Consider the following 72,089-nt stretch of genomic DNA (forward strand, 5'->3'; position numbering starts at 1 on the left):
TCTACGATAAACTTTTTTTCTACTTTGTAGAGCACTATCGCTTTTTCAGTCCGGGTGCGTACTCAAAACGATGCGTTTGCCCTAATCCTGATAACATTGATTGGTACTTAGCGTACGTGCTCTCTCTTCGAAGGTATCAAAGAGAGGTCGCAAAGAATTAACAAAGCCTTCTAGAGAGCTCAGCAGGTCTACAGCAGTTGAAATATCTAGGCCTAGTTCCTGAATTTCTAGGTTAGTTTTGTCAAAGCGCTCCAAGATTTCCCTCCAGAAAATCGCCATGAATGCAGTCTCTAGTTTTGTCATTTTCTTGAAGAGAGAGTGCGCTTCGTTCCTAGTGTCACCGTTTTCTTCCTCGTTCTTTGATATAGCTTCAAAGCAACGCAAGACTGCATTGATATGTTTAAGAATGGCCTTAAATGATTCAGCGTGTCTTGACCACCTGGTCTCAGAAAGACTTTTCAAAACAAGCTGCTGGCCAGTTCAGCCCATGCTGTCCAAACGATACCTCGGTCGCTTAGGTGAGGCAGCAAAGAACACATACAGCCTCGGAATTACAGTGAGAAATTTGACTGCCTCAAGGCAACTGTCAACGCTACACGCGCCAACTAAGTTCAGTGAATGACCAGCACACGGGACGCAGACTGCCAATTCGTTCAAGTGTTTGATTTGAGCTTGCAGTTCATTGCATTTTCCTGACATATTACTCGCATTACAAAAGTTTGGCCCCTACAATTATCAATTGAGATGCCATTGGTTGTTTAAGTGGGACATCATGGTATCGAAAATATACAAGCCGGTATGCGATTCGATTGGAACAAATCCAAGAAAGCGTTCGTACACTTTCCCATTCAAATAGTATCGTAAAACAACTGACAGCTGATCAACGTGAGTAAGGTCTGAAGTCGAAAGAACAATTAAAGAGAAGATTTTGCGCGCTTCACTTCGTCAACGATACGTTCCTGGACACCCTTTCTCAGATGATCGATAAATTCATCACAAGTGGTTTTTACAGATACGATGGGTGACCTTTTCCTTTGTTCCCGTAGCGTTTGATGTGCTCCTCTTGAAAGAGATCAAACTTGGCAATCGCCTCAAGCACTCCCATATAATTGCCATTTCTCGGTGAACCAAAAATCTCGTCACTGCCCCTAAAGACTAGGTTGCACTCAGCTAGAAGCTTAACTACCACGACTATGTGCTTCAACACCTCTGTCCAGTAAGCGCGGTCTCAGTGACAAGATGCTTAACCAGCTCCTTGTCAATTGTGAAGCTCGAGTTAGAGCGGGCGAGCCATGCTGCCACGCAGTTCCGGTGCTCAACGGTATTTTCATTTGCGCAAACCTTTTCTTCTGCTCTTTACCAATCACAAAAGCCATGCGTGGTGAAAGCGCTGGCGTTGCTTGAAATCGAAAATTGTTTGCACATGAAACAGTAAACGCAACCTTTGGACTCGGAATACATTAACCAGTGTCGCTCGTACGCCTCCCCATTTACATCTTTTCGCACGAAAAGATAAGGTGACATATATCGTTTCTGTGTTTTGTATTGCCTTTCGGAATACCTAAAATTTTCTTGCCGATTTTTAATACACAATGGCCTTTTTTCAAGGCATACACTCCGAAAGCTGTCAGTACTAACGTCCGGCCACTTAGCAGGATCACTACGTAGAATCTCGCAACGTAGCTCTTGCTGCGGGGGTGGCTGTACTTCCCTATTGCTGCAACGAGAAGCCGTCTCATTCGTCCTCTCGAGGCACAGTTTGTGGGTGAGAACATGATCATTTGAAGCCAAACTAACAGGAAACAAGTGAGTCGGTTCTTTGAGTGTTGTTTCCTGGCGCTCGTCAATAGAAGGAGGCTCATCGGGGAGGTTTGGCACCTGTTGATCAGCAGTAGTAGAAATCGGGCGTGGCGGACAGGACACCTGGAGCTCTGTGGCAGAGGCCCGGCTGAGTAGCATAGACGTTCCCGACTCAGGAACAGGACAGGGCTCGGTTAGCGTCGGGTGCTCAGAAATATGGACGACCGAGGTAGGCACCTTTCTCACAGGACCCAGACAACCAAGATGAGTCAAACCTTGCTTCTTGCCAGGAAACCGTGGTGATGGAGTTGGCAAGTCCCTCACAGAAGCACAGCCGGCACTATTGGGAGTTTGACATGGACTCTGGGTAGGGCGATCATACTGCTCCGCGGAAGCTGCATACAGTAGGTACTTTTTCATCTTTGGTAGCTTCTTTTCACGCTCTTCTCTTTCTATCCTCACCTTTCGTTTAGGCGCACCACTTTGACGCTTCCTACCGAGCATTTTCGCATGAATGGATGCTAGTAGTTCACTGCACCGGGCACTTCGCCAGTCCGACGCTACCGCAGGTTTCCAACGGTGGCCGCCCCGATGACTGGCGCACGCTGTCTGGATGGTCAGTGGCTGGCCGAGAGTGGTGCGTCCCCCCGGGAGCTCCTCAGCGGGCGGGCTTATGCAAGCTTATCCAGCGGCTCTGGGCTGAATCGCAGCCCGCGATCAACTTCCTTTCATAGACGCGCGCCGCGTCTGTCTGTCACTAGCGCCAAAGCAGGCGTTCACATACGCATAGAGTTCATCGTAGGAACTCCCTCCTTCTCCGTACAAACTCACGCCTTCTCCCGTTCCGGTCTCGTCTTCCTATTGGCTTGGAGCAGTCGTCTGTCCTGGGAGGTTCTCGATTTTTCTTTCGCCCCGTCGACGCCGAGCGCGAGAACGAAGGGGAGAGGGTGACTCCTAGCGCGGGCGAAGTTACGTGGCATCCGTCGCGTCGCCTCCGAGTCTTTTTCTGCTTCTTTCTGGAAAGTTCGGCGGAAAGTCTGACCTACTTTTTCCTTCGAGTGCGCGCGAGGGTGCGCAGCCACTAGGCAGGAATTGGTCCTGGACACGGGCCTTTGTGTCCAGATCTTCAACTTCCCCTTTCACTCTTCCTCAACCCTAGCCCGAACAGTGAATATTCCATGCCCCACGGCACTCGGACAAAAGCACGTGTGACGTCTTCTTTCCATTCCTGCCTAGACTCTGCTATCAGACTCATCTTCATCTGCTATCGGACTCATCCTCCCCCGCCCAAATTACCATCACGGTAAAGAAAAGTCGAATGGGACGCACTGATGGGTACTGCTGCACATCCTTTCTATGAGAAGGACAGCGGCTGAACTATTTGAGAGGTGGAGGGTGGCGTGGTGGTGACGAGCGGCAAGAGAGATTTAGGTCCTCATCCCACAATACATGTTTTAGGTGTTTCCCCCTTGCGCCTTCTCTTCAGACAGCACTGGATAAATGGACTGACAGGAAACCACGAAAACTCTTCCAAGCAAACGCACCTCGCTTCGTAAGAAAGAGGGCCTCGCCGGGGTGGCGGGGGATTCCTGGTTTTGCAGTTCGACAAGCTCTCCCCAAATTACCAGGCTAAACGCATGCTGTTACATTAGGCGCGGGGGGGGGGGGGGCGTCTGCTCGTTCTGGTTTTCTCGCTTCATACATGTCGGTAAAAGTTGCGTTCCCCATGGTTCCATATACTAAGCAGGTTAGAATAAATGGGCAACCTTTTCCTACTGTCTGAGGTGAGGCCCTAGGCTGCAGGCCCCTTAGCTGCCCCCCCCCCCCCCTTTAATCCAGCGCTGAACGAGCCCGATGGCCATGCTGATGCCTTTCGTTTTAGCCTATGTTCGTAGTGAGTGGACTGTCCATATAACAGCCAGAAAAATGTAGTCCGCCAGAAGTGGCATTTATTTCTTGAAAACTGCCTTATTCGCGTCTACTTATACAAAGTAGACCCTACAGCGGCTCTTTCCAGGCTCTCAAGGGCGGTCGTCTCCTTACCGAGACCCTTGCCGGCAACACTGAACTTTAGGGACAGGATATAACTAACCGTGGTTGAAGCGCCCCGGCAGCTGATGGCAGATCGTTCATATTAACCAGATTCCTAGCGGTAGGGAACTACTCGTATTTGCGCTCAAATCCTCCGTCAGAGCACGCGGCTCTGTGATGTTGTGATCTGCAGGAACGTAGTCATCGGAGGCCAGTTAAGGCATCAACGACGCGTGGCGACAAATCAACACGCGTCTGATGCCGTGTGTTTTCGAGAGCTTCGTCTACGTTTCCTAGTTGACGGAAGTAACGCAGCGCTCATGGCACAAAATGTATCAGCTGCATGCATATTGGCCGCTGTCTGACGCTGCTCGCACATGGTAGCAGCACAAAAGGTGGAGCCGACTGGGCGGGCGACACATACCACATGACCAGCATGGCCTGCAGGGCAAGGGCATTCAAACCTCTCAAATCCGCCAGCATGGGCAGTAGCCTCGCTTCCTACGATTCCTGCATCTGGCGCCCACCGCCCTCATCTTCCACTTGGGATGCTTTGCCCAGCCGACGAACATGCGGCAATGACTGCCCTTGCAGGGCATCGCCGCGCGTTTGGCCGGTGGATGTAGTTGCTGTTTCAGTGCCACCTCTTTATTGCTTTTTTGGGCCGGTGTGCTCTTTCCAGCGCGGTGTCATGGGCTCAGAGGCCTTCTTCGTTCTTGGTGCTTGCTGGAAACACTACCTCTCCAAACTGCAGGAGTAGAGTTTGAGGAGCTTCCTCGTTCGCTATAACCGAGCGATGCGGCTAAAGTTGTTCGCTGTATCTGAGACGAAATGCCATTACATTAATGCGTATTTTGACGGTAGCACCACACTCGTTCGTAATAAGCGAGCGTTCGTTACTTGTACGGCCGTTATAAGTGGGCTCCACTGCAGCAGCTTTTACATGTCTTGAAATCATATGAAAGACCGCAGTAAACCACACCATTCCAGGTTGCTGAATGAAAGCTATTTTCATGACTTCTTAGTTGTATCATATACTGACAAACGCAGTTACGTCAGCAACAATTAACCATTACATATGCGCCTATAACATTCGACGTCTTTTGACAAGTACAGTTTCACACCTTTTATTCCTTTCAAACGAGTGCCGCTACTTATTACGAGATATGCTAATGCCTTTAGTGTCTTCGGCTTTGTCGGTCAAGTGAAGAGGGGAAGAAAATTCCTGAAAAAGGCCAGCGGCACAAACGGCTCGTATAGCGGAGGCCGTGGATGTCGCAAGCGGTGCCACGCTTTTGCGGCAAGCTCACGTGCATTTCAGTGAGGCAACTGACGCGCGCGAGTTTTTAATGTACACGGAGCTGAGCCGCGTGCTTTACTCCCCAGCTTGCATTTTACTGCGTTATGCCACTTGAGAGGTAGCCGTAACTCTATGAACTATAAAGACCCCTATGAAACATTCCTGCTTTCCCCATTCTTGCATTTCTTTCAAAACGTGACCATCCTTCGTCTCTGAAGCATGCGACAGGATGACTTACGTCCTGCCCTTAAAATGTCCCCACCGGTTGGTTGCCTTGCACAAAAGCGTGTGATGAAAGCATATGATTAAAAAACAAAAGAATAAATGTTGGTCGATTTGCGTAGTGAGGCCAAATGCGTATTAGGTGCGCTAGCACTTCTGTTTTCCCCTCGGTTCCTTTGTTCAGGGCCAGTGTTCACGGATGGCAGTTGTTCGCTTAGCGATAATGGGTTAAGGTCCATTTTTACTTTTATCGCTTTTTGTAAATTGCGATATCGTATCTGAACTCACCTGTGTTCTGTGTTTTGCGGTACTTTAGTATGTTTTTTTTATTTCTAACCTATTTTTCACAAACTTCTGTATTTGTCCCCCTTACACAATGCCTCTCATGAGGCCTGTAAGGTATCTGTAAATAAATAAATAAAGAAGCGACACCGTTGAAAAGTGGAGCTTCGGGCACTTTTGAGGAAAAAAGTAGCCTCTTTTGGTATGAGGTCTCTCTGGTGGTCGGGTAATAACAAAGTATGTTGCACGCTATGCACCATATTAACTCGTAGTGACTGTCAACCTGTGGCAGGCGCCAAAACGAATTCTCGGAGAAAAAAAAAGTGCCTCTGATGCTTTCCTTGTTTTTTTTTATCTGTCGCCCACGTCCCAAAAAAGCTCTCCGGCGAAGTACTTTACGGGTGTCCAGAAGGAAGGCGCTTCCGCTACAGGTCGAACTCGAGCGACAGAGCTTCTTGCTGATCTCGCCGGCCGCGTCTGTCACCAGGCGCGCATGGTACCAGTTTTTTTCGTCGTGAAAGCGATTTGGAACAGCGTAAGTTGCAGATCGCTGGACTGGCCACCTTTGGATGCCATTGTAATTTTGAGCGCTAAGCGTGACACAGCGCATAACAAAGGTAGAAGCGAGACCCGAAAAAGAAAACAAAACTTCTAACATAGCCTACTAATTACGCATTTAAAAAATATGACAGGACGATCATGAAGCCTGATTTTAGAAAGCTGCGATAACAGTAGGACGGTTTACACTCGATGATTACAGTGATGCTTTGAATAAATTTATCTAATTAAGGCTTTTACTCTAAGCAGGGCACTCACACATGGGACCGAATTTTTCTGGAAGGTGTAGTTGGGCGAGGGTGGGATGTGGAGATGGATCTAGCATGGCCAAGGTTGCATAGTCAGCCCCTTAGCTAGGGGGTGCAGTGAGGAGGTGGCTAGTGGACAGTGCTCCTGGATAGTGGAGGCTTCATTCGCAGTTTTCCCGCAAGTGGCGCGGGCATTTTTGCCAAGTGCCACTGTTACCGCTATCATGGTAAAAACATTTCACTCAAATGATTTACCTGTTTCTATGTCTACACAGAGGAACGGGTAAGTTGGATCTTTTGACATTAACGCATAACTGAGAAAAAAGAGAGAAATAGTGGCATTTCCTTTATGCACAAAATTAGGTCATGCGCAAACAACGATAATCGCCTGAACTTACGACGTACACGCTCATTTAGACGCCGAACAGTCTGAAACCTGACGCTTCTGCAATGCGCCGAGGAGACCAGAAATACTAGACGGACGTGGACGCAGTCCAGCAGGTTCGGTGTACCGAGATGACTAGAATGAACCATGCAGGGTATGTGCCATACTTGTAGTGGGCACTACGGAAGCAACTGTGGCATGCTTGTGTAAACCCGACGGGGGCGAAAGCGATGTATGTGTCTTTTGTGCATAGGACACTGTGCTAAGGTTGTTACGGGATTTGTGAAAACGAGCATGAAGTTGCGTTGTACACCATTCAATTTGGGTTCCACTGCTCACCTTGCATTTTGTTGAATGCCTTTCTGGCAATCTACGGGAGCTGAAAGGCGCAGCATAGCTTGCTGGCTACGAGCAAGGCGCACACATTCCTACTATAACGGTCAGAAGCTCGTTTCTATATCGCGATTACGCAAGACGCTACGATCGCTCTGTCTGCGCATCTCCCTACGTAATTTCATAAAACGGTCGACACGGAAGTTTGTATTCTTGACAGTGCAGCACAGCTGTTTGAGATTTGAGAATTTCGTTCCACTCACGTACAAATAAATCTGAAAACGAATCGGCTCGCTGTGAGGGCGTTAGGAATACAAGTTAGCTGGCGAAAATGACTTGCACGATTTGTTTCATACTGTGACCCTGCTGATAATAATTTAGTACGCCACGTACTACTAGCATGAGGAGGAGGAGTGAGCAGTATAGCTTCAATAAGCGTGTGCTTTCACTGATGTTGGTTGTCACTCGCTTGATTTGTTACTGCAAACTCGCGGTGACGTAAAATTATAAGATGTTACTTTAAAGGATAGCTGCGTCGATTACATAGCTGTGTGATGACCCCCATAATGCGCAGGTCCACACGGGACGGAGAGGCAAAGAGACACCGTATGGCTCAGTTTAAACAAACAGGTATATTCAATAATTACACATGATTAAGGTTATACATCAGAGGCTGGGGCGTCCGAGCTTACGTGCCGACGACTTCATGGGGGCGATGGAGTGGCTCCGGAGTTGGGCTCGAGCGGTTGCTGGCAGAAGCTGCACGCCGTCGGGCTTCGGCGCTGAAGGCCCTCTTCGCGAACGATGTCGTCCTGAGCGTGTATGCAGTAGAATTTCAATAGTCGTCCGTTTCTTCGAGGATGGTTCACAAACCCTTCCTCTAGTGTCGTTCGGCTTGGAAGATGAACAGGAGGCGAGCTTGCAGATGATGACAGCAGAGCATAATTTTACAACATACATATACACAGAGTTAAACTGGAAAAAGCAGAACTGAATTTACAAAAGAACAAACTTTGCACTACTTTACTCATCGACCGGGCAGGTTAGTGCCTAAGTAGCATCACATTACATGCTAAGCATGGAGCCCCAGCTCAGACTGGACTGGACTGCATCCGTTTACATGCGCTTTTAAGCACTTGATTAACAAAGGACTAAGGGCGGTCATTTTCAGTGGCCCGCCCCAAGCATCAATTCTCCAATCCAAAATAACATGCGAGATGGGGACCACCCCTTGGGTTGGGCTTAGCCTCGAACCCAGAGTCTGTTAACAATACAAACTAAATAAACAACAAAAACGCCACCACTCTCTCTCAAGTGAGAGTATACACAGGCTCTCTCTTCGGAGCTAATTCACTAGCGCCTGTCTTTCCACATTCTTGGCGAGTACTGCCTGTCCGCCATGACAGGTGTCCGTCGCGGCCCTTCTGGGAATGCGCTTTTGTTCACGAGGCACGGCGGGAAGCTGTGGGTGCCTTCCCGGCGATAGCCCACGTCGAAAGGGGAAGGAGGGAAAGAATGTTGTCTTCGCGGTAGCGCATAGCGTCGGCTGTGGTACGGCGCGCTCTGGCCCGCTGACAGCTCCCTTGTCCTGGAATGTGCCCGGAAATTGGGGAGGATAAAGCCTGTTTCCCCGCGGCGGCGGCGGCGGGTCCGGTTGTTCTGGTCGTCACTCAAAGAGCATGGCTGGGTAATTGATGATGCCGCTGTCACGGGTCTCCGTCTACGCCGCGCCGTCGAACGTGGATCCTCGTAGCACACACGGAATGTCACACTCGCTCACCCTCCAGAAGAATGTTCTCCGAACATTTGAGTCCCTGCAGCTCCCCTTGTCTTTCTGAATCGCCTCGCACAGTGCGTCCGACAAAACACTTTTCGCTGCACTCAACACCACTGCACAACACCATATGTCTCCGCTTTCATAACTGGCGTCTCCAGGGGCAGCACTGATCTTCTTTTACAGATAAACATGAAACTCAGCACCCAAGCCTCTCTTTTCTAGTCCAAACTGGACGAAATAAATTTACCACAGTTATAAAGGAGCTCCCACTTCTAGCACGATCACGGCACAGACAAAAATATAGATAACGAAAGGAAGTAGGGCAGGTTCTGCATGCGCTCCGCATGCTCTCCTGTGAAGGTGTTACTTAATGACAGAAAGGTTTAACTACCAACTCCGATAACTTAACACATAAGCACATAGCAATGTTATGAGCTGTGGCATTACACAATTCTAACCAGTTCAAAACTCCGCTCTGTTTACGCCATTAGTCCGACTTAGCTTTCCGATTTCGCAGCGGATATCGGCCTTCATGAGTCATACTAAGTAAGTCTGTGCCCCTTTGTCTGCTTTGGGACTCGCGAGGGCTCGTGGCAGGAGCCTCTCCTGGCGTTATCTGCGCGGCAACCTCGCGCGCTTCTTCTTCTAGCAATGCATGAAGTAAATCCGGTGGCATTCTGGCCGTCACCTCTGGCGCCTGCCGAACAAATGCAGGAGAGGGCGTTTCTTGCGAACTATCTGCGCGCTCCGCTTCACTTCTGTCCCCATCAAAATCCGCGCTTTCCCTTTCCTCATTTCGTGAATACTGAACCGGTGCCGACTTGAGGCGATTTGCGTGTATCCTTATCAAACGCCGGTTCACGTCTCGGACTCTGAAGTTTACCGGAGAAAGCTTCTCGACAACCTCGCACGGCCCTCTCCACTTCGTCTGGAACTTACGAGCTAGCCCAATCTGCCTTTGGCAGTTTTCAATGTACACGCTGTCCCCCACATTAAACGGCGCGTCTCTAGCACTGCGATCGTGCACCTCCTTCCTGCGCTTCGCCGCTTTCTTTAAGGACTCCTTTGCGATGTCCCTCGCCACTTGCAAGCGCGATTCTAGCTCAACCTTATAGTCGTCCAGTGAAGCGTATGGGACACGACGGGGGCCCTGTGGCACTTCACTAGGCTGGTCCGGGTCTCGGCCGTAGAGAAGAAAGAATGGCGATTCGCCCGTGCTCTCGTGTGCTGCGGAATTGTAGGCAAACATTGCATACGGGAGCCACAAATCCCAGTCCCGCTGGTCGCGCGAAACAAAATGCGACAGGAACCCGGCCACGGTTTGGTTCAGTCGCTCCACCGCGCCGTTGCAAGCCGGATGGTACAGTGTTGTCTGCTTCTTAGCGATCTTAAGCAGCTCGCAAACTCTCCTCATTAGCTGCGACACGAAGTTCGTTCCCCGATCTGTCAAGAGTTGCCTCGGGGGTCCATGTCGGAGCACGATCTGTTCGACAAATGCTCTTGCAACCGTGTCTGCCTTCTGATCTGGGAGTGCTACCGCTTCCGCGTATTTTGAAAGGTGGTCGACAAATACTAAAATGTACTTGTTTCCGGAAGTGGTCGTGGGCAATGGGCCCATTATGTCCATACCTGTCCGCTCGAAGGGAGCCGAAACCTCAGGGAACGGCTGAATTGGAGCTGGTCTTCGTCCCTTGGGTGTTTTTCTTTCGAGACAGGAATGACACTTCGCACAGTAGTCTCTAACATCCCGTCGCATGCCACTCCAAAAGTACAAACGCTCCACACGCCTGCGTGTCTTCGCTACGCCAAAATGACCGGCGCATGGCGCATCGTGAAACGCGCGAACCCTTTCTGTCCACGACCAAGGTATGACGACTCTCTCCCAAGCGGTTTTCTCTGGTCTCCCTTTCCTGGTTGGCCTCGTGCGCCGACACAGGGTGCCGTCTTTGCCAATGAAATAACCTAGCTGTTCGGGGTGAGACGGTGCGCCCTCTAGGCTTTCGATTATTCGCTTCAGGTCAGGATCTTTGCACTGCTCTGTGCGTAATTCGGCGGGGTCGACTACGGGGACAAACTCATCTATTGCTGCCACGGCAGCTGTGCGGCTGAGTGCATCAGCATTCAGATGTGTCTTTCCTGACTTGTGCTCAACTTCAAAGCAGTATTCCTGCAGGTGTAGATTCCATCTAGCGAGTCGCGAGCTAGGGTCCCTGACACTCATCACCCATTTCAGAGGATGGCAGTCTGTGACTAGCTTGAATTTGCAGTCGTAAAGGTAGCATCTGAAGTGCTTTACTGCCCAGACAACGGCGAGGCACTCCCTTTCCGTAGCTCCGTACTTTTGCTCTGTGGGGCTCAGCTGTCGGCTAGCAAAAGCAACGGGATGTTCTTTGCCCTCGATAACCTGAGATAGCACGGCACCAACTGCGAACTTTGACGCATCTGTGGCCATAACGAAGGGCAAATTAAAATCCGGGTGGCGCAACAGCGGTGCACTCATTAGCTTCCTTTTCAGGGCCCCAAAAGCATCCTCCGCGTTTTCGTCCCAGCGAAAGGCGACATTTTTGGCTGTTAAGGCTTTGAGCGGCTTAGCGAGCTTGGCGAACTCCTCTATGTGCCTTCGGTAGTAACCGATCAGGCCGAGAAACTGCCGGACCTGGCGGACGCTAGTCGGGGATGGAAAATCCGAGACACACCTTAGTTTCTCAGGGTCCGGTCGCACGCCGTCAGCTGAAACAACGTGCCCGAGGTATTTCACCTCGTTTTTCAGGAATTGGCACTTAGAGGGCTTCAGCTTGAGACCCGCTGCTCTTAGTCGCACCAAAACCTGCTCAATATCGCGCAAATGGTTATCAAAACTGTCACTGTATATGATAATGTCATCCATATACACGAAGCACAGCCTCCCCAGAAGACCTGCCAAGATAACATCAGCGGTTCTCTGCCAGACAGCAGGGCTGTTGGCCAGACCCATCGGCATTCTTTTCCATTCATAGTGCCCTGAGGGCGTGTTGAATGCCGTTTTCTCGGCATCTGCCGGATCCATTGCTATCTGCCAGAATCCCGCCGCCATGTCCACTACCGTGAAGTACCTGGCAGAGCCCAGCTGAGAAAGCGTCTCCTGTATATTGGGGATGGGGTATGGATCGATGCGAGTTACGGCATTTAGTTTGCGGTAGTCCACTACCAATCGATACGAGCCATCTGGCTTTTCCACCAATAGTGCTGGTGCTCCCCAGGGTGACTTTGAGTGTTCGACAATGCCGCGATCAATCAGGTCCTGCACCTGCCGCTCCATCTCCTCACGTTGGGAGTAAGGAATCCTGTACGCACGCTAGTAAACGGGCGATGAAGTGCCGGTTTCTATCCTGTGCTTTATAACGCCACAGCAGCCCAAATCCAGGTTGGACGCGGCGAATACCTCCGAGTAGTCGTTCAGCAAACCAGCCAGAGCCTCCCTCTCCCTGGATTTTACGTGAGAAAGATCGAACGACACCTTTGGAGCAGCCGAAGGACTAGCATGCTCTACAGTTGCGAGTACCGTATCGGTGGGCTCACGTTGCTCTATCGCAGAGGTGAAGAAAGCCAATGTTTTGTTCTTGGGAAGGCTCAGTGGCTGCTGGCTACAGTTAACCACCCGTAGGGGCACTCTGTGGGCGTCACTAACTGTCACGAGGCACGCGGCTGCCTTCAGGCCATTGCTGAGAGAGTCGACCGGCTCAAGCACTCCCACGGCGCCGCTCTCTACATCTGAAGGCACAAACGCGTACAAAATGTGCTCCGACCAAGGAAGGACGACCGCCTCCTCGACCAGCCGGACGGCAACCCGCGAATATACCTTCTCCAATGATCCCACTGTTTGACGGGTGTCAATATCGGTAATGCGAATCTCAGCCCCTCTCCTGTTCAAAAACGGAACTTTTGAGCCGCCCGCATTAACCTCTTCCTCAGAGAATGAGACTACTACCTTCCCTTTTCTCAAAAAATCCTGCCCTAATATACCTGACACTCCGTTTGGCAGAGACACCATGTCCGGGCATACGTAGCAGGGGTGCTCCAATGCAATTCCGCCGAGAGAGAAGTGTAACCGGTAGAGTCCACTTATGCCAAGAGGATCCCCCGTTATGCCTACAAATTTGGTTGCCATACCACCAGACGCTTCCAACACCTCGCGGTCCCCCTTCCTTCGAAGCGTGTTAAAACTGCTCTCCTTAAGCAATGTCACCTTTGACCCCGTATCTATCAACAATTCCATGCAACAACCATTTATCTTGCAACGCACAACAGGGCATGCCTCGTCGGCCACACAAACTACCACCACCTCATCATCCACTGCTCCCTCCCCACGCTCCTCAGGCTGGGGAGGACGAACTAGTTTTTTGACTCGGTATCTGGAGCCCCGCTGTAGGCTTGCTTAGGGCGTGTCTCGCCTGCTTCTCTTTGTGGCTCCCCACGGCGCACGTTTTGGCAGAACCTGGCGATGTGTCCGCGACCCTGGCAAGCGAAGCATACGATTTCTTCAAAATCTCGCATACCGCGCCTGTAGCTTTGTGGCGGTCTCCGGTTTCCAGCGAATGGGCGCTGTTGAGCGCGCGCTTCAACCTGGCGTTCTACCTGCTGAGTTAGCAGCTGTTCCAAGCGATCTAACCGCTCTGTCAAGAGAGCAACCTCAGGGTTGAGCACCGCTCTCTCTATGACGCGTACTCTCGCTGCGGCTGTCGTTAACGCCTCATTTCGTTCCTCATCCAATGCGGCCTCCACGGCTTAGTCGAAATTGCTCGGCTTGCGCGAGAGCACGAACCGGCGCACGGGGTCTTGCAGACCAGCCACGAACAAAGCGGTCATTTCCTCTTTAAGTATATCCTCCGCGTATTTCTTCCTTAGCTGGTCTCCTTCCTCCTCCCTGCTTAACGTATCGCGTGCTAGGCGCTGAAGCCGCGACGCAAATGTTCGCACGTCCTCCCCTACCATCTGTCCGGCGTCACGGAACCTCTGTACCCGCACGTGACGTGGTTCAGTGTCGAAATGCTCAAACGCGAGCTTCTTAAATTCCGCAAATGATTTTGTGGATTTTACTTTTTCGTCTCGCCAGGCAAAATCATGAGCAGCTCCTGCCATCTTACACCTCGCCATTCCCAGCATTTGAGCATCGGACCATCCCCCCATTTTCCCAATCTCTTCTAGCATGGAAAAGAAATCGCAGATTGGAACCCCTGTCTTATCTCCCGTAAACGTCGGAATGACGCTTCCTAATGCCAGCATGCTTGCTCCGAGCGACGGCTGTGGAGTGGGAGCTCCCTCCGATACAGTCATTTTTTTTTCAAGCCCTCCAGTGCCTCAAGCCTCTCAAATGGGGGTAAAAGTCCCACAATCAGTCCCGTGATTCCCTTTTGATTACAATTTTGAAGTCATGAATGTCACAGCATTCAGAGGACATTTGCTTTTGTGACCCCACTTCTGACACCAGTGTGATGACCCCCATAATGCGCAGGTCCACACGGGACGGAGAGGCAAAGAGACACCGTATGGCTCAGTTTAAACAAACAGGTATATTCAATAATTACACATGATTAAGGTTATACATCAGAGGCTGGGGCGTCCGAGCTTACGTGCCGACGACTTCATGGGGGCGATGGAGTGGCTCCGGAGTTGGGCTCGAGCGGTTGCTGGCAGAAGCTGCACGCCGTCGGGCTTCGGCGCTGAAGGCCCTCTTCGCGAACGATGTCGTCCTGAGCGTGTATGCAGTAGAATTTCAATAGTCGTCCGTTTCTTCGAGGATGGTTCACAAACCCTTCCTCTAGTGTCGTTCGGCTTGGAAGATGAACAGGAGGCGAGCTTGTAGATGATGACAGCAGAGCATAATTTTACAACATACATATACACAGAGTTAAACTGGAAAAAGCAGAACTGAATTTACAAAAGAACAAACTTTGCACTACTTTACTCATCGACCGGGCAGGTTAGTGCCTAAGTAGCATCACATTACATGCTAAGCATGGAGCCCCAGCTCAGACTGGACTGGACTGCATCCGTTTACATGCGCTTTTAAGCACTTGATTAACAAAGGACTAAGGGCGGTCATTTTCAGTGGCCCGCCCAAAGCATCAATTCTCCAATCCAAAATAACATGCGAGATGGGGACCACCCCTTGGGTTGGGCTTAGCCTCGAACCCAGAGTCTGTTAACAATACAAACTAAATAAACAACAAAAACGCCACCACTCTCTCTCAAGTGAGAGTATACACAGGCTCTCTCTTCGGAGCTAATTCACTAGCGCCTGTCTTTCCACATTCTTGGCGAGTACTGCCTGTCCGCCATGACAGGTGTCCGTCGTGGCCCTTCTGGGAATGCGCTTTTGTTCACGAGGCACGGCGGGAAGCTGTGGGTGCCTTCCCGGCGATAGCCCACGTCGAAAGGGGAAGGAGGGAAAGAATGTTGTCTTCGCGGTAGCGCATAGCGTCGGCTGTAGTACGGCGCGCTCTGGCCCGCTGACAGCTCCCTTGTCCTGGAATGTGCCCGGAAATTGGGGAGGATAAAGCCTGTTTCCCCGCGGCGGCGGCGGCGGGTCCGGTTGTTCTGGTCGTCACTCAAAGAGCATGGCTGGGTAATTGATGATGCCGCTGTCACAGGTCTCCGTCTACGCCGCGCCGTCGAACGTGGATCCTCGTAGCACACACGGAATGTCACAGCTGGCTAACTTTGTAAACGTACATATATTATAAACAAAAACGTAGCATATGGACGGGACGAAGAAGGGCGAAGACAAGGATGCTATAAACGTGAGGCTGGGCGAACATGCCTCTTCATTTCGCCAACAAACTGGGGAACACGTACCAGAGCATTGCAAGAAGTGCAATGGTTGTTTTCCCCTGCTTAATCGTACTAAGATTGAAGGCGTGGTAAAGACCAATTGGCTAGGGAAATCTTGGAAGCCCAGGAAATTTCGGTATGCAGTGAAGGCACGTACGTGCATTAGTACCCAATCTGTGTATCTGATGGAAAAAGAATTGAAGTTTTTAAAACGCACTTTAGTTTCTTAGCAGCTTTTATTATATATCGCTCTTTCTCTTTTTTTTTCTTTTTCCACACGTTGTAAAATTATCAATTTGTTTTTACCTTGTTTTATGTAATGCGCATGCGTGTTGCTCTGGGATGGGGTGTGGTTTACCGTCTCATTTCATTCTATTCAGTTGTAAGTGTGGTAACCGTCCTGTCTTCGCCCTTCTGCGTCCCGTCCATATGCTACGTTTTTGTTTATAATATGCCTGACCAACTTGCCCCTCAGTATACTCTGTTAAACGTACACACCCACCAAAACGAAGAAAATTTCGGAAACTTTATTCCGTGAGTGTACTCCTTTCCTTCGGGTTAACTGAAACGTGTCGCCGGTCATTTTGTCTTGTCAAGCAGACAAAATAAATGCACAGGCAGTGATCGATGGCCCGTCGTTTTTACGCACTATCGAGAGGTCTTTTTTTTAAGCGATGTTTATTGCCTCAAGGCATAAAAACTATGAAGCGAGAGATGAGTAAGATGCTTAAATAAATGAAAAAAGGTGAGCTGATTGGATGAAATCAAGAAGTGAACGATGATATGAACCCTGTGTCCAGACAATATAGCAATCCGGATTGTCCGGTGAGAGTCCCACTGCCGCCAGGTGCCGAATTCCCGTCGGCTTCAGCGCCGGGCAGTCCCACAACAGGTGGTGTATATCCGCCTCACAGTGTCTGTTCTTGCATACTGTCGGGGTGCAACACCTTGTTTTAAGACCTCTCGAACATCCGCCTCACAGTCTCTATTCGAGAGGTCTTTAAACATGTTGTTGCACCCCGACAGGGCCAGTCAGATAGAAACCGCTACATTGAATATTATGGTTCCCGGTGCGTAAGGCATCATTGTTAGAATGGGCTCCTGAGGAACTGCGTCGTCGAGCAAACTTTTTAAAGAACCTGTTTTGCATTCCCGTCATGAATGAGAGGATTTATCAAGGCAACAACGCAAGTATATGTCCTTCAGTGCGTTGTGTGCTGTCGTGAAGTCTGCATGTAATCTTCGAGATATCCTCAAAAGCATATGTGACGAGCAGTCGCACTCTAAATACTTGCATTTGACACCACATAGGAGGGTTAATTGGACAGCGTTAATTGGAAAGACATGGGAGAGGCTTTTGCCCTGTGGGTGTAGTGAGGCTGGTGATGATGAGGAGGAGGGAAAAACTGCTTATGCACTGCTCAAACAACATGCTGTAGTCTTAGATTATTGCATATTTGTTAACTACACACTAATTACTTGGGCGCCAATGATCGACCCTGCCTATACTGACTCTCCTGTGGTAGTTGCAATTTCTGTTTGTGAACTAATTCCTGTGGGCTGTAAGCAGAAAACAATCAGGATATGTTCCGCTCAACTGTAGTCTGCCGCCCTCCAGCTGTTAATATTGCTGCCAGCAAGTAATGCACGCATAATTTTGACAGGCGTGCATATCAGCTGGTTGAACATTTTTCTGAAGTGCGTGTACTGTACAAATTTAGCTGCACGTCGTGTCTGTATGCTATCGCTTTTACTGCAGAGCTAGCACTCGAATGAAAGGCATTACAATCTGGCCTTGCAAGTCGGCCCCACACTGTGTGTGCAGGCATGATGATCCACACTGGGAAATTTTTCTTTTTGATGAGTCAAATGCAAGGTGAAGTATGCATACTGTATTTTTCAGGTATTTTAAGCACCTGTGGCAGAAGACCCGAGCACCAAGTTTTATGGCAACGACCGAATCGGTACACGCAAGGTTATGCTTCATCTTCAGCTGTGAAATGAAAATGACCTCCGTAGAGGATAAAAAGTTTGAACAACAAATTTGGCAGAGCACACATGCACGCCAGCCGGCAGCCACTACTTAAAGGGCCCCGACCACCCTCTGGCTGAAAATGTCCTCTACCAAGGTTGTTCTGAGGCACCGTCCCCGGAACACACAACCGCAAACAATCTTTAATAAAAGACATTATATTGGAGTTACATATATGGCAAACTAGCTACTTTTCCATGCTCCTCTCCTTCCATTCCCTCTCAAGAGGTTTTTCTCACTTCCGCTTGGTCAACTAGCTTTAGTCCTCCATCCCTGCTTGTTCTGTGTGGCTGCCCTTCCGTTTACAAGAGTAGACAGCACCCCTTTTGTTTGAAAGTCAAATGGGGAGCTTTCGGTGGCGTCCGCGTTGGGCCTGTTATGAACGGAATGCACACCAGCCGAAGAGGATTAAGGTGCAGATCCCATCGACAGGGATGCCCACGGTGGCGCAGCAACAGCAGCGGCAATTTCGACAGCGTCATCAGGTGGACGACGACTGCACAAAAAGAAAGGATGACTAGCTGGGAAGGAGCCTGTTCTTCCCACGCTCGGCTCGATGCAAATGACCTTCCCCCTTTGACTGGTTCCCTGCAAGAAGCGACCGACGATGGACAGATGACGGGAAGAGGGGAACGGTGCCTTCCAGTAATTAATCGTGTCTTGACAAGAGCTGCCCCGACCAGAGAGAGCCCACCGCAGTTGTAGCCCACAGCTCGGCACCGGTGTTTTCGATAGACACATGAATAATAATTATCACCCCTCGTGAATAATCATTATCAGAGGCCCTATCCGTGTCTCACGTGGCCCGATTCGCTTTGGTAAGCCGCATAACCGAAGAATAGCAAGGCTTATAAATTTGCAGTAATACATATATTTAACCAGTATCATGGCACTGAGAAAACAGGCCACCGAGTTGCAAGCCGAAGCTAAGACAACGTGCTGCAATGAGAGAAGTGCGCTGTCGCGCAACGCCGTATCGGTGGGCTCGATACAAAGCTCTCTGTTGCTGAAGGCAGCCTGGCTGCTCCCCCAAAAAATAAATATTTTAGACAGCAATGCGAGGAGGCAATACAAAAAATGAAACTGACCTGACATGAAGCACACAATATATGAGAGAACAAAAAACAGAACGATGCTTCCATTCCACATGCGGTTCTCTAGTGTCCTACGCAATGTTTTACAATGGTAGCATTTAAGCAATATCTCTATACTACAATTCAAAGATCCGCTACAAAGCTCTCTGTTGCTGAAGGGAGCCTGGCTGCTTCCCGCAACCATAAATATTTTAGACACACACAAACAGAGACGCCTGTCTGGCTCTGAAGTATGCTGCTATGTAATGTACATATTGCGACTGGTAAGCGTGCGAGTGGCAGTAGCAGAGGCATCCGCAGTAAAACTTCGCTCAGTACATACATGTATCTGTGCAACTGTTGTTGCTGGCTCAGACTTTTCAAGGTCCATTGCAGTGATTTTTCTCTTCGACATCCTCTGGATAAGCTCCGCTTTTGTTACTGGAACACAAATAATGAGAGATAAAATAATGAAAGCGACAGCAAACACAGGGCAAGCTACGGAAACGGATCAGTTAGTGTGTCGCGTTCATTGCTTTCCAAAAATCATATGATGCGAAAAATTAGCAGATCTGAGCACAGCCGATTTCCCCCTGCCTCATGCAATTACTTGAATTCATGAAAAAAATCACGATATATTATTTCGCTCAGAGTGACGCTTACGTCGAGACCTGCTACAACGCGACCACGCAGTTTTTCCCTTCTTTGGGAAGCATGCGCTGGGCTGCTGTGTGCTCGGATCACAAGCACAGAGGAAGTGGTATCGTAAGCGTTCTGCAAGTGCTCGCAACAGTAAAAAAGCATGTGCATCGACTTTATGTAAAACGCCACCAAGCTTTGCTAAAAGCGTTAGGCTTGACTGTTTGGCACTTCTGAAATCTGACCACGTAGCGAAGTAACTGCAAAACTCACCTCCAAGCTCCATTACTTGGGCGGAATAGAATGCCTTCTCATCTTTTCCGCCGCGCCAGTAGACGTCCTTTTTTTCGCCAGGTCGCTAATGCCAGTCGGTGAGGCATCATGGATAGGTGTAGCGCAAAGGAAACAAGGACGACATAGAGACGTGTACGATAGCTTTTGCGCCGTCGGTCGAAGTATTTCACGTACGCATAGCTCGCCGCAGCTGACGAACCCATAGTGGAAGTGTCACATGTGGCTGCAAAACACACAATCTAATAACTGTAACAACCACACACACCGACACGAGTGATAACGCAAACGTTGGACTTGGACGCAAACGACCGCAGACTTGGATTGGCTTGGCGACGCGCACCGCACAGGGCGCTGCATACGATGATGATGATGACCTCTTCTTTACAAACCAAATAAATACGTTTTATTCGTTCAATTTCGTATGTTTGTTTCCTGCGGCAGAACTTGCCTCTCCGACCATGATCTCTATACCGCTCCATGTCGCAGCCTCCTCGTGCAGCGCATCCGGCCACCCAGTTGACTGCTGATTGACCGCATGTAGTAGCAGACGACGCGGGGCTCTACACACCATGAAATACTTATAGTTGAAAAGTTACAAATACTGCTTTAAAGGGGAAACAGTTATGAGTTCCGTGTCAAGCTGTGCCACAGAGCGTTGGTCCAACATAAGCAGAACCAACTGCAGAACCAACTAGCCCGTCAAATCGGTCTTGCACCTGTGACTGCCCATGGAGTGTGAATAGGGTGGCTTAGTGTAACTCTAGGGGCTCTATCATGTATGAGCTTTATGGTACCGCTGTAACCTAAATGTCTGAAGTGTTCTGCGATTTTTGATCGCCACTGCATTAAAGAAAGTAGTCGCTATGTGACAAATTGCCTTCGGTTTCGGTTTCAAAGCTGGAAGCTATAGTGGCGCGCGGTGCCTGATTGTGCTTTGCGCTTTTTACTTAGTGCTTTAAGCAGAAAGTTTTGTGTGGCTTACGACAAACAGGAAGCACCTATAAAGTCTGCGCCTAGCCGTCAAACGACGCTAGAACATTTTCAGTTTCGGTTTCGAAATATAAAAGCTCCTGTTGCGCGGCTAGCTCTTGATCATAAATAACGCTGGGCACTTCCCTGTTCTCTGCGCTGTAAACAGCAACTTCTGTGTTATCTACGATAAAATAAACACTTCTTTTAGAACTCCCCTGAATGCAGCAAGTGCTTGAAAAGTCTGTAATTGCTGCAAAAAAGTATTTTCTGGCACGGTGCGTGGTGGATATCATATGTACAATATTGACACTGACCTGAAATCAGCGACTTAGGACCAGCAGAGGGGGAAATATAGATTGCTGAATAGGTAAATCGGTGCACTGAAAAAATTAATGTTAAGAAATCAGAAGTGTGCAAGGTACGAGGAGGAAGAGGCTCTCAAAAATAAACTGCTAGTGTGCGCTAGAACACGGAACTGGGTAGCACAACCGCGCCCTCGATCGAGGTGATCGAGGAGCTCTATAATTATAGTTTCGCAGTGTTCTCTGGCACACCGGTGTCGCTTCGGCAGGACTTCGAGCTTATTTTGTTATTTATTTATTTAATGCCCATTTACATAATAAATTATATATATATATATATATATATATATATATATATATATATATATATATATATATATATATATATATATATATATATATATATATATATATATATATATATATATATATCAATGTTCAAAGCTTGATGCAAAGTATCACGATGAGGTGACGACACTCCAGCTGTCAGGAAGACAACGAAAAGGCTTCCAAAATTAACTGTTTAAGGGGCTGACTCACGCCCACTAAGAACTAAATTACTCGGCGGCTGCAATAGGCTTAAATATGCGTGCTCGGCGGTCATCTACCTGAATGCCATGCAGTTCTTGGTCGTGCTGAATTTAAAGCTGGCTAGGAACCTTCGAGATAAAGAACCAAAAGCAGAAAGAATCTGGAAAAATGTGTAATCATTTGCACGTGGCCATGATCAACGGCATAAGTCTGGTCGCACCTCGCGTTCCAAAACAAAATGATAAAGCCGCGTGCCGGAGATTGTGAGTGCGAATGAACAAACAGACGGTGCAAAGATTTATGGCAATATAAAATTAATTGAAATGAGGAGCTTATAGGTGGGAAGCTGTACTCACGAGCAGTGATCAATTCTATTAAAAAAGCCTGTGCATAGTTTGCTTAAATCCTGCTAATCGTGATCATGTACTCGGTCAGGTCGATATATAGTCGATTGAATTGTGTAGGGACATGACCGATTTAGGTTACTCATATACCAAATGCTTAACAACTGGCTACTAAGCCAAGCAGCTCATGCAGCCCCACTGTGCTTTGAATTAAAAGAGTCCTAGAACTAATATGTGTTTCAATTTTCAGAAATCTGATCCAAGTAGAAGAAAATGGAGATTGGGAGGCACATCCCCCCCTGAAAAATGTGGGGGGGGGGGAGGCATCCTTGCCCATTGCCACCCCCCTGTTCCGTGGTTGTTGAGTATAGCCCACCTGAACTAGGGTAGGCGGCCCTATAAATACGTGATCGGCCCACTGGAGTGGGTATATCTCGCATATTGTATATCTGATATTGGTCGCAAAGCCGATGTCTATCGGTAAACAAGTTTAAAACATCCGAGGTATTCTGAGAGATGTTCCATCCAACGAAGCATTCGGTCAGGAAAGACCTTTGAAGGCAGTTCGCAGTGTATACCGGATAGTTTTTTTCCGAATATATAGCTTTCGTCGAACTATACGAACTTTTTGGAATTCTTTTATTGACATATCTCAAATAAACCCTTCATTTCTGCAAGAAAAAAAAACACACACGGGTAAGCGGCCCTATAGATACGTGATCGGCCCGCTGGAGAGGGTATATCTCGCATATTGTATATCTGATATTGGTCGCAAAGCTGAACTCTATTGGTAAACAAGTTTAAAACGTCCGAGGTGTCCTGAGAGATGTTCGATCCGACGAAGCATTCGGCCAGGCAAGATCTTTGAAGGCAGTTTGCAGTGTATACCGGATTGTTTTTTTCCGAATATATAGCTTTCTTCTAACTATAGGAACTTTTTGGAATTCTTTTATTGAAATATCTCAAATAAACCCTTTATTTCTGGAAGAAAAAAACACACATGGGTAGTCGGCCATAGTAATAAAATGGTTAACAGAATAACAGAATGGTTAGAAAGGGCCAATGCAACATATTTTTACTAAGAACAGAAATTATGTGGACATGTCCTTAGTGTTCCTTTGAGAAGCAGTATATTCCTTTGTGTGTTGTGTAAACTATAGTTGAATACAACTCAAGAATGAAGTGGCAAATGCTTCTCTATAATTCACTTCGCAAGTTGTTTGCATGGAAGGTACGACAACCTGAGCCAATCAGGATGGCGCACACTATATAATTAGGTTGCTGCATGCCTACCACACCCGTTGCCTTGTGACAGGTAGCTCCATTTCTGTGAATGAAGGTGTACTAGTGTTTTGGCTGTTTATTTCTTCAGCAGGTGACACTTGATGTCTTTTTATTTTTATGTTTGTTTTCAGATGGGCAACATGTTCACACAGTGAAGAGGGCATATACGGCCCACTTTTCTTTTTGTCATTACCTGTCCATATTCAGTTCTTTACTTGTCATGTCACAGTTGTTTAGATGGGCATTTATTCACTCCATTGTGGTCTATGCCCAATGAAGCTGAGTCAAATCCAGGCGAGAGCAGCCACATGTTGATATAGGTGAAGTGGAAAACACGCCTCTTTGCTGTGCTTTGTCAGCGCATATGCAGTTGAAGTTAATCTGGAGCCCTCTACTATGGCGTCTACAATAGCGCATTAGAGACATTGTCATTTTTATTTTTGCTAATCTCATTGTGGCAGTGCTCGATGTGCTCGGCTTGTATACGCAGACGTTTAATGGATCACAATGGCCTGTTAACGGGCTCACATCTCATCGTCATCATCAAAACTCGCATGCACTGCTGGTTGTGTCCTCCTCCTCTATGCTCATTACAATTCCTGGTCCTTAGAGAGGCATCTTCCACTTCATTCTTAAGTTGTATTTGAGTATAATAAATAAGGAGAAATGTAACTAATATTGTATGTCACTTGCTGCTGTGTTGTTCGTGTGGTCTGTGTATAAAACTCTTACTCTTGTTCCATGATATAGTATATATGTAGTGTTTTTGTGTATTATGTATGGTTGTTTCATTAAACAGATGGTATTGGTGGATTCTGTTTATACGAGGGGTGATCAGTATATTTTTTACCTTCTGGTCTGTAACACATTTATCACCTCATGAAAGGGAAAGACGTTACAATGAAAAGAAAGTTTGATGTTCCCACTTTTCATGATATTTTCATTTTGCACATGGCACCACTGATATTGAAGTAGTCACAAGGAAAATGTTAGTATACATCAGTGTACGGTTATAACAGTTTTTCGAAACCAAATTTTGGATGGCAGAAGGTGTTCTCTCTATCCTTATCCACCATCGAATGAGTCCAATTTATGGTAATGGGTATGTTATGTTTTCAGTCAGAAGTTAGGTACAAACTGTACGTACATGCAAGATCCAGCTGTGTTGAGTGTGAAAGACGAGGAGTGCAGTGGATGCCCACTGTCTACATCTCGCATCTGAGCTCGTGGCACATGTGGATGAATTTATTTGTGATCATTGTCACATTAAGCAGACGGTTATTGCGGGCATTCTTGAACTTGAGGATGCTGAAGGACCGTGCACTTTTTCTTAAAGTTTGTCCTAAAAAAATCCATCATTTTATGTGACAACGCTTCGCATGACAACAAGTTAGGTGGCAATACCGCCGTGTTGAATAAGCTGCAGTTTCGGGATGTTCTGCATCACCCACCAATAGTTCTGACCTAGTGCCTTGTAGCTACTGGCTATTCCGCAACTGAAGAAACATTTGAAGACCTTTAGTGTCCAGTTGGGGCCATCAGCCTCATTCTTCTCTGAGGGCATGTAAACAACAATAATGCATCGATGATGCAAGGGCATCAGTGTAAGTGGGGAACGATATGAAAAAATGAATTACACCTCTGCAAAAAGACATCTGAAGCTTCGTTTATAATAATATCTTTCACTTTCAGTAATTAGCATGTTATAGACAAGGAGGCAAATTATTCAACACACCTCTCAAGCTTGGGATATATGTATGGGAACTTTTTGCATCTGTATAGTCACTTCCTTATTATTGGAAGCTACTTGAGTCATTTATCCCATGGACCAATGTTTTGTGGCCTCATTATCTATTATGTTTCAGATGGTGTCCTTGGCTTAATTTTACTTTTCTTGAGGGTGTTATAAACTTTTTTTCGAATGTGTGCACTTCAACTGAGATGTAGGTTTGAAACAGGACAGTATTGGAATGCCATATGCGTGTCCATTCATGTTTTAAGCTGATACAGCGTAAAATGGTACTATACTTGGGATTTAACATCCCACCACGTTAGAGGGATCTAATTTGATCACCTGTGTTCTTTAATTATGAGCTCAAGTGCACCGCGTGAAAGACAAGATGAAATGTTATCCATTTAATTTCATACGAGCCTTATAAAAGACACATATTGTTACGTGACGGCAAGCATGGTTAAGAGTACTACATAACAGATGGCGATGGAATGATTTAATGGCGGTGGGCCTAGCGCGAGAGCTCCGTGCCGCGCCACTGCCCACTTTGTCGTCTTCGAGTCCGTGACACTACCCGGGGCTGCCGAGCGATCGTCCCGATCGCCCGAACTGAAAGACCGGCAGTGAAGACGAAACGCAGGGCGTGAGGATGAGCGTGACAGGACGGATGAACACAGAAGAGAAGAAGATGCAGGGTTTGCCGTCACGATGAAAGAGATGAACAGATGATGATCAGATGAGCGCTGGTCCAGGAAGCTTCCGGGCCGTAGCTAGCTAGGTCACCTTGAGCCGACGGCCGAAGCCCATGAACACACCGAACGGCATGGGCAGGGGCTGTGTTCGAATATGTTGGCGACTTCTAGGGTCGGTGGGGTCATAGGTTCGAGTAGCGGCGGCGTCGTCAAGTTGTTGTGTCTACTGGTCGGGGCAGGGGGCGGGACTGGGGTGAACGACATGGTCGGTTATGGTCTGGCGGGCTGGGGCACAACCGGGCGGTGCGGGCAGGAACACACGACCGACGACCACGGCACACGCAGGACGCCGAAGCTCCAGGACCAGGATAGGGATGAATTCCGCACCTCACGCCAAATGTTACGTGACGGCAAGCAGGTGAAGACAGTACTACATAACAGATGGCGATGGAATGATTTAATGGCGGTGGGCCTAGAGCGAGCGCTCCGTGCCGCGCCACTGCCAACTTTGTCGTCTTCGGGTCCGTGACAATATCAGCTGACTGAGACACGCAGTTCACCCATGAGTGATACGAGAGCTGCATATTGGCTCAAATGAGTGATACGAAATACACATCGGCCCATTCGGGTGATACGAAATCCATATTTCGGCTCAAACAACTGATACGATAGGCACGTATCAGCACATAGAGGCATACGAGGGACACACATGCCCATACGAGGGATCCGAAGTACACATATGCCCATACGAGGCATACGAAGGACACATATCAGCCCATACGAGGGATACGAAGGGCACATATAAGCCCATACGAGGGATACTAGGGACACATATCATCCCATACGAAACACATATTGGACACATATCACACATATCATCTCGTATGACCACATACTAGACACATATCATCTCGTATGACCACTTACTAGACACATATAAATTCATACGAGACACAAATGCCTCCATATGAGATTTTTAGATAGGGCTTCATTCTAGAAGTGCAGTTGAGGTCTATAGCTGGAAGTGTAATATGCACAACATAGAAAAAATCAGAACAGAAGGTCGCATGACAAGGTTTTGGGTTCTCAGCCACGTCGGGATAGAGAGAAATGAGAAGATCGTGTATTGTGCGATGTCAGTACCCATTAGAGAACCTCGGGCGGTTAAAATTTCTGGAGCCCTTCACTAAGGCGTCCCGCATAGCTAGCGTGAGTCTTTTTGGGACATTAAACCCTCATAAATAAAAATCTTTCTGCTCTGTAGCACCTCTAAAGGAGCAGCTAAAGCGCAACAGACACCAAATTTGCTCGCTTTTTCTTTCAAATGACGCCTTAGACATTATTTTACGTGTACCACCCCGTGCCATTCACCTGTGAACAATAAACAATTTATAATTTAATTTCTTCTTGCTGCTGTTTGTGTTCCATCAACCGAACATTGACTGTGACGTCTAGTTGATCTATACGTCAGGTGAGGAACAACAAAAACGGCAATATAATTAAAAATACGTTGCTTGTTGGCATTTCATTTTTTCACGTAGGCTGGTTTAAGTGTTACAGTGAATTGAACCTACTTGTCAGAATTTATACTGCAGTGTTTTCATGCATTATGCGACCTAAAGGCCAACTACACATCACAGGCATTGTTCGGTTGATAAAATCGAAACTGGAACAGCAAGACAGAAGAATGTCAATTATAAATTACTTAGCAGTCGCAGGCGAGTATCACGTGGTGATTCATGTATTCTTGGATTCTTGCTTGTATTCAGGTGCCACTTGGGCATCTGGTGTAAAAGCAATAAGATGATTTGGTTTATCGCGTTTAGCGTCCCTAAGCGACTCAGGCTATGAGGGACGCCGTAGTGAAGGGCTCCGGGAATTTGGACCATCTGTGGTTCTTTAACGTGCACTGAAATCGCACAGTACACAGGCCTCTAGAATTTCGCCTCCATCGAAATTCATTCCCCGCGGCCGGGATCGAACTCGCGTCTTTCGGGTAAGCAGCTGAGCGCCATAACCACTGAGCCACCGCGGTGACTAGGCAATCACATGAGAGGTTGTCCTGAATTCTAGCATGTCCAAGCAACTGCTATAAATGTCATCAGATCTGAGGGCATGTTCTCTAATACATGTGACAGTACGACGCTTTCAAGTGACCGCAAGAATATACAGCCTATTTCATACCAAGTTACCTTGGACAAAGACATATTTCAGACACTATCACTCATAAAGGTGCTCTCACAGGACCGTAGCTGTCACATCTGAATGAGAGGGTGAGTGTAATTTGTTCAATGTGGCACACTGTATGCTTATGAATCCAGTGCAGATTTGTGCAGGTCTATATCTGCCGATTTCATTCTTGAGGCAAGAAATTACAAAGGTACATTGGTGTTTCCCCAACATCTCTCTGTGCAAATCGTGTAGCTGAAAGTGCTCAAAAAAATTTCAAGCAGCAACATACCAGAAAATGCAGAGATGCCAAAATACACATTCCGCAATAAAATTAAATGCGATTAAGCTTTTCAACATTCAAACTGTTTAAACTAAACGAGGGCCACACTCTGAGCCTGTGGAAACCACGAGAGTAAGCATATTACCATACATATCCCAGCTCACTGTGGTCAAAGTAGAATCGAGCTGGGAACTCGCACATCAACCCCAAATGCTTACTATCTCTGCACTGTCAAATAAAAAAGGAGGCAAGAAAGAAGGACACTGCAGATCAAAGTATTGCTACAACTGCAGCTAGTTTACACAGATAAATTCAACAACCTCACTCCCAGAATGAGTAAAACAAGTGAAGGCTCCTGCAGCAGCCTAAAAACAAAACACAAAGTAACGACATTGACAGCTACTGGTAAACACCCAAATGAACATCTAGCGCATTCACAACATAATTCAGCAACAAACAAAAATAGTGCAGTGGATCCATTGATACACTAAGGGCTGAATATGTTGCTTGCATAGAACTGCACTGGAAGGTGGTTATAGTAGCAGCTGCCTTGTTGCTTGACGGCCACGTGAAGCCCATGCAGAGGCCGCTAGCTCTCCTCGCACTGTCTGTTAATAATGGATGCATTATTTTTTCTGAAATTATTTCCCACGGCTTCCTCGAAAGTATTGGAGCATGAAGAACAAATGAGGAGAAACTTTGGTAGGGATCGGCATCCGAAATTTTAATTCAAGGTGTTGAAGCAAGCTCACGGAATTATACCAATGCAGTTATTTCGGTAGTAAAATGGCAAATGTTTCCACGGACCTCGAATATGACGCCAGCTGAAGGCTAATAAAGTCATCTCTGTATGCAAGATGACTTCCTTGAGGCCTCCATCACCTTACAAATGAGTTACTTGGCAGTGAATGGCCTGAGCGAGTAAACAAAATGAATGTATTCATACATGTGCTGTGCACAAACTTTACTGCAGTGTCATGCTGCACAGAAGGCTGCTGCCACTACGAGGTACGGCAGTTTTATCTCACAATGCGCCAACTTATATTTAAACTTTCGCTTCCCGCTGGCCAGCAACCCCTTCTTTGGCCCTTCGGCAGTGCCACAAAGAAGTTGATTTCTGCTCTGCACCACCGCGTGAAAAATATGAAACATAGGAGTGGTCCGCACAAATAAGTGCCAACTACCTGTCATGCCCAGCTTTCTGGGACATCTACTACTTGCGCCATCTACCGGCAGTGGCGGCGACAGGAAGCGTAACTGAAAGGGAAGGGGTACAAAAAAAATCGTAAAACGTGAACAAAAGCACTTACAAAAAATGCTTCAGGGATATGTGTAATATACACTTAGCTGAGGAATGTGCCGAAGTTTCAGTCCTGTGCTATTAATACACGAGCTTCCCAGCGCGTTTGAATATTATACGATGCTGCCTACGGATGGGGGCCAAAGTTTTGGCATTTTTCCAGACTTTGAAACTGTATAGCACCGTAACACGGATAGATATCGAAAATGCTTCCCGGTTTTAGGTACCCAAATATATGGTGTTTAAAATGGTGTGCAACGATCTGGCATAGCTTTGATCAAGAAGTTTCCTGAGGCCTTTTAATTGAAACCTGATATTGCCCAAAATATGAAAGATGGCGCCCGGTAGCGAGCTACGCAGCAGAAATGGTTCGGACTGCTGAAGTTGCGTCCATTTCGACGCTTACCTTTTTATCGGGTCACTTTTGCTTTGCAGACAAGAACACATGTCAGAGCTCGAACCCAGTGTCTCAACCGGAGCTTTAAATAAAGAAGGTTGTTACGATGACCATGCATTAAGGCAGCTACATAAAGTATTCGCGGCTGTTCATAAATGCTTGTCGTGGAGCAACTTTGCAAATTGTCAGCCCTTTGCTATTACCTAAAAAGTTTATTGGGGCGTGTGATCATGATATATTAGGGTATGAGAACTAGCTCGCCTGAATTTTAGCTATTCTTGTTACTTTTAAAGAGCGTAGTGGCATTCAAACGGCAGACATCAAAAAGTATGCGCGAATATAAATGTTTAAGTTTATTCTTTTAACACTTATTTAAGAAAATTTGATATAGCTTTACTCAGAAACATTCTGAAGCTGTTCCAGCTGTTGTCGGGCAGAACACAGAATTTGGAGCCTAGAAGCAAATAGCGTCTAGATAGACGTTCAGGTTGTTACTGTCACGTTCACCTGTAATGCTTTCAAATTAGTGACTCTAGCGTTGTCCGAATATGGTGACTCGAGTTTGCACTAAGAGTTCTAACTTGGGTTCAGAACCTTTTATTTTGGTCAACTATTTTTAATAAATGTGCTCGTTTCTATAGAAAATATATTAGTATGAATGTATGAATGAAAAATTCAACGCATGATCACTATTCATACTTTTATTGCTGCAGCTATTGGCGACTTTTTTTTGCTGTTCTTTCATTTTGACTTCTGTAATATGCATGCATGATGTATTGCCGAGATCCATCCTGTCTAACACAACTGAAAAAATGAGGATTCGCTTTTGAGGTACGAAACTTCGCTTTTAAAGATACCGCAAGATGCCGCCAACTTTTTTCTATTTTTGCAATTTGGTGAATTTAATTGTGTCCACTTCTGTGCTACGAAACAGCGCTTTTACATGGACGTCATCAAGGAAGCAGTTCATAACGGTATATATAAATGGTAAATATGGTGGCTGTCGCAATTTGCGACGCTGCCAGCCGCTACGCTGCCAGTCGCTGCTGAGCTGCTTCGTCGGCCGATTGTGATGATATCGTAGTTAATTCTCCCGCACCTCCCAGAGTGACATCGCAAGGGGCCGCCAGGTGCAAGAGGGTTAACCACGGATTAACAGGGTTAGTCGCGATGTCAAAGCAATCGTCTGAAGCGACTGTGTTGAGAGCCTGCTTTGAAGAACGTTTGCATCTGTCCTTCAAGGCTGGGCTGTGATCATTTTAAGCAATAATTTTTTTCTATTTCACCAGTATAATAGATAAGTTGCGTTATCGCAAGCAGCTTGCTTTTAAGATTTATCTTCTTCAAAATGCTATGAAAACGTGTAAAAAATTGACCGCCAATAGCAAGATCAAAGAATGTCAAGGGGTATAAATTAGAGGGGAAAGAAAAATAAAAAAACAAGTAAGTGTCCTGCCCACGCCAGTACAAATACTACATTAAACATACTACATTAAATACTACAAATACTACATAAGCCTACAATAATACTACTACAATACTACATAATGCTACATACAAATACTACAAATACTACATTAAGCCCTTAAACAGCTTAAGGCTGTTCGACGCACGTTCCAGATTTCACAATCAATTCATGTGCTCTGCGCAAAGTATCCAGGTCCAGTGCGCATACACTGGATTCGTGGCCATGCCCAGGATCCACATAACATTCAAGCGGATGCTATGACTCATCTTCATACATTAGACGATCCGCCACCTTCCCTTCTTCCCTCAGATCCGTTCCAGTCCCATGTTTCCGATTCGGAAGTTCTGCGCCAGCGAACACGCGCTCTAATTCCTCCGTGTTCGCACCCTCTCCCCCGTAGTCTTACTCGGCAGGAGGAGGTATCCGTGCGCCGGATTCGGGCAGGGGCGGCTCTGACACCATCTGTCCGTCATCGGTGGCTTGCAAAAGATCTGCCAGCACCTGGCAGGTGCCCTCACTCTAGCGCTGCACCGGACATTTGTAATGTGCGGCACTTGTTATGGACGTGCCTAGCGACGGCTACTATCAGAAAACGGCTCCTCAGGGAGGTGGGCCTGCGGTGGAACCGCGAAAGTGACTACGTGAAGTGGACTGTGGACAACCGTTTCATTAGCAACCTGTGCGACTACCTCAGCGCAACGGTTCTTCACTCTTCACTCCTTCTTTTAACTTTCAATCCCGTTCAATTCCTCCCCCCCCCCCCTTCCTTTTTCAACTTATGGCTCATGGCACACTTCTCGAATTAAAAAAAATACTACATTGAGGCGGTTAAAATAATGAAAACTAGAAGTGCCCCCCGTTAGGACGGCCAATAAAAATCAAGAGAAACACCCCCCCAAATACATTCAAAGAGAGAGAGAGAGAGGCGGGTGGGGGGGGGGGCAAAGTCTCGCACAGGGTGCTAGGTGATGTAACGCCGGCTCATGACCCAGCCGCTATGCCCACATTTCAGCGTACGCGAAATGCAACAACGCTCCGGCTGTTTACCCCCGGAGGGTCGAATTAGTTCGAAGCGCTCCAGTGCGCTGTCCCTCATAGCCCGTAATGGAACGTATTTGTATTATTTCATTGTAGCTTTTCCCAGTTCCCAGGTTACTCTGCCTGCAGCAGCTTTGATTTCTGTGGTCACGTGAAAAACTAATTATACTGCACTGAACAATACTATCCCTTACTTTGGAAGCAGCAGCGTTTGGTAAATCAAACCAAATACAATTGTAATAGAGAGGTAGAGCGCAACAAAAATAACCAGACGCTAAAAAGGAATGTATAGCAATAAAATAAGCCACGAATTGCATTCTATGTTACAAAGTTAATGAGAATAACAAATAGGCGGGGATGTCATTATAGCAGGCGGGGATGTCATTGTAGCACGTAACGGAAAGCACAATGTCAGCAAATTACCATGAATGAACGGGAAGCCTTCGTAACGATAACAGTCATGGGAAGTGATCTGTTACATTTACAGTAATATTCAAAGCACTGGAGGTTATATTTATTTTCTCCTTTGCACCTTTGTGGAGGAAATCGAGCAAATGTAATAGGTCTATTTTCATGGCGTTGCTGTCAATAAACTTGCACTTGTCACACTATCTGATAGCTGGTGCAGAAGGGGTTATAACTTCCCCGCAAAAAGGCAAGGACAAGGGCTATAGTGCCGACATAAAATATTTTATTATACACTTTTTATACAACATTTGGAAACAAAATGTGTACAGTCAGAATCCCATAGCATCATTACCTTGTGTTCATGTTACATGTACAACCAGAACGATGCACTCCAAACGTAACGAATATGAATATAACTAAACACACTTCACAGCAACATGACATACGAAAGAAGCAATACTTTGCGAAAAGAATAAAGAACAAAGCAAACTTTTAATCGGTTGCCAAACAAAATGAGTCAGCAAAGAAGGACATACAAATGGACATTAATGATGGCATTAAATGTGTGTAGTACTGCTGTCGTCACTTTTCTCGAGCCTGTTTGTGCGCATTGTGCACTTGATGCCAGGATCATATGATCTACGCCCGATACGCCCCAATCAGTTTTCTTAATTTCGCTGCCAAATTTTTTCCTGCTGCCCCGCAGAACTTAAAGGCGTGTGTGCATGTTCATTTTCAAAGCACCCCCCCCCCCACGTACTTTTTCTAGCTCTATTGATTGCGTTATAAATCTGTTATCCATGGTTTGTTTACACAAAAGAATTTTCTTACGCAAAAGACAAGCCAAAAGATCATTTTAAAAGTGACAACGGCAATACTTACAAAACACACATATCACATTTATATTACACCAAAAAATTGCTCAGGCCATATATGGCAGGTTAACAGTCACATAATACAAATACACTATTTTTAGTACACACCGAACGCTCCTTTAGGGGCAGGTTAGATAAGGAATCAGGAACAGTACTCTTCATCTTCAAGCCGTGATGCGCTTTCTAAACTAGAGGTACAAAACAGCACTATAAATATAGGAGGAAACACGCAAAACTAAAAGGCACATATAACCACATAACTGTTATCTCCTCCTATAGCTACAATCATTGCTTTTTTTTCCTTACAAGGTTGCGAAGTTTTTCTATTGATTTGACTTTCGTCGACGTTCCCATAGCCTGAAGCTCCGTGCGCAATTCTCCTGCATCCATGTCGTCCACATTTTGTAGACAGTTTCCTTCGCTCACTTTTTCTTGTGCACAGCGTAGCCTCTTCGCCCGTGTCTCTTGAATAAGTCCCTCAAACCAATACTCTTGGTCCCGCTTTTTATATGCACGGCTTAGTCTGATATTCTCACTCACTTCAAGCCTTTTCGCCAGCTTGAGAGCGTCAGCGGCTGCATTCCAATTGTTACATTTCCCATGGTGTAGATGCTCTAGCACGTCATTTTTTTTCTCTAACCCTCGGCTTGAAAACCAACCAACGCACTTGAACCTTTTGTGATTTGCGGAAGCGTGGTGCGCGAGAGTAAGAATGTACGGCGTAACTCTATCGCCACCATAGCCTTTTCAACCTTGGGCTCCTAATTCTAAGAACGTGTGAAAGAATTCTGAGGTTTCTCTTTCTATGCTGCGACCTTCAACACCATTTTCCATGGGTAAAAAATTTTTCGCATAAGCTTCCAAAGGAGCAAAGATTTTTCCTCTGTTTGAGAGTGCAATTTCCCGGCCAGATTTTCAGGCAAAGCCTTAAGCAGGTGCTCACAATCGCCCCCCGATACCGACGTGAATGTTTTTCCCTTGTTTCATTCATTGGCTTCCCAGACGTGAAATTTAATCCCACAGTTATTTATGGCGTCAACGATGTCCTGAACGTGTATGGTCATACAACGTGGGTTGCGGACTTTTTCTCGGCAATCTCTGTCTTCTGCTTCTGAAAGCAATCCATCTAAAAGGTGGTTAACTATTCTTAGCTTCATGTGCAATGCATCAGGAATTATTAAATCAGAGTCGATGTTAAACAATGGCACGTTTTTCATCCCGTTCGTCTCTGCGCAGCAATCAGCTTTCATGTTCTCAAGAGTGCGGATCAAAGGAGGCTCATTAAAGCTCCTGTTACTTGTCAGAACCGAGCACCTTGTCTGTGGGTTTGCTCGACAAAATGGACAAAGATAGTGTGATGCGCCAGACTGCAGACCCTGTGTGATAGCGTGAGCACCTAGCGAGCCGCTGACGTGTCATTCCGTGCTGCTGATAAGCTGCGCACGGCACGCTATCGGCGCACTATAAGAACACCATGCTCTTGGCAATAAACGTTTTTTAATTCTGGACCTTCGTCGATGCTGGTCGTAGTTATTTCACTGGCGGCGAGGATGGGATCCGTCGGGACTGGCCTGCCAAGCGTGTCTGGGCAAGATCGGACGACGCACATCGGAAGCCACTAACGCGAACTGCAAGTGGCTGGCGGCCAGGGGCAAGCAGCTGACAACGGATCCTACGCACCAAGCAAGACATCGACACGATAAGTAACTGCACCGAAGCGTTGTTACGTTTACGTTGTTACGTTTGTGCACCGAAGCGATGTCGCGTCTTGGCAGAATCGATGAGTACGACCCCAAGGTCCAGAATTTTGATTCTTACTTGGAACGGTTTGAACATTTCGTCAGCGCCAATGAGGTCTCGGAAGCAAAGGAACTGTCAGTTTTTCTAACAGTACTTGGCGCAGAGGCGTATGAAGTCCTCAAGAACCTGGTAGTTCCAGCGCTTCCCGGTGAAAAGACTTTCGCTGAAATCAAGATTCTGCTGAAGAATCACTACAGCCCGCAAACTTCAGTCATTGCTGAAAGGTGCAGGTTTAACCGCCGAGTTCAACTGGAGCAAGAGAGCGTAGAAGATTTCGTTCTGGAGTTAAAACACCTTGCTCGGAAGTGCAATTTCGGAGACTTTCTGCAGGATGCCTTGCGAGACAGACTGGTAGCAGGCATTCGCAATGAGGAAACTCAAAGAGCTCTGTTCACCACGGAAGGCTTAACATTTCAAGGCGCATGCAAAATTGCGCTGGATAGGGAGTTGGCCACACAGCAGGCCGCGCTATTGCAACAAAGAGGTCGCAGTGAGGCACTCAACGCGGTGGGAACGCACGAGAGGTGCGACCGAAAGACAAAAGACTCAACGCGAGGAAAAAGGCAAAAACAGAAGTGTAGCCGCTGTGGCAAGGCGCATACTTCAGACAGCTGTTGGTACAAGAGGTACAAGTGCAGACGGTGCTCGAAAGTGGGTCATCTTCAAAATATGTGCCAGGCAAGCCGTGAAGAACTAAAAGCGCATCTAGTATCCGAGTCATCGGAAGAGGAGTCCACGTTATACAGTTGCGACGCTACGCCTTCTAAGAAGAGCTATGTTGTGTCTGTGAATGTTGAAGGCCACGACCTGCCAATGCAGGTTGACACCGGTGCTGCTGTGACTGTTGTGCCGGAAAGCGTGTACGCCGCTAAGTTGTCGCATGTCAAGTGTGAGCCAACGAAATTGGGGCTCAAAACTTATACAGGTGAAAAAATGCATGTGATCGGTCAATGCAATGTCACTGCTTGCTATGAAGGTCAGTGCGCCGTGTTACCTATTGTTGTTGTGCGTGAGGGTGAGCGCAATCTGCCTATACTTTTAGGCAGGAGCTGGCTTGAGAAGTTGCAGCTTAACTGGAAATCTCTTTTCGCCTTGAGCATTGACGACAGGGTGTTGAAGTTGCATTCCAAGTTCCCTAGTGTATTTTCTTCCACTTTGGGAGCGATTAGGAACTATGAGGCAAAATTGGTTCTGCAGCCAAAGTGCACTCCTGTGTTTTGTAAGTCCCGGCCAGTACCCTTTGCGTTGCGAGAAGCGGTAGAAAAAGAACTGTCTGACCTTGAAAAGAAGGGTGTAATCGAGCGAGTAACGCAGAGTGAGTGGGCAACTCCCCTCGTAGTGGTTCCAAAGAAGGAAGGTGACAAACTAAGGTTGTGTGGCGACTTCAAAATCACGCTCAATCCGGTCCTAAAAACGGATCACTATCCATTGCCCCTACCGGAAGATTTGTTCACAGCCGTTTGTGAGGGAAAAGTGTTCTGTGTGCTTGACTTATCAGCATACCAGCAGGTGATGCTAAGCCCGGAATCCAAAGCAATTGTTACAGTAAACACGCACCGGGGGCTCTATCGGTACAACAGACTTCCCTATGGTATAGCGAGTGCCCCGGCTTTGTTCCAATCTTTAATGGATAAAATCTTGATGGGCATTAAGAATGTAGGTTGCTACATTGACGATGTCATTGTAGCTGGCCAGGACATAGATGACTGCGAAAAAACACTTGAGCTAGTTTTGCAACGATTGAACGAATACAACATTACTGTCAAGGCAGAGAAATGCAAGTTCTTTCTAAGCTCAGTGTGTTACCTCGGGCACAAGATAAGCTCTGAGGGGATACATCCCACTGAAGGAAAAGTGAAAGCAATCGCCCATGCTCCTGAGCCGGCGAATGTCACTGAGCTGAAAGCTTATCTAGGGCTACTGAACTACTATGGCAAATTTTTAAACAGCCTAGCGTCTGTAGCAGAGCCATTGTACAAGCTACTTCGAAAGGGAGAGCGTTGGGTTTGGACGAAGAAATGTAGCGATGCGTTTGAGGCCACGAAACAGCTCCTTATCAGCAGCCGAGCGCTCACGTACTACGATGCACGCAAACCGCTGGGGTTGCAATGTGATGCATCAGCGTATGGTGTTGGAGCGGTCATTTTTCATGTGTTTCCCAACGGCCAAGAGCGTCCGATTGCATTTGCTTCGCGTACCTTAACACCTGCAGAAAAGAACTATGCGCAGTGTGAAAGAGAGGCTCTAGCTCTTATTTTTGGTTTGCAGAAATTCCACAAGTTCTTGTATGGCAGGAAATTTGACTTGTACACGGACCATCAGCCACTATTGGGAATTTTGGGTCACAACAAAGCCACGCCAGCATTAGCAGCTGCCAGACTACAAAGGTGGTCTTTAATTATGTCTGCTTACCAGTTCACTCTGAAATACCGCAAGGGAACTGAAATTGAGGTGGCTGGTGCTCTGTCAAGATTACCTACTTGTGGTTCTGCTAAAGCAGAAACTGCGAAATGTCTGTCTGTTTTCGAATGCACCCCGCTCACAGCGCGGGATGTGTCAAAGGAGGCTGCACGAGACGGCACCCTCAGCAAAGTAATCGAGTATGTTCGGTCGGGTTGGCCAGCAAATGTCGTGGACGAATTGCAACCTTATTACGTCCGTCGCCTGGAACTCTCCGTCGAACAAAATTGTCTCACATGGGGGACGAGAGTAGTTATACCTGAGAATCTGAGGCCCGCAGTCCTGTCCTTGCTTCATGAAGACCACCCTGGCTCTAGTCGAATGAAAATGTTAGCAAGAAGTTTTGTGTGGTGGCCCAACATGGACAAGGCTATTGAGGAGTACATAAGGAAGTGCAGAGTGTGTCAACTCGTACTACCGGCAGCTCAGCCTGTACCTCTCCAGCTGTGGCCGTACCCAACAAGGTGTTGGCAAAGAGTACATGTTGACTATGCGCAACAAGGTAACCACAACTTTCTTGTCTTGGTGGACGCCTACTCTAAATGGGTTAAAGTTTGGCCTATGACGTCAACTACCACCTCTCAGACTATTAGTAAGCTTCGCAGCCTCTTCGCAGCGTATGGTTTTCCAGAGGAGATTGTCAGTGATAACGGCCCACAGTTTGTGTCGCAGGAGTTCGCAGCATTCTTGTCTCGTAACAATATCAGACATACTAAGACTCCACCATATCACGCAATCTCTAACGGAGCAGCCGAGCGGCTAGTCCAGACAACCAAGAAGGCGCTTTTAAAGCAAGTGTTGTCCCTAGCTGAACACGGAAAGCAACAACCCTTGCAGGAAGGATTAGACAGTTTTTTGATGTCGTACAGGAATACCCCTCATTCTCTAACTGGGAAGACCCCAGCCGAGCTGTTTCTGAGGCGACAGCCGCGAGTTAAATTGTCGTTCCTCAAACCGAGTTTTGTGCAAGACATGACTGATAAGCAACGATGCATTAAGCAGAAAAGAGGCAAGGACAGGGGCTGTGCACGTGCTTTCGCCGTGGGGGAAAGGGTGTTTGTGAAGTCCGTGCGTAGTGAGGACACCTCTTGGGACGATGGCACTGTGGTACAAGTGGTGAGCCCAGTGACTTATCTCGTGCGCGTGACGGGTCAAGTTCGATTTGTGCACGCCGATCACCTCCGCCCTTCTTTTGCACGACCAGCCTCGCTATCGCAGCAGGCATCCCTACCAAGTGAGCAGCCTCGGGAGTCGCCAGGGTCGGCAGGGCCCACAGTTGAGACCACGTGCCCTGAGGAGACATCGTCGGCCGGCACCAATGCACCCGCCTCGCCACCTTCTCCGGCAGCCGACTCGACTGTGCCACTCGACGCTTCAGGTGATTCGCGAGAGTCTTCGCTGCCAGCCAACGACGACGCTGTGGTGCCTCCTCGCCGTAGCCAGCGTATGCGCCGGCCCCCGGATTGGTTCAGACCATCAGACTTCAAGAAATGACTTCGTGTTGTCTAAGGGGGGAGGAGATGTGATAGCGTGAGCACCTAGCGAGCCGCTGACGTGTCATTCCGTGCTGCTGATAAGCTGCGCACGGCACGCTATCGGTGCACTATAAGAACACCATGCTCTTGGCAATAAACGTTTTTTAATTCTGGACCTTCGTCGATGCTGGTCGTAGTTATTTCACCCTGAACAACGAGCAAAAATTTCAAATCGGACCCTAGACAGATTCGAATCGGAATCTCGTGGTCCCCTACAGATATGCTACCCCTTCGTGCGACAACATTAATTTCTTTTATCAAATCCCGAAAAGCCTCTCTTATTTCAAAATAACCCTCCGATATCTCCGCCAAACCGAGAAGGCGATGAAGGTTATGGCTTTCTAGCGGCCGCGTTTTGCAAATGACGACGAATGATAATTTTGTCCAGGTCGTGCGTCTACTCACAACGCAGCCATCACCCTCTATTTTTACAAGGAGTGCCTCGGTGGAGATCTCTGTCACACTTATGCCTACATCTTTAGCTAGCTCTTGCGCAGCTAACGCCAAGTCTTCCTCAAATTAAACCTCAGCGCCAGGTGAGGTACCTGGTGTCTTGAAGACAGTTTCCCGCTATCTAGGTGCTCTCTGTAAGAATTTATTAGCCTTATGGTAGGCAGATTAGGGACGCTTGCGGAGAGGTGCTCCCAGAAAACGTTACTGACAAAACGTACGTCCAAGAGGGCTGCAACTTCTCGCAAGCTTTGTTTGTTTGGAGAAGAAAGGGCATTATAGTTAACTTGACCATTGCTGCAGAAACCTCTTTTTACACCGCAATTAAAAATAATTTCGCCATTTTCCTTGAATATTACTTTATGCAGCAGGCCTTTTATGTCAGTTACGAGAAGCTGGCATACATCTAAGCCGTAGCTCTCCAGTACAACGTCAAGTGCTCGCGCGATGGAATATCCAGCGGCATTAAGCTTCCTTCGGTCTGTTTTTTTTTTGCACCCCTCGCCGACCATTATTCGTTTGTTCAGTAGCATTGTAGTTTTTTCGGATTTCAGCTTTTCATTCTCCTGCTCTAGGTTAAGAAGCTTAGCCTTATACGGAGAGGCGGTGTCTCTGAGCTCATTTATGGCCTTTTCTGAAACTGTTCCTACTCTTTCGAGTACTTTTTGCAGAGCGGACATTGTGAGGTTCTCTATGGATTCTCCGGTATTCATTTCAGGTGGGCTTGATTGAGACTCGAAGTGAATCTTTATGAACCTTTTATTTTTTAAGAAGGACGCTTTCGCACGGCCTGTCAAATTTCTGTAGCGCCTATCCGCAATATTGCACAGTGACGTAAACCGGTCTTCAAAATATTTACCCATAATGGGAAGCCTTACATTCGGGGGCAAAAATGATTGCACAGTTTCAAAGTATGTCTTTCGAAGAAGGTCCTTCTCGTGTCTTGTCTTTATAGCTGTCTCAATTGTCAGCGTGAATGTGACACTGCAACTGTCAAAGGTAGCAGACAAGATTATATGGTTATCTGGCCTGGCCATTTCTTGGAGCTATAAGCAACAAACTAAATAAAAACTAGAAAATTTGACGAGCATGAAGTCATAGCAGTGGAATAGAGGCAGTAACACTCAGTGAGCTAAACAGGTGACACGTTGTACAAAACAAGCCAAAATAACGCGAAAACAAAACAAATAGAACAAAAGTAGAACTCCATGGGAATAAACACTAACCACTGTATTACGATGCGCCAGCAATGATCTTTGCAACGATAAAAACCTGCAAGGTCTCACGAGGAAATCCGCAAGGAAACCTCCTGAAGGACTTCTGAAGTGTTACCCTACCCTGAATTCTGATTGGAAACTCAATCGCCACCGTGTTCCCAAGTTTCGTTTCCCGTATCGACCATGCAGACGGAAGTTGGAGACTGGAGAAGTCTTGTTCCTCACAGAGTAGCCATTTTTTTCTAATGGTTTTCCTTTCCCGTGAAAAGCCCATCGATAAATGTCCTGGTCAAGTCTCACCTTCAGGAGACCGCTTGATCGACGGCAGTTGGACAGCTTTTTTTGAATTTCGTACACGATCTCTTCAGAGGCAGACTGGAGGCGTCGATTCGATGGTTTCCTTGGGGATGTGAACTCGCGCAGACAGGCCTCGTTGAGATTCCTCTTAGGCTCCAGGGTACAATGCCATTTGGAGTACCCTTTCCAATGGATCAGGTATCCTTTGCGCTAAATGAAAGACAAATGGAGACATTTTGTCAATACTTAAGGAAACGATTTCATTTATCTGAAGATAGCTGGAGGGGGGGGGGGGTGAAACCAAAAGTAGCGAAACTGAAACTGAGTCTCAGGATTTTATTTGTTGTGGCACTTATTAGGTTTATAAGATCCGCAAGCGCACGTGCACCTTATTACGAGGAAAATTGGCATGTTATCTCTATGAAACAAAAATTGCTGCTGCTAATATGAAGGCGGCAGAGCGTCATCACGACAAACGCTAATAGAAATCGTCCTTGGCAATCGCGAGAAAGGCTAATACCTGTGCTACACGGGCACGTTCGAATGACACCTGAGTCGAATGACATTCGCAACTTGGAATGGCATTCGGACTCGACGGACTTCCACGGCGCTACAGTACACTTTCCAAACACATTATAAATTTCCTCAGCTCGTTTTCAGTGTACGATGACGACGGCGGCGGTGGTCACACTAGTGCGACAACGACACTGTCACGGTCAACAGCAGCATATATGACTGTAGTGGTACAAGTTTTTTAGGCCAACGACACCGACGAATCCGACCGGCGGACTGTCAGCCTTCATGTCCTCGGCAGGCCGGCGGCTGAGCGAAAACACGCTGGTGAGGCGACGGTGTGAATATATTCGCCCTTCTACCTTATCCATATGGTTAATAAGCGAAAGGAACGGGTATATTTCACATGTGCACACTCGAACACTCACCAGCTATAAGCGCTTGCCAAATTAATTTTAATCGACGGCGACTCCCTTCCCTTCCGCGACGACTGGGCCTAGCGAGTCCGCAGGGTTATGTCTTCGAATTCGGCGGTTGTGAAGAGCGAATTCACAAATTTGAGCGAACGCAAATAATCGACGAGTGTAGTTTTGACAACAGTGACCTCAAATCAACTATTGCTCACATCACAGAGCGCATACGATGAACGGGAAGCGCCGGTGTGACCCAAACCGCCGAGGACTGCTTTACGACCAGCAGCAGTCGTCGCCGTTGCTATTTTGTGGATAACAAGTTATGCCTTTTCAATTACCGCGAACGGTCCCCAATCATACTTCTGAATAAAGCAGTTTAAAATAAACTACTGATCGCTTCGGACGAAGTCGGCACAATTAGCAACAAGCGCCGATCGTACACGATGTCAGTAGCCCAGCTGTCGAGTGTTTCTCAGGCGAGCGATCGTATCGGCGCTTCCTTTCCACAGATTGTCGCACTGCCTTAACAAGCCACGGGTTCAACTAGTACAAAAAAGATGAGATTATTTAATAGAACTAAAGCGCAGAATGTGTTTTAAGTCATGCAAACGAGCGCTAGTTGTTCGTACGCAGCGATGTAAACAATAACATATGCGCGCAGGCGTCCTCATCAGCACACTGCTGGAGAAATTTCATGCTCACGCGGTAAATGTTCTTTGGTGCACTGTTATCTTCAAGCACTTACGTAGACAGAACACGACCTATTTCCTAAGCAAAGAGCAGGAGAAGGCGAGCAGCAGGTATCAAAATGAGCAGCCACAGAGCCGAAAGCACTCGCGCGGCTGTGGGCGGGCCGAAGCGATGGCGGCGGCAACGCCCATTGGTCTTTTCGGGCTGCGTTCGCGTTTCGACGCCATTCCAAAATCTGGAATGTCTCCTCCGAGCTCCGTCAACTCGAATGTCATCCGAACCGAATGCCGTTGAGAAACTTCATGTAGCAGCGTAAGTTCGGCAGTCGAGTCGAATGACATTAGGTTGGAAGGCATTCGAAGCGCCCGTGTAGCAGGGGTATAATACTAAATTCGGTATACTAAGGTCGGTGCGACTTACTAATATGAAATACTAAATTGAACAACTATTTGCCGGCACGCAGTACTACGCGAAAATGTTGTGACCCATAACAGAAGCGCAACAAACATTTTTATAACAACATTACAGAAAACGATATGTACATGAGCTTGTACATTTTTGTCAATGATACGGTGTTGTCTTGCTCGGGACTAGTCCGGTGCAAAGTGGAGCAAGTGCATTCGAATATGGGAATGCAGTTTGCACCTCGTTCCTAAACTGGGTGAAAACAGTCACAACTATTAGACTAAATGATGCGTGAGCGGAGTAAATATAAGTGGCCCTCAATGTTGTTTTATTCCCTACCATATGCATACTGTCCTTAACAAGTCTGTGTTTTCGGTGATAGATGAATCATCCACACTTAAAGCAGATAATCTAATACAATGCGTAATTATTTTTTGTTCTTGCGTTGCCGGTATTTTAAATGGAGCGAGTTTTGAAGGGTACCTTTTTAACAATCTCTGAAAGACCATTACTTAGGTTTCAAACTTAGTGCTGCCGATGGAATAAATGCACTTTATTTTTCTGATGAAGTATATGGCTGCACATACCCAAATCAAACCACAGGTAATGACTAAATGTACCCAGCAGTGCGTTACTAACATAAAAAAGGTTTTAATGTTACAATATTCAAACAAAAAAGTTAAAAACTTACCGTTTTCGCGATGACTCTCTCGACGGAGTGGTACATCAGTTGCTTCTGGCAGAAAGGTGAGGCTGCAGTTGCTGGGTGTGGACGAATGGTGTTCAGCATCTCGATGGTACTGTATTTATAGTACGCCAGCGAACAACCTAGCATAAAAACAGCGTCAAGGATTCGGGATCACGTGCAAGGCTCACGTGCTTTCCCTTTTGTCCCAAGACGCCTCCCGGAAACTAAACATCGCGAAAGAATTCCTTTTTTTTGGAAATTTGCTTTACCTTCCGACGAAACCGGTTGTGTAAACCAAAGCATTGTCACTTTCTTTACAGCGGGGAGAGACCTATCCCTGGGGTAAACAGCGTGACGTCAAAGGGGATAGGCCCGATGAGCAGAATCGTCAAGTTTTTCTTCTAAACTGCCTTTGTACGACCACCTGCTACCCATCCATGTCAAAACGCGCATTCCAGCCGCCTGAGTCGAAGCGACAAAGGCGGCTACGGGAGAAGCCAAATACCTATGTGTCCCCCTCATTCCCAGCCCATGGTCCTTCAGCTGGTTGCCGACGCCATTTATTATTCGCCTTTTTTTTCTACTTTATTGCCGTGCTCCCTGTTTTCCTCTTTTTTTTATTTTGGTGCGTCCCTGTCAGGAACTCTGTCAGGCGCGTCAGTCCTATACTAGTATTGTCGAATGTGGGCGAGTAATTCTCACTATCCAAGCGGCTTTGCCTCCCCAAATCTCTCGCGGCGCACTGAAGAAGGCAGCTGGTCGGCCCGACGATTAATTATCGCTGTTTAGTTATTGCGGCGATAAACTCATCCCCATGGCATAAAGTGGAGATGTGCTACTACCGGCGCATTTCGCGAGTGACTTTGGGAATTGGGTCCTATTAAAGACTTTGTATCTATTAAAGATTTTGAAGACTTGGTTAACTTTCGATGTTTACAGCCTTCAATTTATAGTTCAGTAATCGTCTTTTCAATGAACTTTATCGCGGACATAATGTCCGCCTTGGCGCACAATCCACCTGCATGGACCACGACGATGCATCTTTTACGTCTTTAAAAAGAAAAATCTGGATACAAAAGAAAAAAGCACGCGCTATTTGCTGCAGCCAACACGATATTAATGAACGTCCGTCACGTCTGCAGCTTGGCAGCGTTCATAACAAGGAACAAAACAAAGAAAAAAATCAATTTACACGCAAAAAATTTTGAAAAGAGTGTGATACAAGCAAGAACGCGAATTCAGCTTCTCATAACGAGATGAAGGGTAAATGCTTACCCATGCATTCTCTCTAGTGAGGCTATCTGTTTAGTTATTTTTTTGTTAAAAAATTCATGAGTGAGTTAAGAATGAATTCTTTTCACAAGCGAGACACTATCCTAAAATCGGGTCGCAAACACTCACTGATAGCAGTGCATTGACTAGGAATCAGCGTTCGAAGTCTTTACTTTATTTGTATGGTGTCGCCGCCGGCAACTAATACAGCAAACGGTTTCATCACTTTTGCAGGAGCATAATAGTATGAATGCAAGCATGCAAAACCCCAAGAGAGTAGTTCTACCATCCTTCCGTTCCGCAACCAAACGTGCTAACGACTACGCTATTTCCTGCCAACGCATATGTAGTTCTGCTTGTCTAGGACGCTGGAGAGTGTTTGCAGAAGGGCGTCGAATCAGATGGATGCCTCCCAAATGCCCTGCAGTGTCTCCAGCCTTTAAGATTCACAAGCAATTGTGTACTTAATTAACATCTTAATTCCACATCAGTGACACAAGCAGCAACACCGCGCTAAAGGCTTTCGCCTCACCGCACTTTAGTTCAACAAAGTGCCCCATGAATTTCTTTTTCCGGATATAACGTAATAATTGTTTGCAGCCTGAGACTGCGATGCAAATGTTACATTTGCGCAGGCAAGAAGCGTATTACATTCCGCGTATTCTGTATAGCAACGTTGTGTCCATTATCGGGAGGTTACGTTGCTGCATGTCCCAATTTTATCCACAGATTACCTTCTGAAACTATGCTGCAAATGTACAAACTGCATGCAGTGGGAGACCGAGACAGGCAGACATAGAGGGATATAAAGTCGGAACCCGACGCATGGCGTTGCAGCGCTTCTAATATTGTCGCAACACTGAAGTCAGTGTTCTGAATAACTGTCCGGCCCGATTACGATGTACAAGAGCTGTAGTACACAAAACATGGTGAGGACGGTTAGTTTTTTTCTTTTCCTTCGGGCTAGTCTGGTTTGGTTTGTTGGGTTTTAACGTGCCAAAGCCACTCAGGCTATGAGGAACGCCGTAGTGAAGGACTCCGGAAATTTCGACCACCTCGGGTTCTTGAACGTGCACTGACATCGCACAGTACACGGGCCTCTAGAATTTCGGCTCCATCGAAATTCGACCGCCGCGGCCGGGATCGAACCCGCGTCTTTCGGGCCAGCAGCCGAGCGCCATAACCACTTAGCCACCGCAGCGACTCTTCGGGCTAGGATAATTTAACAAACGAGCGCGAACAATGGTGCATGGATTCGTTTGATATCTACGTAACAGAACCAAGAAACAATCCTACTTATGCTCTGTGCAGCTTGTTGGGAGAACAGTGCTGGTGGTTTCAATGTACATGCGGGATTACCCTTACTGTGGTCTGTCGGCAATTGCTCCATCTGAGCCCCTTAATTTAAACAATGTGTTTCTAACCACTGTCCCGCAAAGCCATTGTTGGCCGCTCCGTTCATGAACGCTGAGGGTACATGATGAGAGAGACGGTGTCCAAGAGAACGTTCAGTCTCCTCAGATTGCACAGGAGTGTCTCACTGGGGTCACAAAAACAACACCTGGAGTGCGCCGCTTTTCGTGGTTTCACCGGTTGATGTTAGATACGCTAAGTTCTGGACACGAAGTCCTGTATTTATTTATTTATTTACTTATTTACCCAAAACTACAGACCTCTTGCTCGGGTGCAAGCAAAAAGGGCACAAAGATATAACATACAAGGGCAATAAGTCAGTAATAAAAGCATGCACGACAAATAAAACTGAAGAATATCTCTATACAGTAACTAAAAGACATCATCAAAGGCCTTCAGAAAGTCAACAGCGGATATCACTCTCTCAGGAAGAGCATTAAAGTCAGTAACCAACCTCGGAAAAAAAAAGAAAGAAAATTTATAACCGTTACATTTCGCGAAATATAGCGCTGAACTATAGTCGTGCTGATGAGGAATTCGACGTGTTTCTGAAAACTGCACATGGCATTACGCCGATAAAAGAGCTGGTTCACTGATCCGCCAAAAAGATAGGCGACAGCAATTACACAACCAAGACGGCATCTTGCAACTCACTCCCCAAATGATTGTTGAGATTGGCCTTTTGGACACTTCCATTGCGTTCGCCCAAAAAATTCTTCTACAAGCATCTGACATCCCTGCATTCGGTGTACTCGATTTTTTTGTTTTTATACATATTAATTTGGCTTATAATCACGAGCCTAAATCCAGGAGTTCAATAAGGTGGCACTTTGGGCTAGTTGTAATGCAACGAAAAGATACGGCGCCGGTGAGACATGACACACTGTATCACTGCGTCCTACTTCTGCTGGGATGTATCTCTTCTCTACCTTACAACTCGTCAAAAAGAACCACGCGTTTTCACTCAACACAGCGTCCCTATCGAACGACCTCAACAAGCCCTTCAGCCATCTTGCCTTTTCCGTCCCCTCTTTGTCTTCTAACTGGGCGCCTTTCTCAATATCCTGCTACTGAACATGCGTTCCTCAGGCGCAGCGAAGGCTTCACGCCGCATTGATAGTTCTTTTCGCCCAGAAAGCCCTACTTGCTCCTTCCTCCTCCTACAGTGTGGAATCCTAACAATGGTTAACCGCCCAACCCAACCCCGCAGCTGTGCGCCCTCCCGTTTGCCTGCGTGCGGCTATGCGAGGCAGGAAAAGGGAAAAGAAAAGAGAAAGAAGGAGTTCAGGGTGAAGCGGCCCGAGGTGGCAGTTTGCCGAACTAAACGGCCATGTCCCTGAAAGCTGGGCTTGGTTATATGGCTGATTTGCGCCTTGCAATATACTAATGCGAAAGGATTACTTGGCTATGTAGGCAGCTGACGTGTCCTCAAAAAGCGGACGCAAATGGGGAAGCAAAATGTGTAAGAAAAATGGGTCGCACGATATGACGTCATTCGCTAGTGTATACTAGACATGACTGAATGTCTATGACAATTGGTATATAAATAGTGTCATGAGTGAGTCGTTCTACTTGAGTCATGAGTCCGAAGTCTTGAGTCAAGACGGAAATCATAATCAATGTGGTCATGACCGGAGTCATTGTCTGAGGAAGGAATTGAGTCGCGGTCATCAGTCATGATCATAAGTCATGGACAAAAATGGCCCACAAAACGTGCTGAGTCATTGGTCACAACAAAGAACTGAGTCGTGGTTCACAAAATTGGTCCCAAATGTGTCGAGTCAGGGGTCACATAATCGGTCAGGAAACAGTTTAGGGCGTGGTTGAGGTGTCCACCGAGATCGGATCTGAGAGCTACTGCGCCCTTTCTTTTCCTCAAAATGGTTGCTGTGTCATTTCCTTTTCTCAAAAACTAAAACCAAAAATCCTCAAAACGAAATGCTTTCGCATTCCTCCTCATAAACAGACATTAATTCCCTCAGAATTTTTATTTTTTTCCAAAGATTATTGTAGAGACAAATTGGTCTTGAGTAATGGTATGTCACTGTGAGGTTCTTCGTCCCGAAACGACACAAGGCACACCGTAGTAGAGTGCTCAGGTTTATTTCTCAATATCTGAGTTTCATTAACGCGTGTTGAAATCGCATAGCACACGGGTACATTTCACTTCGCCGCCATTAAAATCAGTCGGTGTTGGCTAGAATTGGACATACGACCCTGGGTTGAGCAGTTGAGCGCCAAAGCCACAGATAGCCACCACGCGGGGTTGCCTTGGATAAAAGAGCAAAGGGCATGCAAGTGCTCTTTGCCTGACGAGGACTCACAGATGCCCATAGACTCACAGATATATGACGGAAGCCTCTGACTTCTCGTAGGAAGAAGCGGAGATAGGACCCATGCTTAACCATCGCAGCTTGCTGTGCATAAAGTTATCTCTTAAAGCATTGTCGTCATCAGCCTGACTACGGCACCTGCAGGGCAAAGACCTCTCCCACGTCCCTCCATACGCTGTACGAAAGAATATATTCTTACACCGTGCTGCGCCCACCGTATGTCCGCAAACTTCTTAATCTCATTCGCTCACTTAACTTCTTGCCGCCCTCTGCTACGCTTGCCTTCTCTTGGAATCTATTCCGTTACCCTTAAGGACCAGCGGCTCTCTCTCCTTCGCATTACATGACCTGCCAAGCCCATTTCTTTCTCCTGGTTTCGACTAGAATGTCATTAACCCGCATTTGTTCCCTCACCCACTCAGTCCACTCTTGGTCTCTTACCATTGCACCTATAATTTTTCATTGCATGGCTCGCTGTGTTATCCTTAACTTGAGCTGAACCCTTTTTGTTAGCTCCACGTTTCTGCCCCGTCGCTGCTATTTCCACATCACAAGGTTTCTCGTCACGGGCGCGATTTGCGGGGCGGAGGGGGGGGGGGGGCGCTCGCCCCTCAAGCGAGAACTTTAACGTAAAAAATCTTACTGAATCCCACCTTTTGGGCGAAGAAAGTCGAAGGCATACAAACTTCAAATAGAACAGCCCTCACCTTCCCAGTTGCGCCCTTTAGCACTGACCCACAAATTGGCCCCGGTTTCTCAGCGTAGTTGTTTGTGTGCTCAGAGATGAGGAGGACGCGCATGAAAGCGCGAGTCATTTCATCTTCCTCCTCTGCCTTGCGGACGCTGATTGTTCGGCGTGCATTAGTGGCCTCCGCAGTTAAAAACCACAGACTGCGAATTCAGTGGCACATCAGTTGCTTCGAGAGAAAAATGGATGGACGGTTAAGGCGGAGCGTCGTGCTCGGGTCGCTGCACGTAATCGGGAGACAAGGGGCGCTAACTTGAGGCGGGTCAAACGTAGGTAGAACGCGCTCGGTCTACGGTGGCCGCAAACGCACTACAAGACGAGGTGCGCGCTCCTGTAACATGAAAACAATCATCGTGCTGTTTTACACGGCGTCATAATTGCGTTAATCCTTTTGCGAATCAGGGCGCTGATCACTCGCCATACTCTTGAGGCAATTGAATTGTGCAGCACTGGAATGGAACGTGTAGTCGTCACCAGCAAACATAGCTCGATACTCAAAACGTAACGCGCGTAACAACGCTTAGTGACTCGCTCATTCTCGCGTATTCGCCGATCACGACAGCCAAGCGCATGGTAACTAGAAATTTAGTCTACACGGGCACCCGCCGCGGTAGCTCAGTGGTTAGGGCACTTGGCTACTGATCCGGAGCTCCCGGGTTCAAACCCGACCACGGCGGCCGCGTTTCGATGGAGTCGAAACGCAAAAGACGCCCGTGTGCTGTGCGATGCACGTGCACGTTAAAGATCCCCAGGTCATCGAAATTATTCCGTAGCCGTCCACTACGGCACCTCTTTCTACCTTTCTTCTTTCACTCCCTCCTTTATTCCTTCCCTTAAGGCGCGGTTCAGGTGTCCGCCGATATATGAGACATATACTTCGCCATGTCCTTTCCACCCGAAACCCACCAACCAACCAACCAGCCTACGCGGACTGTTGTAATTGAAACTTTCGCTCCTTGCAAACGTGTACGGTAGCATTCTAGCTATGAGGTAAAAAGACTCAGAAATAGGTCAGTGAATGGTATTGCTTTTCAGTGTCATCTCGAATTCTGTGCGCTTCGGCGGCGGTCTTATGCTAGCCCAATAGGAACGAACAGTTTTTTTAATTAGTGCCGCTGCTTTAACACAGATACCACGAGTAGATTCTGTACGGATTCTTCTTGCGGTTCGTTCCGTTCTTGTATACCAGTGGCAGCTATCCCAGGTGACACAGCATATGGTTAGGATAAGAAAAATTGGAGGGGACATTTACGCGCCGCCTTAAGATTATGACGTGATAGAGTTAATGGGAAATGCCCATATATAAGAAATCGGTCATTCTCGTCTTTAGATTCATAGATCCTCGGGAGTCCTGAAACCACTCGTGGCACAGTGGTGCTGTAATTAAGTGATGCGCCACCGCGACGGATTGTGCTGCGGTGGGACTTGTGCGACTCAGGTACATAAACAGGCAAAACAAAAAGCACGCGGAAGTGCAACAGCGTTGGATTCTACCTGAAATAGGGCATAGACTAAAAAGAGATGAGAATCTGCATGAACAAGAAAGAGAGAGAAAATATCAATAAATTATTATGTCAAAATAAGATATTGTACAGAAAAGAAAATATTGTAACGTTTAGCAAGTCAGTCGATGATATTCCAGCAAGGAATTTTGAACAGCGATGCAAATAGATCGTGGCGGAACCCAAGTGTGATGATGCCAAATCATAGCAAGAGTGGGCTGCTAAAAATAAGGTCACAATACTGCAAGGGCTCCTCCAGAAACCCTCCCATCTACTCATCCTTCCAATCCCTAAGAACAGGTACCCTGAGCACGACGGGGGAACGCAGGGCAGCCCGCGCCGAAGCTCTGCACAAGCTCTATGACAACAGTTCCGAGGTAGTCTACGTGGACGCGGCAGCGCACTCGTCGGGCTCCCGCATGATTCTCGTTGTCGCTAATAATCAGGCCCGACTAATCGCATCAGGATCCGTCTCCAGAGACTCATCGGAAGTTGCAGAGGAAGCGGCCATCTTCACCTCTGCCATCAAAATTCTCTCCGACTCGAAATCCGCCCTATCCAATTTCGCCAAAGGCCTGATATCTGGCACCGCGGCCCGTCTTCTACGCTTCTGGCACCCCATCCATCCCGTAACCCTTATCAGGAACTGCGCACACGCAGGCCTCCCGGGTAACGAGGAGGTGCGCTCCCTCGCCCGAGGTCTCACTTTCCGGGCCGGGGTTGGACCTCCTCCACCATCCCAGGAGCGTCTTGCTTACGTTCAAAGATATTCTTACCTACTACCTACATACCCGGTGCGTCTACGCACCGCCGGCTCCCTCCCTAACCTTAACCCAGGCCTCCCACTGGCGCCGACTCAAGACCCGAACTACTCCCTACACTATTCGCCTTCATACCCGCTACCCCGATCAATTCCTCTCTTCTTGTAAGCTCTGCGGGAAACCGGGATACTTTCTTCACGTCCTCCTCACATGTCCTACCTTCCCACACCCCCCACCCAAACCACGGCGGAGTTATACGGGGAGACTCCTGGCCAGCTCCGCTGCTGCTGACGAGCGCCGGAAAATTACCGACGCCCTGAAGGGGATAGCTCTCTAAGGGCTGTCCTCCAAGGGTTGCCTCGTGCCATGTTAGGAGTCTGCCCTCCTCTGTATTGCTTGGCAATAAATGTTTCCACCACTACCACCTCCAGCAACTTTCTTCTAAAAGAGGTGAAGCGGCTACAGTGAAGACAAAAATGATCGATAGATTCAGGCTCAAGGCAAAATGCCCACGCGATATTTTGGTTGGTTAGTTGGCCTCATATAAAGCTGGCACATACCCACTACAGGGGAGTTACCAAGGCACAGGCAGTTAACGGCTCGAGACAGGAACGTTTTGAAGAGAAAATGAGTAGTAATAGTGTAAAGGCTGACAGATTGGAAGACGCAGACAGGGGTCCTGTTAACTTGTAGATCGAAGACTGGACAATGGCTTAATGTGCATAACCGTATTCAAGGCCTGTGATGTTGTTGTTGCCTCAAAAGCACATACCCACGGTGGGGGATTGTTGTTGTTGTTGTTGTCCACATACTATGGCACATGCCCACATAAGTGGATTGGACAAGAATTGAGGGGCACAGAAAGTTTATGAAGTAAATAATACGTGGACGAAATTAAAATGAATGGTAAGGACGGAAGAAGCAAACAAAAAGAAGCAACGAAATGAAACGGGAAATGCACAACGCACGCACGAGATCGAGACTGATGTTTATAGCCGAGTAGTTAAATGATAATGATAATTGTAATAATAAAAATAAGATTGAAAAATAAAATAATTAACAAGGTAGCCCTCTTGATTCCATTACAATATTTTGCACGGCAGTAAAAACAGACTTGTGGTTGTACCCAAGTATGGTGGCTCCAAACGACAGTAAGACTTGGCTGTTCAAACAAAGGGCAAGCTGTTGTAGAGGTTTCTCTAAAAACCGTCTTCGCATCATGGTGTACCGGCGACAAAACAACAAAAAATGGTCCATGGTTTCGTTCTCACCACAAAATGCGCAGACGGGATTAAGCGCCAACGCAGACCTGTGCAAATAAAAATTTAAGGGTGGGATCCGGCAGCGGAGCCTTGATAGAGATACCTCAACCTGCCGTGAATGGCATGATTGCCTGCTCTACGAATACTTCAGGTGCAGGTAATCATCAGATCTTAAAAGAGATCCAGTTGTCATTCTTAACAAATTTTGTCGCCGGAACCTCGCTGCTGTAATGTATGCTGTAACCGGAACGATAGGTAGCACGGGGCCATTGTGGAACGCCTTTGCCGGGCAGTCCAGGTTTCAATTCCGTACTGAATGAACTTCCTTTTCTTCCCATGACACGCCCGTCAGCATCGAGCAGCGCGTGCTGCCACCAACCGCATTCCACCTTCCAGAAAGTCGACCGCGGCTCCACTTCAGGCACCTATACTCGCGATGGCGACCTCCTCGGGTGGCTCCGAGTCAGCCCGCCGCCGCCGCTCCAACCACGAGTTCGTCGCCTGGCTTCCGGTCGCCATGGTGGTGGGCCTGTTCGTGTGGGCCTACTACGTGTACATCTTCGTGTTCAGCGGCTCCCTGGTCAAGGAAGGCGCGCTGCGCTTTGCCTTCAGCACCGTGTTCCACCTGCTGCTGCTGCTGTGCCTCTGGTCGTTCGTGCAGACCACCGTGACCACAGTGCCGCCCATCCCAGGCTACTTCGGCCTCAGCGAGAGCGACCAGCGCCTGCTGGAGCAATGCGCCGACGACGAGGCCCGCGGAGAGTTCCTCGATATCCTGGAGGAGAACCGGGGCGCGCTGACGCGGGGTCCCAGCGGGGGCGTGCGCTTCTGCGAACGCTGTCAGCAGGTGAAGCCCGACCGAGCGCACCACTGCTCCCAGTGCCGTAGGTGAGGGTTCGGTATGGTCCTGCTATGTACAGCCTTTGTAAAAAGGAAGTGGCTATATTGCCGGCAGCCGGCAGATTCGCCAGAAAAATGCACAGGAGGCTTTCTTCCTGTCTTCTCTCAGTCACTCCTTTATTCCTTTCCTTACGGCACGGTTCAGGTGTCGGCCGAGATGCGACAGATATTGCGCCATTTCCTTTCCCCAACAACCAATTTTCATTTTAATAATAAACCTGCCGCGGTGGCTCAGTGGTTAGGCACTCGGCTACTGATCTAGAGTTCTCGGGTTTGAACCCGACCACGGCCGCTGCGTTTTCATGGAGGAAAAGCGCTAAGGCGCCCGTGTGCTGTGCGATGTCAGTGCACGTTAAAGATCCCCAGGTGGTCGAAATTATTCCGAAGACCTCCACTACGCCACCTTTCTCTTCCTTTCTTCTTTCACCCCCTCATTTATCCCTTCCCTTATGGTGCGGTTCAGGTGTCCAACGATATATGAGACAGATACTGCGCCATTTCCTTTCCGGAAAAACCAATTATTATTATTTTATTAATAATATTAATAGTAATAATAAGTCGTATTTGGGGAAAGGAAATGGCGCAGTATCTGTCTCATATATCGTTGGACACCTGAACAGCGCCGTAAGGGAAGAGATAAAGGAGGGAGTGAAAGATGAAAGGGTAGTGGAGGGCTCCAAAATAATTTCGACCACCTGGGGGATATTTAACGTGCACTGACATCGCACAGCACGCAGGCGCCTTAGCGTTTTGCCTCCATAAAAACGCAGCAGCCGCGGTCGGGTTCGAACCCAGGAACTCCGAAACGGTAGCCGAGCGCGGTCGGGTTCAAACCCGGGAACTCCGGATCAGTAGCCGAGCGCGCCAACCACTGATCCCGAGTTCCCGGGTTCGAACCCGACCGCGGGGGCTGCGTTTTTATGGAGGCAAAACACTAACAGAGAGAGAGAAAACTTTATTGGCAATATATATGGAGGAAGTATGAGAGGGCCCTGAAGGGACCCTCCCTTACAAACACTAGGTGGGCTCCTCGTTACAGGAGCCCATTGGCCTCCAGGGCTGGTCGGGCTCGGACGACTAGGGCCTTTTGGCTCGTTAGGTCGGAGCAGTTGAGCAGGGCTGCCTCCGAGTCCTCCGGGGTGGGGTTGGGTTTGGGGTCTAGGTTCGGGGTTGACTGGCATGCCCACACCATGTGGTAGATACCCGAGGACTTCTCCTCACAGTGTGGGCATTTTCCCGTGCAAGCGGGATCAAAGAATTTCAGAACTGCCGGGCACAGCAGAGTTTTGGTGAAGAGACGGAGGAGAATGTGTTCCTCTGTCTTAGTGAGGTCGTTGCATGGCTTGGGAAAGATTGAATGTTCAGATTGGTAAAGTTGTGTTATTTCCTTAAAGGTAAAGACTGGCTTGGGATCGGGATCCGCTGCGGTAGGGTTAGAAGGCGTTGTTACCCGGAGAGTGAGCGCGCGGGCGGAGGCATCTGCTATTTCATTGCCTTCGAGTCCTAGATGAGCGGGAGCCCATACTATCGTTCGGGGAGCGAGGGCCCCGGGATAGTCACTGTTTTGAAGAATGCGGTAAGCTAGGAAATGAATGTATCCCTGTTCAATGTTTCTACAGGCCCCTCTCGAGTCAGTAATGATGACCCGCGAGTCTCGGTCTGCGGCGGCTAGCGCGATGTCGACTTCCTCCGCATGAGTTATGTTTTGAACTCGGAACATAAGTCCGTTCACCGTAGCTTTCTTGTGTACGACTGCGGCCGTGTACCACCCCCCCCCCCCCCAAGGTGGGGGCCGGAGGCGTCCACGTAAAAGACTCCGTGTTTGTCACCATAGTGGTAGGCTAGAGATTCCGCCCGCGCGAGGCGTGTGCCACTATGGTCTTCCTTTGACATTTTGGCCGGGAGAGGTCGCACGTTCAGGGCGAGTCTCCAAATCTCGGGGACACGTGCGCGCTCATCCACGAGTGTTGTGTGATGGCGAATGTGCAGTCGGGCTAGTAGGCGGCTCCCGATGGCATTTTTCGAGTCTAGTGTATTGGTTCGTCAAGTGGGCTTCCCGAAGCTCGGCGAATGTGTTAACCATCCCCAGGCCCATGAGGCGTTGGTTAGACGCGTTTGCCGGGAGGTTCAGGGCACACTTGTACACTTTTCAAAGGACTACCTCGAGGGCATTTTCGTCAGATTTCCGAAGGTGAAGGTAGGGGGGTCGAGTAGAGGACTCTACTGGTTACGAAGGCATGCGCCAGCCGCAAGGCGTCTTTGCATCGTAGCCCCCCGCGTTTGTTAGGGACCCGGCGGACCATTCGGCCTACCTGAGTTCCTACCTTGCGCAGTCTGGCTAGTGTTGTTTCAACTCGTGTATGTTTGTGGATGAAAAGACCAAGTACTGTGATCTCATCGTGTTCGGGTATGGGGGCCGTTAGGCAGGGATAGTTCCAGTTTGGTATCGCACATTGGTGATGGGCGAATGTGCACAAATTCAGACTTAGCCGGGAGCACTGAAGGCCGCAATGGCGAGCGTAGGCATCTACGATCGCTGCCGCTTGCTGCAGGTGGGTTTCTATGTCACCGACTGTGCCGTGTTTGGCCCAGATGGTTATGTCGTCAGCATACAGCGCATGCTGAATGCCTTCGACTTTCGCCAGCTGGGCCGGGAGATTCATCATGGCGAGATTGAAAAGGAGCGGAGAAAGAACCGCGCCCTGCGGGGTTCCTCGCGTTCCTAGCTGGTAAGGGCCGTGTTCTTCGTCTTGTATCCTGATGATGGATTGTCGCTCAGATAGGAATTGTTTGACATACGGAAAGGTTCTGCGACCGCAGTTGGTCTGGGAAAGATGTTGTAAGATGCTTTCGTGTTTGACATTGTCGAAGGCGCCCTTTAAGTCTAAGGCGAGCACTACCTTGTCGCTTAGGGGTATTCGACGGGGTTGAGAATTTCTCGATCGAGTTGTAGCAGAATGTCCTGCGCGGATCGGTGCGGGCGAAAACCGTACATGGTGTCAGCGAATGCGTTATGGTCTTCCAAAAACTCGGACAGTCCATCTCGCACCATCGTTTCTATAAGCTTTCCCGCACAAGACGTAAGGGAGACGGGGCGAAGGTTGTCCGTGGTTATGGCTTTGCCGGGTTTGGGAATGAAAGAGACCAGAGCGGTCTTCCATTCGATTGGGAGGGGTTCCTCGCCTTGCCACATAGAATTGATGTACGCGAGGAGGTCTTCGTAGGTGGGGTCGGGGAGGTTGTCAAGAAGTTTCACGGTAATTTTGTCCCTTCCGGGCGCCGTTCCTCGCTTCATTTTACCCAGTGCCGCCTTCAGGTCGTACAGTTGGAACGGTCCATCCAACTCCGCGTTCTCGGAACCTGCATAAGAATACGCGGGCCCTCGGGGGTCCTGTTGAGTGCAAAGGTATTGGTCTCGTGGTTGTTCTGCCAATTGAGAAGTATCTGCATCGAAGCTGTGGATAGCCCGTTGGAGATGCTTTTGCGTCTCTAAGCGAGTCTGTGTTGGGTCGATTAGGGCGCGAAAAAGACGCCACGTACTTCGGTTTGACATTTGCCTAGCTGCCGTGTTACAGCGATCTACCCAGTTCGAGTCGGCGAGTTGTGCCGCGTACTCTGCCTCTCGCTGGGTGAGCTCGGTGATCCGGGCTTTAAGTTTCCTGTTGTGTTTCTGTCGGCGCCATCTGCGGACCAGGCTATGCCGCACCTCCCAGAGGTGCAGGAGGTGGTTATCCACCTCCGGCGTGGCCTCCGAGAGTTGAATTTCTTTCAGTGTCGAACGAAGGTGTGTAACCACTTCCTGAGTCCACGCGTGGTATCCTCGTTCGCGAATGGGGGTCGCGTTTGTGTAAGATTGCCGGAACTCATTCCAGTCGGGTAGTCGGGCTTGCGCGTGGGGTCTCGCCAACGGTTTAGTCCTAACGGTGATTTGGATGAAGCAAAACGCTAAGGCGCCCATGTTCTGTGCGGTGTCAATGCACGTTAAAGATCCCCATGTGGTCTAATAATAATTAATAATTGGTTTTTGGTGGAATGGAAATGGCGCAGTATCTGTCTCATAATCGTTGGACACCTGAACCGCGCCGTAAGAGAAGGGATAAAGGAGGGAGTGAATGAAGATAGGAACGAATAGGTCCGTAGTGGAGGGCTCCGGAATAATTTCGACCACCTGGGGATCTTTAACGTGCACTGACATCGCAAAGCACACGGGCGCCTGAGCGTTTTTCCTCCATAAAAACGCAGCCGCCGCGGTCGGGTTCGAACCCGGGAACTCCGGATCAGTAGTCGAGCGCCTTAACCACTGAGCCACCGCTGCGAGGCAACCCCAGGTGGTCGTAATTTTGATTTTCATGTCCCATTACGGCGCGGTTCGGGTGTCCACCATATATGTGAGACGATTACTGTGGCATTTCCTTTCCTCAAAAACGAATTTAAAAATTTCTGGTGTCCTATTATTGTTTCGCTGTAGACACATGACGTGCACCCCTCTCTCCCCCTCGTTTGTGAGGGTTTTTTGTTTTTATAAAAGAGAAAATGAAACAGGACAAATCAATATTAGTCCCCCCCCCCCGGGGAGTGTGTCCCTTTAGGTAGCTAGTTAGTTTAGTTTATGGGGGTTTAGCGTCCCAAAGCGACTCAGTCTATGAGGGCACCGCAGTGAAGGGCTCCGCAAATTTCGACCACCTGGTGTTCTTTAACGCGCATTCTGAGATTCTTTGGGTTAGGTTTGATTACCGGCAGTTTTCATAAAGTAAGTACCACAACTCCTCTCTGTTTGCTGAGATCACTTCCGTCATCAAACTGAGTCGTGAGTGAGAAGGGCGTGTTATGTGTCTCCTCACAAGTGGGTGCATACCTGAGAACCATGGTGATCCACGTTCCGGTTGACTCCGATACGATGAACACTGATGTGGGGAAAACGAAGACGGCTATCACTAGCAGCACCATCATGGTGAGTGGCTTCACTGAATTGGGCTAGTTTGGCTCGCATAGGAAGTAGTCAAGTGATATCACAGGTGCCATTTTATGGTACGGTGCGCAGTTTCAGCATTGCAAGCCTGAGCACGCGTGGCAATTAGCCGACTAGATATGACTAAAGCTTTTGACATGCTGCATCCACCAAAAATTGGCAGCCACTGTGACACTGATGCATGTTCCCTATAACATACCAATTTCATTCCATTCCTATATTTAATTCCCAGCCGTTGTTGCTGGCTGAGACTGCCTCAGACCTCCACCACCCTTCTCATCACTGTGCTTGAGACAGTAACCAAGCGCATATTTTGTGTGTAGCGTCACTTAAGCCAGTGACAAAAAGTAGAAGATACATAAATGGAACAAAATCAGTTTCAAGACCAATTATCCCAGCCATGGTGTGACCCCGTTTTAACAAGGCACCGAAAATGGCGTACACAAAGAGGAGATGGTGCAGAATCGCACTGCGTCTTCTGCACTCTCTTTTTGTTGTTTTCGCTGTCTTCTGAATGCAAGGTCTTGTGGCGGTTGCTGGCAGGCTTGAAGTACTATCGGGCACCAGTCTCCATGACCGCCAATGAAAATGTGGCTGCACTATAGGCCAGTCGGTGAATGCCACATTTCTAGAGGTGAAAGTTGGACTTTCCTTCCCCTACGTCCAGTACTCGAACCAGGTAATCAGCGGCACCTGTCCCACTTGAGCACCTATGTAGCTCAGGGACAAGCAGTGATCAGAGTTTTGTACCGTTTGGGACATTTAAAAAACTAAGCGGCCTAGCCTAACTACTGCTTCAGAGCGTGTCATGACCTTTTGCAGGTGTACTTGTTCCTTGGCATTATTCTCACTCTTCAACAAAGGGTGGCAGTAATCGACAGAGGAAACTAATAGGTCTTATTGAGGCAGCCATTGAGTCTTTGAAACCCAGTTCCCACTAATGGTAGAATGTACAACAAAAAGCACAGTAGCCTTACTGTGAATGTGCGCTTCAGATACAAAGGAAGGCATCATGTCGTTCTCCTTCTTTGAAACAAGCAGATATGCTTTAGATGTTAACAAAATAAGTACAGCACGAGGCGTGGAGCATAAGCAGATGCCTCAGATGTGCTGTTGAAAATGCTTTCAGGGCCGAGGGTGGTAGTGCCTGCATGCCTATTGAAAAAACAAATACATGTAAAGAAAAAAGAGAAATCAGTCCGCACTCGTGGAATAATGTGAAGCAGATGAAGTTAATGAAAGTGAGGACGTTAAAAAAGTTTCGCCTAGGAACTGTTCCGATATACAAGTGTGAGCCTAAGCTGAATGAAATATGGCATCTACTTCTTGTCTTGTAACAAAAGAACTATAGCGCAACCAAGACGAGCACAGGAAAGGACCACACAGGACTAGCGCTAACTTAATCATCTAACTTTATTCACTGACAGCGTAGCAAATATAAGGAAAAACAAGGACCTGCGCAGATACCAGTTCACACATTCAAGATATGTTATTCCCGATTTGAAGAGGTTCACAAACGTATCGCTAACACAAAATACACCTCTCTTTCTTATATTAAATGCTTCCAATAGTTCCCATGCCCTTGTATCTTTGATTTTACCTAAAATCTTTATCTTGTGAAACCGTGGTTCACACTTTTTGCAGTACTTGCACCTAACCTGTGGCTAATGTTCTGCCGTTTGAGGGCACTCATAACACTCAGCGCCGTGCTGAGAAAGATGTATGCCATTTACGTCTTTCCATTTGCCCTTTCATTTGTGCACCGCCCTGTTTGGCCCCCATATGTCTTCCCGCATGACAGTGACATTTCATATACCACCCCCATGCAGCAACTGGTGAAATTCTTGCCATGTCTGATTCGGCAACCACTCTTGTCCTTGCTCACAATGCGTGCGCAGAGCTGTGCCAGATTGCGTGGGGTCGACAAAACAACCGGCACGCCATGTTTGTTGGCCAGTTTTTTCAAGTGGTGGGCTGCCTTGTGCACATAAGGCACCATCTACAGTTTAACAGCCGTTTCTCAACTTTCACACGCCTGCTGCGACATGGTAGCTTTCCTTTTCTGTAAGAGGGCTTCAGCCACCGCTGTGATGACTGTGTCTGGAAATCCTGCCGAAAGTAATCTGTCAACCTGCTTGTCATAGCCCCTTGCACGGTTGAGAGCACGATTTCATAACAGCCGATACGAGGCAAACCTTGGCAATGGCGCGTTTCACCATTTTCGACTGAGCCGAAGCATACAGTAGTAGCTCCTTCTGTGCTCGCGGTGCATATTGCTAACAGGCATGGCCTTCACCCACAGTGATGTTTGTCTAAAAACTGTAAAGAACCCCACACAGACAGTTCATGCATGAACCTCACTCCCACTCTCATTTCTTTGAAAGTATTTAACACAGTGCTCACAGCGTCTTTGTACGTAAACTCATCCTGTTTCTGAAAAGCTACAAGGAAATCTTCAACATACCTAAAACTTTCAGTACCTCTTTCACCGTTAAACTTAGTTTAAGGGTGCGGCCAATAGATGTTAGAAAAGTATTAGTAAGTACAGGCGCTATGCAGACTCCAATGCAGGTCCCTTGTCTTTGACGATAAAATTTGTTGCCGTAAGAGACAAACATCATTCTTAGATAAAACTCATGTATCCTCATAAAATTATCTATTGAAACTCCTGAGGAATTCTGAAATTGAACAGCACCGCTCCCTTCTATAGCATCTCTTACAGCTGCAAACAACTCATTGTGGGGCACAGAATAAAATAAATCTTCTACGTCGACACAAAACACATAACCAAAGGAAGCATTTAATTCTAGCAACCTAATAACACCTTTTGAACTCTTAGTATGAAAAGGGTAAGTACAGGAAGATGAGTGAGGTACTTTTGCAGGTATCTACTTAGATTAAGCTGCCAAGTATGCGTCTCGCTAATCGCAGTTCTAAAAGGCAATGACAGTTTATGCGTTATCGCAGTTAAAAAACACCGTAAGCGCATTCTTCTTACTGTTCGTGATGCTACTCGCTAGTCTGTAAAATTTTAAGTCTTTGCACATCTTGGCTGCATTGCATCTCGCTCACGGGGCACTGGCTTTCACAGGAACAAATTTCTTGGCAATAGCTTCTTCGGCTCTTACTCCGAAATCTTCCTCGGTGAACACCACGGAGGAAGAGTTCACCGTGGCGGTGAACGCTAAGGGTTGTTTTCCGAACAAGCCCAGTCGCAAGCCTGAGGTAGACCGATGGTCACTGCAACGAAGAGAATTGATAGGTATAACCTACGCCACAAAAGTACAACTGTCCCAACTGGAGCATCTATACTGACAGATTCTGCTTGAGACAAATAGTAAGCAGCTGTTCTCGAGATCATCACTAACGCAACCATATCCGCTCAGAGTAGCCAGGCATATTGAAAACCTGGGTATTGTGGTTTCCAGACTTCATGCAACCTCCATAAAAGACATAATCTCTCCTTGGGAAATACATGCCGTTACCTATGACAAATAATTCTCTGAGGTGGGAAAACAAGGGTCACCAATTGCCATACAGCAGCACCTAATGAAGCTTCGCGCAAAGCACAGATGCATGAGCACTACGCTCACGCTTCCAAGTCTACTCAAGTCTCGTGTGCAGCACATGGACCCCAGTTTTAACAACGATATTTAACAAACACACAAGTATATATACTGCTGAATGTCAAGGTATCTTATTAGCTGTGAGATATATCATAGAAAAGAAAATAGGTACATCAGTCATCTACACAGACACCCTTAGTGTTTTAGCTTCTCTATATTGGAAACGGCACAAGAATCTACTCTGGGAATTCCCTGCTCAAGAACCTCATGTTCGCTCAGAAATAAAAATTTAAAATTACACTAGGTGGGTGTCAGGTCCCCGTTGCATACCAATCATTGAGGAAGCTGACAGACTTACTGTGTCAGCAGCTCTCCAAAACACTGCAGATATTGAGAAACTATCATACCAGGACCTCAAACCACATATCAGAAACATGTTTCGACAACAGTGGCAAGAGGAGTGGGACACAGCAACCGAAAATAAACTGCACGCGTTAAAGCCAAGGATAGGAAGGTATAGTACACAAAAAAGAGACAGATTTAAAGGTGTAGCTTTGTGCAGGCTGAGAATTGTGCACACATACAAAACACACTCCGATCTTTCAAACAACGCTCCTGCACCACATTACTTGAGATGCGGGGACCGGCTTACAGTTATCCATTTCTTACTAGTATGTCGGAGACTTGAACCAGAAAGGAGACATTTTCCTGAGTTGTACATGAATCACATAACCGCAGACCCATCCATCTTTTCCGGTGACAATGCAATGTTCAACTTGAAAAGAGTTCTTCAATTTTTATCAGAAGTACGCTTTTTACATGAAATCTCCCACCAACGTGGGCCTCGGCCCATTTTCTCTTTTGAGACGACGGCAGAACTTTCTTTTTAAAGCAACACTGGCTATAGCAAGAAAAGAACTGTTTCTGTAACATCTTTGCCTTTTAAAGCATATACATGTCTCCCTTCAATTTCTGCGCAGGTCATTACACACCGCGGTTTTTATTACTTCATGAAAGTTCACATCCGTCATATTTTAATAACCTGAGTTGACCGTTCATCTTGTACTTGGCGCTTTTTGGCCTGAGATACACTTGTGCCATAAAAACCTACCATCATCATCATCTGACCACCGACTTTTCTTTTTAATTTTTGCCGCAGATGGCACATCGCCGTCAGAGCACGTCAGTTCTTTCCACACTTTTTAAACAAAAGACGTTGCCACGTTCAGAAAGGTGTCAATTTGCAAGTCGCTGCGGTGTGCATCCGCAGCGACGAGTACTGCCTGCAGTTTCACTTCGTGCGTTAACCTGTACAAGTTCATCTTGGAATGAGCTTCGTGGTAGGAATAATAAGGAGTAAATATAGAATAAGCCGCATGCCTAGATAGATGTGGTGAGAGTTCTGGTGTCTATGGCGACAGGGAATGCCTTTCTCAACTTCCTTGCACACCCGGTTGTCAGATTTCTCTAGAGCTCTGAGTATTTGGTGCGATCACTTCCGGAAAGCCCAGACCAGGCATGTCTGTTTCCAGCCATTTTTCAGACATTTCCAGACAACCTTTTGCAGTAGTATTATCTTATTCACGTATTGTGCTTGTTTCATCAAATCAGGCAGCTATTCGAATACCGCACATGCTCGCGTATGAAGCGCCCTTTTTTTCAGCAAATTTTTTCAGGTGAGGATTATACACGAATGAGGCCAGTAGCTACAAATTAATACACTGTGGTGCCACTGCGACTACTGTGTCATATAAGTAAAAAGCTGGCGGCAGATCCAAACATTTTATTTCATCATTCATTGCCGCTTTTATGCTAATCGCCATCGTATGACCTTAGCTCGTCGGCACTCTCATAGCTGTTGGACGAGCTCTCTTCATTGGCGTGCTCTCAAAGATGGTCATCCTCTGTGCCGTCCATGGCATTTGACAGCCCCATGACCCTAGAAGTCTTTGAGATTGTGTCCGCTGACAACGAATGCCACGTGTGCAAAATCCAAGCACACAATTTCTGGAGGGATGCTCGACTCAGCCACCTAGTCTGAGTTGTTCTGTGGTTGCCCGCGGCCGTCCACTCGATATAGCACCACCGAAATTCTATCTCCAATGGCCGGTTAACGCAAACATCGAGCGGCTACAGCATGCTTGTCAAGGAATTACGGCCAAGTCTGTTCAGCAGTCTGTCAGCCGAGTCTCCACGCAGTCTGTTAGGTGCCTCTCTCTAGCTGCCGAGCACAAGAAGGGCTTTGCGGCGTAGTAGGCCTCCTTGTTGGTTCCTTCGCACTGTTTTCAGCCCGTCTGTCACCAATTCGTCGGCCGTCCAACCTTTTTCTTGCACCCGGAATATAATACCCCGGGGCAACATGTCTCTTAGCAGTCTTTCTTTTAAAGACAACGTAACGTTGGGAACTTCCTTCTATCAGCGGTGATGCAAAGCAACGCTGTGCACCTTTGCTATTGGCGCCAGTAGTGAGCACAGCGACACACTTTGCCCCTTTGGCTTCCATCGTGCAATTTTCAGGGGCCTCGAACTACACAGGGGTCTGATGAGCATTGCCTATCTGTGAGAGGTCGTACTCATGCTCCCTTCGAAGTGCGTTGACAAAGTGATAAAACTCATTATATTTGGATATCGTATTCGGCTGGCAGCTTCTGGCACAATGTTGTTCGATGGCAGATGGAGAGTTGAGGCAGTTTCATAAAACGTTGAAGCCACCCTCAATTGACTTTGACGTCCGCAGGTCGAATGTTCATGTGCTGAGCGATAGCGATTGCGTTCATGCGGATCATTTCCTTGGACACCGCGATGCCATTGCTCTTATTAGTGCGAACGTATCCGATGAGGTCCTGTTCAAGTTTTGAGAACTTGCACTGTTTCCCACGGAAACCTTCCTGGTTTGGCTACTCTCGATAAGGTCTTTCATTTGCATACACCAGCAGCGAACACACTTTTTTATCGTGAAGTTTGCAGCCGGCATCCCGTTTACTGTGTTCCTCATAGTATTTTGCCACTTGATGTTTTAGGCCTGCAGTGTATGAATGTCTGCGCTTGTCCATTGCTTTTTGTTTGCAATGATAAGCACTCAGCCTGTCGCATGACAGCGCACGCTACACAAAAGATTCCGCAAGCAGTCTACACACTTCCGAATGAAGCACCGGATAACAAAGACTAAATGGCGCTTGGCAAGGCACCGTGAATACGGGAAGAAGAAAGCCGGGGAAACGTCGTGTTGCGCATCGATGATGATAATGAATGCGGTGTGTGAAAAACTAACTGGTGCCATCTTGTAGTCTTTTGTGGGACAAGGCGGGACTTTGTGTGTTTTAGTGTTTCTTTTCAAACTTTTGCGGCTGAAAAGGGGGTGCGTTATGAAACAACAGCGTGAATAAGGACGGAGACGAAAGTAAAGACGACACAACGGGCGCTGGCTGTCAACTAACTTTATTTGGCTTGGAATGCAATCTATATACGAATGAGCGTCTGGGGTGGGTGCTATACACGAGGCCAGCTTATGTACGAGTATATACGGTAATTCAGGGTGCAGCAGTTGTGACAATGATGGTGCTTACATGCTCATAGAGAAGTTTCTTGAAAGAATCTTTTCGCAACTGGCGTACAAGCTCCTGAAATTCACTTTCTGCATTGATGTTGTAGTGGATGCCTATTTTGGGTTTTGGGGGAAGGGACAGTTTCTGTTCTCACTCCCGAGTGGCGGCGCTGCGCTAGCCAGTGGTGCCATGCCTGGTTAAAGAAACTTTCCCCCTCATGCCGCGCTTAAGAGCAAAGTCACACGATAAAGTCGGTCATTCGCCTGACAGACGGTGCAGCAGCAAATTGTGGCTGAATGGCGGAACTTCACACAAATGAGAGCAGTGGCTGCAGTGAAGTTTTGTCAGCGCTTCCATATGAGGGCCATCAACTCTTCATTGTGCGTGTACTGTGACCCATGAAATTTTCTCTCCCGGCATCAATAAGAACAGCCTAAATAAGCGCTTCCAAAACACAATCAACCCCGCCGTTATGGCTCATTGCGAACAGCCAAACTGGAGTATTTACTTGAGAGCTCATGATTGAAGGGCATATAGACACTTTCCTCTTCACAATGGAAGGTCTCGTTGTCCTGTTCTTGGCCACGTTTCTGCGAAGGTTTTCTATTGTTTTTACCCTGTTTATTCCTGCGGTAATTAGGCTTAGGCTAATTGTATCCTTCAGTTTGGTGTTGGGAGCAGCCAGCATCATTTTGCCATGCGATACTATATTATTTCCAACCTGTTTATAGTGCTTACAATACAAACAGAGTCCATTTCTCAAGACTTTAATAATCGCGCTTGAAATCATGAGCCTTCTCATGGTGCGACGCAGTTCAGTACTGTGTGAAGGCACCGTTCGCATTTACGACGTGTACCTCGCGTCGTGGAGGGTTTCCGTACAAATTTGCCCCGAGGTTATTCCATTCCTGTTTGATAGCTGCCCAGACGTCCTCTCGCATCTGGGACTTGAAGCTCGCCGGGAGGTGTTGTCTTCACGAGGCCCCACATGCACTGAGTTATATTGACGTCAGCCGCCTTGGGCAGCCACGGCATGGTCTGCAGGCCGAGCTGCACGAGCTTTTTTCTCACAGTCCTGTTTGTGGTGAGGGAGGAGTTCATATGATAGTGAACGATTGGCAAGCGCTCGGAGTTGTTTAGTTTGTCTCACTACATCTGCTCTTATAGCTTAAATATGAAATGAAGGCAATTAAAAAATCATGAATTAACTTTGCCGATTTGAACGCGTCATAAATGAATCTCGTGTGTGAAAAAAGTGACATCGTCCTTCAATGCTGCTTGAAGGAGATGGCAAACTTCAGGATAAGAACACACAAGACAGGATATAGGATGAGCACAGTTGTCCAGTATCTTGTCATGGCTGCATTCTGTTGCCACAATTGTACCCTGTCTAAAGTATTACACCAACTAGACTTGAAACGTGCATCAATGCATCAAGAAAAACACTTTGCGAGAAATCCGGAAACATGATATTGGAGGTAGGTTGCACAAATATAACATGCAACAGCTCCTTGCAATGTTCTGTAAGAATGGCCACCGTGATGTTAGGACCGTAGGAAGCCGCGTTTTATATCGCTCGGCTTTGTATAAATACTAAGTCATAGTGCATGAATAAGATGTGCATGTTCAAGCATAATTTAGTTCCGCTTTCGTGTTTACCTCTTAGGTGCGAAAGTGGGATCTCTGTCATGGGTGTTTTCATCTGTTATTTTTGTCTCCATATTTTCTTGACAACATTCTTTGGAGGCATTAATAAGTTTTTCTGTGGTGAAAATGTTCAAACAGTGTGCACTTCGTGCACCGATGTTACTGGAAGTGTGTTACTATGCTGTTACAATTCCTTTGACATACCTGGAGGTATGAACAGGGCTTCTGGCCAGCTGAAACAGAAAGCAACCATCATGAAAGGGCCCGTGAAAACTGTAGAAAATGAGCCTTTGTTCAGTTATGCCCATTTATTTTTGGTGGTGTGTTTTCCGTCAATTCGCTGAGGAGGCCCAAATTCTTGCTGGCTTAATGCAGCACAAACGCTTTTTGGCCCAGTGACTGCTCGCAGCAGCCAGCTGAATGTAGTGCGGATCGTACCTGAGAAGTATTTTCCGGAGATGACTTTCTGTGCATGGTGATACAGGTTTTCTGACTTAATCTCACTGGATAAAAATGCAATATTTATAGCAGTTATCCGGTCACAAAGAAAGGCGGTTTCGTGTCCGTTGGAGTATTTGCACAATAATTACAGTGCTGTTGCAACTGCAGATCATATTTATTTTTAAACCTTTGTTTTGCGCTGGTCTTCACTACAGGTTTACGACCAGACAACCAGAGATTTGATGTATTGTCCCTCTGCAAGTTCAAGAATAGTTTTTTCCTATGTCTGTCAATTAAAATGTTGAAATAATGTGTGGTTGTGTGTGACGCAATAAATTCACAGTAAAAATGAAAACCTTGTTGATTTTTTATAGGAATTGGAGACAACGATCTGCTGCCAGCCAGCTGTTTCCATAGCTACAGCGTCCTAGTTACTTTTACCAGAAATGATATAGTTTGTTAATACTGGATAACTAAGGTAGACTTCATAGAAGTTCTAAGCTCGTATGCATTCTTTGTTTTCATTGCTTGCCAACCTGCTTAGTAGTCAGACGCTATTTTGAAAATAGTAATCATTAAAGACGAAATGTGCGGTAAATTAACCTTAGAACTTTAGAATTAAGTCGATTCACTCGACATGAAATTGCATAAAAAGTGACAATCTGTAGCAGTACCCCTTGAGAATACCTGTAACTACACTTGGTCAAATGAAATCCTCGCTGGTAACAATTGGCTGGTCCCATTCATATGCAACACTATTTTGACTTGGATGGCAGGAACTTCCAAAACTGGTAAAAAGCGTGGCAAGTTCGGTTCGGATACAAAATTAGTGAAGTGGTGCTCTCTTCATGTACCACCCAGTCAGCTTGTGCGAAGCTGTTGTGCAGAGCATGCACTTTAAAGGCAGAAGCCATGCACAAGATCTCACTGTTCCACACGCTGTTTTGCAAATCGTGGGGCTATTTACAAAAAGCCATTGAGGCAGTTTGCAATCATTAGTCAAATGGTAATGTGTTGGCTTCGTTGTCCTTCGGCAATAAGCTTAATAAATTGTGGAAAGCCAGCTACTGTGGTGTGTTTTCTGGTTAGGAAAAGAATTGAGGTGAAAATCGTTGGCACCAGAATATATTACCCGGTACTGCAACAGCCACGAGCCTGAAGCACTGGGAATGGTGTCTGTGCAACAGTGAATGTATTTCTAAGGTGCCTCAGCTCTCGTCTGCGCTGATTCTGTTTCCTGAAGCCATGAAAAATCATCGTTGGTGATTTCTTCTCACGTGCTTCTTTGGAACTTCAAAATGGCAATGTAGTAATCGCACCATGGTCTGCAGGCATTGTAGAGTAAAGTTGCAGTAAAAGCTAGAAAATGATGGTTGTTGCATAGGGCTCATTATCTGGTGCACCATTTCCTCTATGTGATCATGCTTGTGATAGAGTATGGCAACACCCCCTAGGGCTCGTTGATGGTTATGTACCGGAGCCGCAAGCACCACCACTACCAGTTCCTGTTTGCCACTGGCTGGCTAGGCGGTGTCTATGCCACATCAACCATGTCTGGTAAGTGTTGCTTTGTTGTAAAATGATGAGAACGAAATGCACCGGGAGGCAAGCTTACTGAGAGTGAAAGGCTTTTAGTTCTAGTTGTTTCTTGGACCAATCAGAACTGGCCAGGTCCAATCTTTTACCGGACTTTCTTATTAGTTAGGAAGCAGTCTGGCACTGGATGAAAGGGGCCATGAGATGGTCGTTCTTCATATTGCAGTTCTGTGTTTCAGTTAACTAATACAAGAGCTTAAGATTAAATTTCCGAAATTTGGCTTTTTTGGAAGCGCTATATATTCCAAAACATTCGATCGAAATTGAGACCGGAAGACTCCTCCCACCGGCACCGACCGCCATATTGAATGCTCTCGTGACGTCACTAGGGCATGCGCGGTGCAACGTCGTCTGCTGTCATTGCTGCAATATGCGCAGCGAGGTTTCATTCCCCCCTGTACATTCGCGGGCGATAGAAGCAGCAGTCGTCCCCCATATCTGAGTGACTGGTGCTGCAAAACGAATAACAGTAACGCAGTTTTTCTTCGGTATAGCTAGGTTCCGGTAACACTATAGGCTGATGCGACGGCGATCAATGGTCGGCGGGCTGATGGGTATAAAAGAAATGCCGTCGCTGACGCACTGGTCTCTCACGCTAGACCGACGACAGCACGATCAACGACTGAGTACCGTAGTAATGTTGAAGAGTCAGCATAGTGGGAACCAGAAGTGTGTGGCAGGGGACTAGTTGGTATGACGTTCTATAAACTCAAGAATTTTAAAAGTTACTGGACCTCATGCTAGCCACGGCGACACACGCGCCGTGCGTGCACTAGCGAAGATGTGCTTTCAGTCGGTGCCTGCGCTTATATAAAACCGATCGGCGAGGCAAGCGACAGGGGCAGAAAACGCCGCACGACGGTGCCGCTCGTGGCTCACCGCCGTAGCCTGGGCTTGTGCGGCCGAGCGGAAGCTTCACACCAGGTGAGGCGATGGCCAGTAAAACTGCGCCCGTGTGTACCTTATCCGTATAGAAAAAGGCGAAACGAGCGGCTACATATCATATCTTGACACTTCCTTACTAATAAGTGAGGAACTTTTGCCATATTATTGAATTTCGGTCGACGGTGGACCGCCGGCCCCTTTCGTGACAAGGCCTTGCAAGTACGCAGGATTCGTGTGTGCGATTTCGGCGATTGCGGAGAGCCCATTCGCAAGTTATAGCGCCTGCAAATAGCTGTCCAGCGTAGTTTTGACTACAGTGGCCTCAAAGCGACGACTGCCTACATAGCAGGACGCGAGTACAATAAGGGGGTAGTGCCGATAAGTGACCCGGTCTGCATAGCATGTGCCGAAGGCAGCCGGCAGCAGCCGTCGGCGTCGAAAGTGGAAAACAACAAAGTTCACTGTTTTCATTAATTAAAGTAACGTCCGAACGTATTTTTCGCTAAAGAGATCTAAAATAAATTTTGGTGACATAAGAGAAAGCAGATACAGTTAGCGGGAAGCGACGGTATCCTACGCGAAGCGTTTTCCAATCAGGCGATATAGCATCATCGGCGCTTATTACAGTGTTATCCTGGTGCGTAAATGAGCAAAAGCGTAATTTGTTAGCAAGAGTACGTAATATTTAAGATAAGGAGAACGCACCTTGCGATTTATACCACGCAAATGAGCAGTACTGTTTGCGCACAGCCATATGTAAACAACCCCAGCGCGGGGCTGCAGTTGTTAATCGTCGCACTCCTGGGGCGCAATGCGCAAGCACAGAAAAATTCTAAATGATGTACTATTATTTTGAAGCGCTCATTTAGACGGCGGTGACTATTCATCGGAGCAGGCTGTGAAATCAATCGGGGCGCGTAGGGTTTTGCCAGAGGCTTGGTTCATGCAAAAGGGTTCTACGAGCCGAAGGAAATGTATGTTCGACTTACAAACGCAAGCTTACATGCAGCGGGGAAGTCAACGCACTCGTCACTTTTCTCTGCTCCTTTCGTGCCTCAAGGTTACTCTAGTGCCACCTTTTGATCATTTGAGTTTAATTATCGAGCCGATGAATCGCGGACAGAAACTTGGTAGCTAGCTACAAAACGCCGTGGCTTTCACGATGCAAATCGTCGAAGGCATGCACGGCACGTGTCGCTTTT

The 72,089-nt window shown here is 47.4% G+C and overlaps 2 protein-coding genes across 2 annotated transcripts; both read left to right on the top strand.

The window, feature by feature from the left end:
- Window positions 1-35,295: 35,295 nt before the first annotated feature.
- Window positions 35,296-39,333, top strand: LOC144128528 (uncharacterized). Its single transcript, XM_077661977.1, has 2 exons — window positions 35,296-36,268; window positions 39,044-39,333. Exons 1-2 carry the CDS (start codon window positions 35,338-35,340, stop codon window positions 39,331-39,333), a joined length of 1,221 nt encoding a protein of 406 aa, XP_077518103.1. The 5' UTR covers window positions 35,296-35,337.
- Window positions 39,334-53,774: 14,441 nt separating this feature from the next.
- LOC144128533 (palmitoyltransferase ZDHHC15A-like) lies at window positions 53,775-54,230 on the top strand. The gene has a single exon (XM_077661990.1). The coding sequence runs from the start codon at window positions 53,775-53,777 to the stop codon at window positions 54,228-54,230; it is 456 nt and encodes a 151-aa protein (XP_077518116.1).
- Window positions 54,231-72,089: the final 17,859 nt, after the last annotated feature.

This window comes from Amblyomma americanum, chromosome 1 (assembly GCF_052857255.1).
Source record: "Amblyomma americanum isolate KBUSLIRL-KWMA chromosome 1, ASM5285725v1, whole genome shotgun sequence".
In the NCBI taxonomy this organism is placed as follows: domain Eukaryota; kingdom Metazoa; phylum Arthropoda; class Arachnida; order Ixodida; family Ixodidae; genus Amblyomma; species Amblyomma americanum.

Excerpts from the sequence above, each read along its gene's own strand:
- LOC144128533 (XM_077661990.1), top strand. The coding sequence starts at position 53,775 with ATGGCGACCTCCTCGGGTGGCTCCGAGTCAGCCCGCCGCCGCCGCTCC.
- LOC144128528 (XM_077661977.1), top strand. The coding sequence starts at position 35,338 with ATGTCGCGTCTTGGCAGAATCGATGAGTACGACCCCAAGGTCCAGAAT. Across the intron at positions 36,269-39,043 it reads TAAGTTGTCGCATGTCAAGT|CCTCGCTATCGCAGCAGGCA; the intron begins GTGAGCCAACGA and ends TTGCACGACCAG.